This window comes from Aptenodytes patagonicus, chromosome 6 (assembly GCF_965638725.1).
Source record: "Aptenodytes patagonicus chromosome 6, bAptPat1.pri.cur, whole genome shotgun sequence".
Lineage (NCBI taxonomy): Eukaryota > Metazoa > Chordata > Aves > Sphenisciformes > Spheniscidae > Aptenodytes > Aptenodytes patagonicus.
The window spans coordinates 19,740,626-19,812,714 of record NC_134954.1 but is presented as its reverse complement, the minus strand read 5'-3'; the positions used below and the strand labels follow the sequence as shown (position 1 = coordinate 19,812,714).

General features: G+C 37.8%; 1 protein-coding gene across 4 annotated transcripts; it reads right to left on the bottom strand.

The window, feature by feature from the left end:
- Positions 1-41,318: 41,318 nt before the first annotated feature.
- On the bottom strand, positions 41,319-69,124 carry ZBBX (zinc finger B-box domain containing). 4 transcript variants are annotated; one of them, XM_076341410.1, is made up of 20 exons: positions 69,048-69,124; positions 65,903-65,972; positions 65,070-65,157; positions 64,357-64,470; positions 62,681-62,774; positions 60,210-60,258; positions 59,960-60,069; positions 53,740-53,907; positions 53,100-53,274; positions 52,096-52,216; positions 51,424-51,557; positions 51,091-51,194; positions 50,654-50,760; positions 49,665-49,696; positions 48,122-48,363; positions 47,119-47,278; positions 46,428-46,583; positions 45,223-45,459; positions 42,457-42,592; positions 41,319-41,536 (listed from the first exon to the last, which is right to left on the bottom strand). In XM_076341410.1, the coding sequence occupies exons 3-20, from the start codon at positions 65,135-65,137 to the stop codon at positions 41,461-41,463; spliced, it is 2,283 nt and encodes a 760-aa protein (XP_076197525.1). In that variant the 5' UTR covers positions 65,138-65,157; positions 65,903-65,972; positions 69,048-69,124; the 3' UTR covers positions 41,319-41,460. The 4 variants fall into 4 exon arrangements, with proteins under 4 accessions (XP_076197525.1, XP_076197528.1, XP_076197526.1 ...); XM_076341413.1 differs by having other exon boundaries at positions 48,143-48,363; XM_076341411.1 differs by lacking the exon at positions 65,903-65,972.
- Positions 69,125-72,089: the final 2,965 nt, after the last annotated feature.

Below are 72,089 nucleotides of genomic sequence, written 5' to 3'. Positions count from 1 at the left end.
CAGTCCATCCTACACATGATAAAATTAGCAATGGACATCGTTATGTGCATATTTAAAAGTTGCAGTTTTCAGCTCCTGTACAGAAAAAAGAAAAAATATGAAGAACTGTGGTTATTATTTAATTTCTTTTGACATTAATTCATTCCAGGTGATTAATTCTGTGTTTTTTCCACTACAATTATAAGCGTAGAAGAAGTCTAGAAAAACTTTTTGCTATGTAAAAAAAACCCTGTAGAGTGAGAAGAAATCCCATTCACAAGTGAAAATTATTGGTATTCAACTGCTGTAAAAAATAAAGTGAACATTTTACCAACTTTGTAGCATGGATTAATAGCGCATAACTGTGCACAAATTGTATGGGAAGGCTTTAGTCATTTCAAAATCCTTCTGATCAGTGAATGAACTGTAAAATGCTCCAAATACCATTGACAAAGAAGGAAGCTTTAGGTACTACAATGAACACTCAGTTACTGAACAATTGTTTATAATGACTCATATTTAACTGATAAATAATTATTCATATTGCAATTCCTCCTGGATGTGTCACACACACACACACAAAAAAAGTCCTGCAACCAAGGCCAGAAACTCTAAAAGATCATGAAAAAAAGAAGTGGAAGTCAAAAGCACAGAGAAGGAACTTAGCAAGAGATTTCACAAAACACACTATAACCAGCAGAACTGAGAAGAGCTAAGTCTTCAGACTGCCAGCTGCAAGTCCCATCAGAGAATTCTGCCTCCCAGCTGCTAACACAGGTACAAAACTAAAAAAGTGAGATACACTTGTCTTCCTTGCTTCTTAACAAAATTAATCCAAAATTAATGCGATGTACAAAACTTAAATACAAATTAAATCAAATCTTATCCTCATTTCCAACCTCACACTCTTCCAAAATAGTGGATAAGACCTTCTTTCCCTTTAAATGTATTCAAGTACATAATATCTTCAAAAGGATTTCATTTATCATGCTGAGATGAAAACAAATTTACTTAAATGATAGTCTTCGGTGGTTTTTCTATATAGTTGTCTGCACCAACTTGAGAACATAAACCAGCTAGAAAACAGCTCAGAGATACACAATCATCTTTAGGATTCATGCGGCGTAAGTGTTTTATTGATCCTCATGTTACGAGATACCATTTAAGACAGAAGTCATTCCATTTTCAAGTACATACTTTACTAGTTCAATAACTGTTTCTATACTTTCATGATCAGATTGCATACATTAAAGCAGTAGTTGCTTTTCCATATACCTTGGGGATTGAGATTCATAATCCATTGATTGAACTGCCTGTGTCATTGATTCAGCCACATTTTCTAATAAAAAACATGCCTATTGTCCTGATTGAACTGTGGAGTCTAATGATATAATTCACTTGGTTTGGTGTTATCTTATTGATGTCTCTCTATAGCTCAAACCATGATAATGGAGCGCCCAATTAGCATTTTCTAGTGCATGTTCAGCTGCTATTTTCTCACTAAGGAGAGGTTTAATGACATGCTCTAAGAGAGCCCAGGCAACTACTGGAGATTTTTCAGTTCAGCATAAGCAGCTTGGCACTAAATGCTTCCAGAGCATAGCTCTGGCAGCCAGTTCAGAGTTCGCATCTAGCGTGAGGTACTGGGCTTTTCTCTTCGTTACTGCTTGTAGGGCTCAGCAAAAACTGAATCCCTTGTTTCGACTAAGTTCCACTAAGTTTTTTTCATGTTATACCCACAATTGGGTACATCTGCTAGTACATCACACAGTTCTCTCTTTGATCAAATAACTCACAGTCCTGCCTTTATTTACTACCTGCCCAAACAGACTATATATATACACACATAGATACATACACACATACACCAGCACTGGCCTGAGATCTCTAAATTCTTAAAGCTCATCTGCATGATAGGATGACATTTTCATATTAAGGGACAAAAATTATCCTGTAAGTCACAATTCAGCTCTCCCCACTGTAGAAATTGACATGAATGGATGGAATCGCTTCCATTTTCCCACTTTCATCAACACTGTCAAATAAATTTAAGACATGACTAGTTAATAGAATAAGTAGTTGAGCTGACAGAACATCTAATAAATCAACCAGGTATCAGCTATTTTGCAAAAATAAACAGCTTGACCAGAATAGCAACAAAGACAAAACTTGACAAGTAGAAGTCTTAAAATGCATACCTGATTAAAAAGAAGAAAAAAATAATACACAGCAGGACAAGAAAGATCTTAACATAGCTGTTGAACTCTGCAAAGCAAACAACAAACTACCTTAGTTATGAATTATGTAATTAATCATGACCTTAAATGAAAAACAGCTTCAAAATAAGCTTAGTTATTTTATCCTGAGGCTTGCATGGTAAATGCGAAGTGTCTGGTTGACAATACCTTTAAATAACTATGATTTCTATTAAGCATTCATAATAACCACACAGGCATCATATTTTTAAGAAAAAGAAACTTCTAATTCAAAGTAATTCAGCTACAAAAATGAGAGGGGCTTACACTTACATCATGCAAAAGTTACTACGTGATGTGGTCACACACTCCATGCTTTGAACCAGAATGCACCTGCATTCATTCCTGATAAAGCACAGAAACAAAGCAATGGACTACATACATTCAAGAGAAGATATGGTTGATCACAATGGAGATGCAAGTCCATAATAATAATAATAATGGAATTCTAATTCTGAAGCTTTCCTTAAGCAGTTCCATTTTCTGGAGCGATGGAGGTGCTCAGTGAAAGATGAGATGATTGTAAAGTTGGCTTTCAGTCAGTCTCCAAATAGCTAGAATTTAAAACTGTGAGACCTATAGTAAAAGCCTACCATTTTCTGGCAATACCTTCAAATTACAGCAGAGCTGCTTCTCCACATTGTCTTGCAGTGCAAATGTAAAAATGAATTTGTACCAGAACATACTAATCAGAGATGAGAACAATAGTCCTTTACGAGTAAAGTCTCTAGAAATGGTGATACTAGGAATTCGGGTGGTTCTTCATTAAGGTCAAAAATGAATCATTTAGTGAAATTCATCCTCTAAGAAACCATGTAAAAGAAGAAAGAAAGAAAAAAAAGATAGATTACCTTTTGACTCATTTGAAACTCTTTCTATCTTACAACACTGGTGGTGTTTCCCAGCTGGTTATCCAGTGACACATCCAGACAGAGAGACACCATTCAAGTCTGGCAGAATCCATTTCTCCATCCAGCCTGCCGTGTCATTCAGAAGGGAAAGGGAATCTTTCTAGTTCCTGTGTTTGTGGAAACTGGAGTTTTTCTTTATTCAATGTCTGTCATGCACCAATAAAACCTTACCAAGCAGCACTATTGACTAACTGAAATATGAAAATATCCAAGACTAGCTTTTGACTAGACGAATTGGTTTAGAGCCAAGTCATAAACTCCAGGTGAGCAAGTAGCCCAAACCTCTGATATATTTGTCTGGCTTTAAACATTTATAAAATAAAACAGAAAAACCTTATGGCTTTGGGTCCATGACCCTTTCCAGTTTTTCTGAAAGTTCACTCCCTTCCGCAAGCTGTATTACCTCTCTGGGGCAACTTAGAATTAGCCACAGGTTCCTAATAGAATTAGATTGACTGAACCGAGATGGAAAACTGCAACATATTTCAATTCCATCCATGACATTCCCTTATTAACTTTACAAATGTGCAAAGATTTTTAGACAACAGAGCACTGAAAGCAAAAATTCATTAAAAAAGATCTTGGAGATGTTCTGGTCACTTAATCTCACTGAAGGGTCACGCTCACTCCCACGTTATTTTGACGTTACTTCCACAGAGGTCCAGGTAAGAAGAGATGACAGGACAGGAGAGGAATCCCACATGAAAATAAATTAATTTTCCTCATAAGTTTTTTTATCCATAGCTCTACAAAGTCTACCAGGTCTAAACAACTCTCACACAAGACAGAAAAAACAAAGACAAACAATGTTAATGAGAAAATGTAAAATATATATACAGAACACCATTATTAAAAAAAAATTACATAAGACTGTTGTAAAGTCAAGCACGAGTAAGTTACAGATACACGTGCTCTAGAATTAAATCAGCATTTAATCCTTTAGCAGCAAAACAGTGGTGAGCACATACTGTTGTTTTTAAAAAGAAATGGTTCTTTAAATTCAATGTCCCAAAAATCTAAATAAGATGAGGAAAAAATTCAGTACCAAGTCAAAACATTTCACTGGTACCAAGACCATCCTGTATTACTTGCTGCTGTAGCAAGTAATGTAGCCAAAGTCATGTAGCCAAGGAGTTTCTTGTGTCATGGTAGGGAGGGTGTTAAACTACCAGAAGTTAAAATGTGCCATGAAGCACATCTCATTTATGTGAGGATTTCAAGTTCAGGTCTCACTTGGTAATCCCTGAGAGAACCACAGTCTCCAGTTTCATTGGTTCCTCAGGACGTTAGTCTCATGGTCTTCTGTGTTCTGAGGCAGGAATGCTACTCTCTGATTTTTACAGCACATTGTAGAAAAATGAAATAAAGAAGTAGAAAGAACAAACTGTTCTGGATAATCTGTCCTGCCACATATTTCCCTATTGTCTTCAGCAGGGAGGAGGAAAAAAAAAAAACCAAACCAAAAAAACCCAACCACTTTCTTTTTTAATCTTTTGGAGTAGGAATCACAATCCTGGTTGCACTTGTTTGTGGTATTCCCAGGATTACATGATATAAAAAGCAGCAATCAGTCCACAGTGCTTGTAAATTTTGAGTTTGCCTTTCCTCTCTCAGAAACAAATGAATGTACATACAAAAGCACTAAGTGCATCACTTAAAGGCTCAAATAAGAGAGCATGGATTACAGTGCAAAGAGAGCCAATCTCGCTTTCACAGCATTCAGAAGCTTGCACTTCACTTTTTTTTTTTTAACACACAAATAGAAACCATGTTAACTGTGACTCACAGGTCATAATCAGATAGTGATCACAATACTGAACACAATATATGTTTTTCTTCTTGTATGGCTAGCGATCATCACACCAAAATATATGCATACATACAACCTACAGCAACTTCAAGTGCACTATCTAATCAAGTGAAATGTAAAAATCAAGAGCTCTCCATACCAAGTATATATACACGATTTTGTACTTTCTCTACCTTAAGACTTGTCCTTAGTAGCTTTTACACAAGGTAGTGCTTACTCACTCACAGACAAGCTATTGTTTTAAGACAACAGCCAGCTATGTTAAGAGAACACTTACAGGTTTTCAGAATCGGTGCCTACAAGGGAGAGCACACAAAGATACCACCTTTTCTGTCTATCAGCTTGAAACACATTGAAGGGGCCACAAAAAGAATAAATAAAAATTTAAAAGCTACACACAACTGATCAGTAAAAGACAATAAGGCCTCCTTAAAACAGTATAGGCACCTAAAGGTATGTAACACTGAAGTACATTCTCCTTGAGGAGCTGTAAAGATTTGAGAGCTATTTACATTTTAAAATTAAAAGCAAAAGAAGTCAATGAAACAGAATGCAGACAACCAATCTGGCCATAAAATTCCATTTCTTAAAAAGAAAAAAACAAAAAAGAAAAAAAAAAACCCACCACACAACTATTTGGATTTCCAGCTACAATATATTCAAAGTTCACAAAAGCTCCAAAAATCAACCTAACACCTCATTTTTGTTCAGGCAACTTAAGCACAAAAGCAACTTGACTTTCCTTTGTAATTAATGATTTAGGAATATTAAACCCACCGAACCATTCTTAGCAAACATTTTGCTCACAGTAAGGTGGTCAAACTGAGTCATTTGGGATCCCACCTTCATGATATTTGCTTTCTGATCAAGCCAGTGGATCCTTGCAGATTTACTCGCTTGCTCACAAAGTGCTTTAACTCACCTCGGACAAGCTCTGCATGAATTCAGAAACTGCTAGATTCAAGGGTTCCCTTTTCTAGAACCTGCCATTAACTATACAGGAAATGTTTTCACTCTTCTTTTTTTAATGCTTATTTTTCTAAGACAGCTGGGAGATATAAAATGTAGACGGAGCTTACATTCATGTATTCCCAAAGTTTGTGAGTTTGTGCATTGAGAACTTTGATTCAATTTCATCTTGAAATTGATGATGGCTTCTTTTTGTATTTAAAAGGAAAAAATCTCTTATTCCAATACTTTGGTGTTGCTGATGAACAAATAATACTTTATCAAGGTACAAATTTAATAAAGCCCTTCTTATATATGATAAAGATTGTGGAACCGACAAGGTGTATACTATATAATTAGCAAGCTGTACCTTCATATACTTGTTGCCTGAACAATAAAACAAAAACCTGAGGTACCTCTTCACATATCAGCAATCCTTTCACCAGCACAAGTCAGGCCCCACCTCGCATACTGATGAATATTATGTAAATGAATTTATAGATAAAAAGGAAAAATACCTATTCTGATGCAAATCACACTCAGCACATAAGCAGTGGGAGTGACTGAAGCCTAAATGCCTGTTCTGTTTCTTCACAGCACAAAAAAAAAAAATTAGGAAAAAGCTGTTCGGGTGTCCTCACTGATGTTGACATGGAACCATGAGAAATTTAAAATAAAAAACCTAAACCAAACCAAACAGAACATTTGGTATTTGCTTTAGTTTCTGCTTCTTTAATATCAATACGACACCAAGCAGCTGCCCCCATGATGATCGCTGAGGTTTGGTGCATAACGTGTGCTGTAGGCATAAGACAATAACAGCTACTTTGGTCGTCTTTATTACCGCTCTTAAGAGGACAGTGCTTCAGTGATGCCAACTCAGGATATGAATAGTTACCTTCCCCATCCCCCTCTAACTCTGCAATGAAAAGAATGAAGTTAAAATGGGCGAGGGCACTCCTGCTGGGGAGGGAATCGCTGCCACAGTGCTCCCAAAGCAATTCTTTACTGCCAGGCACTGTGTTGAGCTCCGTAAGTATCAAATCAGCTATTGGAACCTCAGTTATAGGCTAAAGACACTGCCCCTTCCTCTGCCCCTCTTTCTTAGTCTTTGCAGAAGTTCAGCTGAAGTAAAAGAATAATTTGAACATAAATTAGATGGAAGAAAAATACAGGCCCCAAAAATGCACCTTGCATACGTTCATTTCAAGTAACAAGAGAAAATTTTAGTAAATAGTTCAGTAAATATTACTGAACATCCAAATTATTTTTTTTAAAGTGGCAACTCAGTAAAAGAAATCACTAGTAGTAGGGAAGCAGCCCAGTATTTTTCTGCTGATGAGAGCTGTGCCAAAGCACAGATGGCATTATAAACTTTCCAGATATAGACCGTAGGTTATTTTTACCATTTTGCACCTGCATATTTCCCTCCTAAAAATCCTGCAGAAGAGCAACAAAACACAGCTCATTCCTCATGCAAAAACCCCACTCCTAGTATTACCCTCCCTCTCCATCCACTCTCCCCATTATATCTGCAAATAGAGATAGACTGAGCTATGAAAAAATCAAGCACGCAAAATCTACTAGCTGAACCACAACAGCAAATTATTCTTTCTTCCTGGCTCTAGGTCTCAAGCTAACGGCATGGGAACCCAGCAGACACACCGCTGCCCTTGCCTGGCAGACAGCTCAGGACGGGGTAGGCAGGACAGCAGCCTGGCTAAGTGTCAGGAGGAGAAATCCAGAGGAAACTTTTGGGAAGCTGGGAGCTGGAAACTTCTAGAGCATCTCTGGGTACGTTGACACCACCCAATGCAATGCCATGAAACGGTAACACAGTTTAAAGTCACAGCTGAAAGAACACATTCAGGTGCAGGAGGCAGTTTACCCAGAGGAGAGAAGCACTCTGCTACAGGTAATACACTACCCCGCTTTTCGCAGGACTAGTGCAATCCCAACCAGTGTTACAAGTCATTGCTGTTAAACCTACTCAGGCACATTTACTGAGTACACCAAGCCTAAAGCAGGGAGGAGAAAAACAGCCTACAAAGATTTAGTCCACATATACACCATGACCACTTGCATTGGCCAGGCAAAGTGAAAGGCTCTGTCTTCCTCACTCTCCGTTCCCTGCATGCTGGTTCTTCCGAAGATATTGACTGGTCCCAGGCGATGGAATTTATGACAGTAGGTGCTTGATTTCATTTCTAATTCCTTGCATACACATAAACTTGCTCTAGCTAATTTAAGTGAGTATATACTAGCGCAGACTCCTGTGAGGACATCTTCAATTTTAGTCTAATTTAATGGATTATTACATTTTAAGCTAACAATGTTCCTAGCTGATTTACACTAACCTGAAATAAACTTAGTTTATGCTGAAATAAGAGTGGCTGTGCAGCTTATTGGATGAGTTTAATGAAACTGATTTTAAGTTACATCTTAATTTAAGAGGTACAGTAATGCATATAAACAAGCCCTAAGTGATGCTTTGAATACAAAGAGAAAAAGAATGAACATAAAAAGCTACAGACTTTGCCAGATTGTACATCTCAGCTTCTCAAAGCCCAGCTCTGAAGAGCTCAACATAGAATCTGACCCGGTAGTTAGTCAAGAAGAATAAACGTAGCATAAGAAACAAAGTCATTAATCTTAATTTCTACGTGGACTGCCTTTAAATTATGCAAATTCAAAGACTCGGTATTTCTCCAAAACTCAGTAACAAAGGGGAAGGGCACATACATGAGACTACATATATTTGCTCCAGTATGATATGGGGGAAGTTGTCAAATTCATCACGGTGAGCTTGATTCTAATGCTCAAGAAGCTTAATCTGAGATACCATCAATTTTGTACTGGAAAGCAATCAAAGAATAGAAGCAAGAGAGACTGGGGTCATGCATTTACTCTGTAGTTAAAGTTATGAAATTCTGTGTTCTATTAATAGTTTGTTCTTTGGGCAAAAAAGAAAGTGCATAACTGTAAAAGTAGGGCTGATAGTTACACATATAAAGAAAACAAAATATCAACTACTTTGACTCAGTTTACTTAACTTGTGCTGTATTTCACACAAGAGAATTTGGTTACTAGCCATTTCTGGATTTTTTATGTCCCCCAAGATTTAGCTCATTATGCTGAAATAGAGTGCAGATAAAATATAACAAGGAGAAAATGATGGTATAAAACATTGTGCTGTACTGGGGAGAAGTAAGACTAGCCTTATCTTTCTCTGCAATGCATACTCCATTTTCTTTTTAGAATGGGTTCATATATAATTTTAAGAGTTTAGAAATAAAGCTTTCCGGTTTACTACCTGTTTAATGTCAGCTGCTCACTATTTCATGGTAGGCATTGTGACAGTCTAATACTGCAAGACAAGATACTCCTACTAACTTCCTAATTTAGTCAAAGGTGGTGATCACAGACCTTAAGATTGACTTCAAACTTTGAGAGCTAACTCTTTTCTTTCTTTATACCCTTTGACTCTAAATGAATACAACTTTTCAAAAAACAATCAAAAAAACTTTACTGCTCCTTTCCATGGATAGCAAATGCTCGTTCTTGTTCTCTCATCTCCTTCCTGTTTGGGCAAAAGTATGCAGATACAGAGTAAGGCATTTTCATCTTTCACAGCTAAGGGCAGGTCCTTTAAGACTACGAGCAATAACTAATTAAAACAGATGAAGACTTACCCCTAGATACAGTTCATGCCTCTTCAGAAAAAAAAAAAAAAAGGATCATAGTTTTATTATATTCGTGACTCCTGGGAGAACTGAACTGCATTAAATTATAATTTTATTAAGTTGGTCAATGAATATATGTTAGATATGAGTCTCAGAGAAGAACAAATATCACAGGAAACTACAGTCATCCTGTCGTACTGAAGTCTCCCACTACTCCACTGCACTAATCCAGGTTTATGGCTGCTTTGCATCACCGGAGCAGCACAAAGTAGCCAGAGCATATCAATGAATATGGCCTAATACATTTAGCAGAATGTTCTTGGGGTTTCTTAACCTGTTTTGGTGCCTGAAGAAGGGACTGTGGAACTCAGCGGTGTATTCACCAAACACACAACAATTTGGATTAAAACTAGGTAACACAGCAGGAAGAGCTTATTAACCTAAATTATTTAGCACTATCAACCCAGCTGTTATCACAGACAATTTTGTTCATTCTTTATCAGTTTTTTTTCTAATTCTCTAGTTCTAACTGGGCACATGATTACAAATAATAATTGCTGACTTCTAGCATCATAGGACACACTGATATCCAGGCCACCTGTATTACACATAATGTCCGACATCCTATACCTCAGATACCAAAAATAAATAGGACCGTTTGTTCTCCAAAGTAAGGATGGCCTTCAAGCAATAAAAACAACTGGCTCTTTTGGAATACAGTTCTCCATTAGCACCTATGTATAGGTTCTTCTACATGTTCAGAAGCCAAACGCCTAAGCACCTAGTTCCCACATAAACTCTGTCCCAGTTCAGAGAGATGAAACTCTGATTCTCTTGGAGAAGTCCCTGGAGGGAGTTGAAAGGCCAAGTTCAAAGAACACTTAACACACAGGTGTGTTATGCCCACAGTCACACCCACATTTAACTCATATGAACAGCACTGAGACCCTCACAGAGTAAAGCAGAAAGAGCCACTTACCTTTAAAAGAAAATGTGATAAATGGAACTCCACAGTTCTCTGAGTGTCCCTTTCAGATATCTATTTTTAAACCACTGCTTCATCTAAACTGGACCCTTAGAAGGTCTGACCTGTAAAACCTGTAACAACTTGGAAATGTAGTTAGTACGGCAAATCACTTTTGGAAAAAACATATTTTCACCCCACTCCAAACTTGTTAAGCCATATAAAAGGACTGTTATTATACAAATTTAGTCCAAGCCTCCCTTTGACCAAGGAGAGAGGCACAAGACCTGCAGATAGGCTTCCAAAAGAGCCTTTCGCAAACCATAGTTGAAGTAAAAAGTAGGAGATCTCTGTGTGTGGCCAATAAGGCAGCCATATTAACAAAGACATTCATTAATGAAGGCAGGCCCTCAAGGCTATGCTATCTGGGGAGCCTTTCCAGCCCTTATAAAAATCCACTGCAGGAACCAGCCTCCTCCTGAGGAGGGAGAAATGTCCACCCAGCACCCGCAGGAGGTGAGGTGTCCAGCCAGCACCCTCCACTCACGGGGCTGAGGCCAGGGAGTCCCCAGGCAGAGGACAAAAACTGAGTTAACTTCAGACCTCCTGTCTCAGCTTCGCATCCTTTCACAGGCTGTATCTCTAATAAGATAAAAGCATAGAATTTCATCCAGAAAATGCTGTGGACAGAGCGGTGGACAGAAGTCTACCTTTGTTTGCAAACTGGGCACAGCTCCACATTTACTATCTTCACATTTAAACCATTATTTGTATTTGCTAAATTGCTGAGGCCAATAAAGTTCAGTCTGAGACTATTTGTTTTGACTGTTCAGCTTCACCTATTTATATTTGGTGGCTGCTCATTTGTTATTTCTGCCATTGCTGAGATGACAAACATTTTGAGGAGGAAAATAATTAGGGCACAAGGTAAATCATCTTCCTAGCATGTTCTCCGAGTAAAACTTAAAGCCTATTCCTGTTGAAAAGCTGATATACTCTACAGTTTAATCTTGAAACAGATCCAGCAAGGTAAAACAGTGTCAGAAGTTCAAGGGCTTGAGCTGTAGCCAAGAAAAAGGAAAGTTAGCCAAGGTGCTATACAAGTACATACACAGGCTGTGAATAAAAGCAGTATCTGTCCTTTCATCTGAGGGGAGGTGAGGAGAAGCAGACAAAAAATCCCACAAGCTGTGTGACTTAGCCTAGGCATAGCAGAGCTTAAAACACCATGTGAAAAAAGTAATAAATTTCTGTCTTCCTGAAGAGGTCTGACTTGAGACGTGAACATTTTACATACATACATTATCCAATGCTCACACCAAAAACATAAAAATCAGAGCAGAAGCTAAAATAGCTAAGTGGTAAAACCAGCCACTATAAAACCAGTTTATAGAAATTGTTTACACTGGCGAATCAGCATAGGACCCCTAGGGAGGTCTGGGATATCTAGTTCTGAGTCTTCCCAAAACTCCAGCATCTGTCAAGATGTATTTATACGCAGTTCTCAATAGGATGATTTATGCCACGTTTATCAGAATATCATCAGGAATTGCAAAAGCTGAGTCAGTTCACAGCTGCAGACAGCAAGAGAGATTAATCTCTCTCTTGTTGCTACTGCTAGCAACAGAAGATGAAGGAAAGCCATGTAAAGTTGGAAATTACAAGTTTTGTTCTAGAGCTGTAAGACCATATTAGCAATGAAGTAACGAGAAAGTGGCAAGTGGTATCACTTTGGAGCCAAAGCATTGTTTAAGTCATAGACTGTAGCAGTACGAGACCACTCTACCAAACCACCCAAGTACATGGCCTCAGGAGATCCTTGGAAGGATGTGAATTACCACAAGTGCCTCTCTAAACTGGCTTCATTGCCTTCTTTGACAAGTTGTTCCACTTCTGTCAATGGAATTGACAGAAATTTTCAGTTCTGCACTATTTGCAACCCAGGATTTCTTCTGTGCCCTCCAGCAGTGAAATAGTGAAGGATACTACCATCTTTCTTGTAAGAAATGAACGTTGTCCGAACTCTCAATTTTTCCAACTAGGTGACTCCTCCCCTATTTCCATTTTGTTCAAGCAAATTTTTGCAGCATCATAGAGCCCTGCTGAAGCCAGTCAGGTTCTGGAGTGGGAACTCTGAATTTGATTTGAACATTGCTTTCTCGTGAACCTCTATATACTTGGTAACAACGATAGATATTTCCTTTGGTAGAAATAAAAAAAAAAATGAGGCTTAGAAAAACAACCAAAAGAAAATCTGGCTGACTATTCTTATAAAAAAGATCTATGAAAGTTTTAAAGAGCAACATGGAAGACTTAAAATTTCAAGTTCAAAAATGTGTAAATGCATATAAAAACATCACACATTGGTCAATCTGATGTCTAGGGCCTTTCATTCATCAGAGCAAGGTTGGAGTAAGCCTTAAAAATATTTCACAAACACATGTTTTGGAAATAAATTCCTCACACAATCACAAGAGATGATGGTGCATGGCACATTTAAAAATATAGCCCACCGTCTTCATTGAAAAAAAGAATCTCAGATGTTTGGCTGGATGTAAGGCATTATCCAAAAGACTTTCAATGGGGAAAAGATGAACATCAGCAACATTGTTAAAGATAAAAATAGACCGTGTTAATGGATAAACAAATAGAGTACCTTGGGGTTTTTTTTGTTGTTTCTTTGGTTTTAGCTTATTTGGAATAACTGTGGAGTTGGATTTAGGTTTCAATTAATTATCATCTGCTCATAAAGAAGCTAAAGAAATCTTTGATCTTAAAGGAGCCTTTCTATTCCAAGTTAAAGACAAGTATGATAAGAAAACAAAGTACATAAAATCATGTTGTATCTTGTTAGTAACGCATGAAAGGTGTGAAATCAACAAGCCACGGTTTCATTGTATGCCACAAGAGAGAGCCAAGATTAGACAGCTGGTTTGCCTAAGCATGCAGCTAAAATGAACCACGGTCACAATATTCACCAGAGACAGCCATAGTCCAGTTTTTGGACAACAGTTTTAATCTCCCCATCTCATGCAAAGCTGAGCTGACTGCCAGTCTCAAGGCTGGAACTTAGGGCCCTGGTAATGCATTATGCATTGTTACACATTAAACTTCTGTTGCTGTTTTATTTGTTTTGAAGGCACCATCTAAACAGCAAGTGTTAACGCACGTTCCTTTATCTTTGAAAATAAGAGGATCAAACTGGCCATGCACAGCTAAATGTGCAAAGAATAGTTCCAGGTCAATTGTGTGTGACCTGCTCCACTCTTAAACAGGATTTTTCCTATAATCTAAATCAACATAGCTGCAATTGTTCTTTTCATCGTCAGTATTCATCAGCTTTCTGGTCAGAAATTCAGAAGGCAAAAAACCTGTCTTCATTTCATATTACCATCCCTTCCTTGCATGTATTTTTTCTCTAAACTAGTAGAAAAAATGACTGCGTAGGGTTAAGAGATTACCTCTCCAAGCAGTTATACTTTAGTGAAAAACAAAGCCACAAAGCTAGAAAAATGTTATGTCAAAGGAGTATATTTAGTTAAGGCAATAGCGTATACACCATTTTATGTTTTAAAGTATTTTCTTTTGCTAAGAGACATTGCGTAAATGAAACAGCTTCAGTTCTAGGACTCGTTGTTATATTTCTGGTCTGAGATTTCCTGGGCACAAATATATGCAGAAAAGAGCACAGCTGCTCTGCACCGTGCAGTAAATCCAGCTCTTCTGAGATGCATTGGATTCGCTGTATATGCACAAATTAACTGACTCTCATGCTTTCTTGAACAGCCAGAACTGCTGTGGCTCTGAGAGACAGTCTGCATAAGCGTGGCAGACGCATCCAAGATTTCTAGAGCTGAACAGGTAACTTAACAGCTACTGCAGAGCAGTTATGAGAGATCAGATTGCTCTACATCCAACACCCAGATAAACACAGAGTATCCTCAGAGTATCCATCTGCACAACAAGAATGATTCCTCAGGGCACTTTTGAAAACATTCAGAAGAAAAGGATCAAAAAAAAAAAAATCAAAAAACCAAAAACAACTTTCTAGGGTAGAGCAAAACCAGGAACAGCAGTTACACAAATAATCCAGTTCAAGTGATGGATAGAAGCTGAATGCAAACCTAAACTACAATAGCAAAGATGGATCAAATAAGAGCTGGAAGATTTCTTTTCAAAACAGGAAGGGTCTTCTTTTGGTTTATTTCCCCCTGCACTTACTTGGATGGCAACAGAGACAGGAAAAGATACCCACACTATTTTTAAAATTAGAAATAACGGTCAAAAAAGCCAAAAGGATTAATAGTTTGACATTACTGCAGGATGGCAGCCCTTATTAATCTGTTTCATCACAGCATTTTATATTGCAAGTGGAAAAAAATGTGCTAAGGGGAAGTTAAAATCGACGGGTCATATCACCAAAAATGCATTCATGGAATATTTCAAGAAATAAATTTAAAAAAAATCTAAAATCTAAAATCTCTTAAGTAGAAATAAGAAAACTTTTGAATCAGAAAACTGTGAGATGCAATATGAAACACTGCTTTTAGCTGCCTTAACTGTGCTCCTTCAAGGTCTTCAGGCCTTGGTCCTTCATAGAACACATTACCTTGCTTCTTTGCTTGCAAAACCTAAGACAGTACACCAGATGATGTAGTCATTACTGTTCCTCACTACATCGTTCTTTGTTCTTTTTCTAGAATTTTCATAATCTGTACACGATAACTTGTCCACAGACTATCCAGGAGTTCACCCAGCTAACACTAGATGGTTGTGTGATGCACTGCATAGAATCGCCGCTGACATTTTCCAAAATTTGAAAGAAAAAACAAGTATGGCTAAAAAAGGTTTGTTTCAAGTCTTTATTTTTATGATGAAGACCTGAAAATTATTCAGAAAAAGAAACCCTTTCCATAAATAAAGAATGCCTCAAAAAAAACCCCAGTTTTTGTAAATTTAGATAGAAAACTTTGGGGGTGGGCTTTAAGTTCCAAGATTTGCAGTACTCTGAATCCTGGGGCTTTCTGAGATAAGAACCATCTGTGCAAAGCTGCCACATCTCCCCACCATTTCTTCCAGCTGTATGGCAACATGGGTCTTGCAAAAGATACACCTGGAGAAACTTACTGCTGCCATCAGAACTACGCTCTAGGGGACAAACAAACGAGTGCAAAGGCACAGAGCACCACTGCAATGGAAGGCCAATCTCTTGGCCTTGAAAGAAACTGCTATAGGGAACAACTACCCCAATACTCCCTCTTAGGTCTTCATACCACTTACAGAAAGATCTCCTAAAAAGGAGCAGCATATAGCAAAACCATGTTTCTTCCCCTACCCTTCCCAGATGATATATTCAAATCTGTTTGAAGTAGAAGAAAAAAAAAAAAATCTGTCATTACTTTGCGATCACTCATTCATCTGTCACTGGAAACTGAAGGAGTGAAGTCACTTTTTTAAAGGTCAGTTTTAGTTAGTCATAGTGATCTGTTCATGGAAATTTAAATATCATTGTAAATATCGTTGTAGTAAAAACTTCAATCTGAACTATCTTACTAACATTTTTCTCTTTCTAAAGACTTAAAGAGGGGAAAAAGTTTCATTTGATTAGTTTTTTAAAAGTTCATTTGCATGTGTTCTACTTTCTTCTTGAACAAGAAAAATCTTAAGTTTCCATGACTGTCAGGCCATCTTAATGAGTTGAAGAAAGTGTTTTCTTATAAATTATTCATCTCTTTCCTCTCCTATTTTTTAGTTTCTTCTCTTCTTGCTATATTATATTAATATTCTATATCCTCTATAACAAAATCCTTACTTCAATATTACCACATTTGACTTTTCCACCAAAAAAATATAATAAATCCTGCCTGCAATTTCAGTGCATTGTATACAATTTCATCCTTTTTCATCTGTCCTCCTTTTTAATTTCTTTCTTTTTATCTGGTGGGAGGATAGAGTAAAAAGAATGAGGGAAAGAGGAATGTGAGATTGATGAAGTAGCCCTGGGAGTGTGAAGGTTCAAGAAACGCCTAGTAGCTTTAACTTGTCTGCAGCACTGGCTAATATCACATGCTTCAAGTAAAATATCTAATATTGTCAAAAAACATAAAGGATCTGGCTAGTATAGGAAGAAAAATCACTGAACCTATCTAATGATCTATTTATACCCTGAAGCACGAGAACTAATAGTCTGGTAATTTTATCCCAGCTAGTGAAACAGCAGACTCTATTCTTATATTCATGATAAATGAATTTACCCCACCGGTGATTTAGAGTCTTATTGGGACAAACAGAGATGAAGTAGTCTTAGCCAACAATAAATGACTCCATTGCTTTTGGCTAAGTAGAACAGACTCTCAAAACATGTTTCATTCATATACTATTTATTATAAAGACAATATTTCCTAGAAAGGAAATTAACTCTATCCCTGCCGAAACCAGGACACAATCACAGATAGTAAAGCTTTAACACAAAATAAGCAGCTGAACAATTTTGGTAAATATTAATGCTACTTATTAGTCCTTCAAAACCATTCACATCTATCAAATACATATTGTAAAGGTTACACTTTACAGGAAAGTGATCACGCAACTCCCAGAAGAAGATGGTGAGCGGAATTACTCAGAAACTTATCTTGGTTCCTTGAAATTATCAGAAGGTGCCTAAAGCTAATAATTAGTACTTAGGCTTCAACATCTTCTCTTCTCTCCCACTGTGAAGATTATTGTGTCCTGTTCTTTCTGGGGATTTATACTCATTTATATTCTAGGCCCCGTCTCTTAAGAGAAACAACCCCAGCGTGAAGGAACAATGAGTAGAGACTACACTCTGAGAAGGGTCTTAGCATTTCACTAGTAAAGTACATGGCAACTAAGATCCACAAATGCCAAAAAGTTCAGATAGAAAAAAACAGGGAATAAATCTTGGACAGGTTGCAGAAGTGAGGAAAAGAGATAATCAATAAAAGTGTCAAGTCTTGTAAATCAACTTATTATGATAGTGCTTGAGGCTCAAGGATGGGGCATGGGAAGGAAACAAGCAGCTGAAGCTCCAAAGAGTGTACACACTATATATTAGACACATACAGGGCAATGGAGTGATAAAACTTGTACAAAGAGTGAAAAAAGACAAACAAAAAAAATCACCAGAACATAACGATAGCAAACTGCACATTAAACCAACATCCTGTGAGGAGTAGTTTCATTTAGTGTTAGGCTACCATAGATACAGCACTCCAGTATCTGGAGCGAGTCACCATGTAAGTTCCCTTAAAAAAAAAAGTTCAGATTTATCCCCGTATTGCTACCTGGAGCAGCATGAAGCAGTTAAAACGTATGTCATGCTCTCAGCTTACCACACAGGAACACATGAAACTGCAGAAAAGTTGTCCACAGTTTTATGAGCCTGCCTTTACCTGTGCATCTTAGCCAAATGATTATAGAAGTATTACTCTAATTCCATTTCCTTCAATAACAGTAGATCATTAAAGCTACGGAAAGGCTGGGAGACAGCTCCTCTGAAAGTAGATAGACTTCTCTTCCCAAGAGTGACTATGTCACATCATCTTCTGAAAATATTCCATTTCAAACTAATGTAAACCAATAGACTCCATGCCAATGCATTTAGAAGACTCTGCCCTGTGCAAATAAAAGCTCCACTTTTTGCCCAAACTGAGCTAGTAAATCTATTTCTATTAAACAGATTAAATTTCTTTTGATTGTTCACCAAACAGGTTTTTTTTTTCCTCTCCGTTCACCGAACACTTTTCTTTTTCTCCCCAGAAGTGGACAAAGATCTTTCCTTAGATTTTGCACAGTATATACAATCCCTGGTTCTTAACATGTAATTTCCCAGTTTGCTAATAAGTGCCCAAATGCCTCCTTGAGATGATCTCCTACAGTCAGACAATCAGAGCTGTTCTAGTTTCTTCTGAGCTTCACATAGCTTCTCTATTTAATTAACTTCAAGTGCTGTATTCTCCAAGGGAGCAGAGGGAGAGTTTATTAGGCAGTGTGGTATAAATTACATAGTAATCTGAATAGAGTGGAAATCCAAGACAGAGTGTGTGCAAGTAATCTTTCTTTAACATACCTACTGCTTGAGAGGCTAAAGGCCAGAACTTGGTTTCCAGCTCTTATTTAAGACCACATGGCAGTGTGATACCTCAGCATCTTTAGCAATTTGGTCCAATAGGTATGCACACAAAGGCAAGCTCCCAAAGGCTTTGCACAGATTTTTAGAACTTAAATCAAAACTACCATCCAAAAAACCACATTCTTGCTCGTTGCCTAGGTGAGAAACTCACAAAATCTCCCCTTTTGCCTGAAAGCTTTTAAAGTTGCATCTGAAGGATCCAACCCTTAGGAGCCAGATACATAAATCCAAAGTCTCTAATTAAGCAGAGGGCCTCTTAATACCTGTGAGACCCCAATCTATTAAGTATGTTCCAAGCACAGCTAATAGACAAGAGCAACTGTATTGGCTTTAAATGATTGCCAGAGTATCACTTCTACATTATTAGATCATAGCTTAATAATTAGAACAGCCCTCCAGGGAAGTGAAAAACAGGTTAATACAATCTTCCTCCAGAGAGGATTCAAGACCACATCGTTCACTGCTGATGACGATATCCAAGTGAGCATCCTGTAGAGTAGGCTACATAGAAGAATGAAGAGGAAGGCAAATCTTTCTGCAAAATCATGCCAAATTAACATGCCACAAGGGAAGAGTGTAAAATTTACAATGATGCTGCAAGCCTTGTGATTATGACACCCTACCAGAAGGTGGAACGGTGACCCTAGTCTGCTCTCATTACTGTTTTACACATTTTATGCTGCACAAGCATTGGGTTAAGGAGGAAATAACTCAAACGTAGAACTCCTTCTGAAAGCTAGGACTAAAACTACAGCTTCCAACACACTCTCCGCAGCTGTGCCTTTACCACCAGACGACCAACAATTCATTCCTTTGGAAATGTGAATTTGTACTTAGGCTGAAGTATGTATTACTCCTGGCTCCAAGAGGCATGTTCAAGGCACCTCCTTCAACCATACTTTAAAATAGCAAGCCTTATTCAACATTTCTTTAAGAAATTTTGTAAGTGCATACAATAAGCAGAGAGAGCAAGTAATACACATAAAGGGGAGCCAAGCAAAGTTTACATCTTGAATAGCTATGAAAAGCAACACCATCAAATCCATATATAGTAATAATTTATTCTTCTCTCAGCAATCAGCTAAGTAGAAATAAGAAAACTTTTGAATCATAAAATGGCTACATGTTGGTGCAAGTGGAAAATCTTCATGAATTCTATCAGCTTCGATTTTATTTACAAGATTCATTTTAACTCTCAGTATTAATATGATGACAAAATATAAATGATTTGGGAAGCCTTTCTTAATTGCCACATAATTATAAAGGGGAAAAAAATCTCTTGCATCAGGTTCATTATTAGAAAGGATAAGTAAATAAATCTATAAAATAATTTATTCTGTTAGTTGCTGGGAAACCTCATTGTTGATATGACAACCATGGCACAGTAAACCAGATTACAGCTTGCTTCTGATCTGTGTGTATTCTACATTTTCATTAAGGGAAGTGTTTTCTATCTGCTATGCTATAGTGACACCTACAGAAAAAAAATATTTAAAATGGGGGACCTGGGAAGGAATGGGACTAGAAATAATTTTTAAGTGCTGCATAACCACATTTGTGTATATATGCAATATGTATTGTTTAAAATCCAACAAGGAAGCTTTTGAATACCATATGCCATTCTCTCAGGACCCAATTTATAAATGTTTTCATGGTAGTCATGTCAGAAAATCATGCTAATAGCAAGTTTCCAAGCAAAGTTGGTTATTATAATTGCTGAATATATTTTGCTAACACTTCTTCAAAGGCAGTAATTTTTAGTTTTCAAAGGATCAGCACTTTTTTTCCCCTGTAGCACTGCTGAATTTACAAAAAGGAGCATCTTCAAAATCTCCTATTGATTTTGTATTGTTGCATTGATGCTGTACAATATGTTTTCTCTTGAAAATGTGCCCAAGACTTTACTTCTGCTTTTGCAGAAGGAAGATAGGCCTCCTTTCCTTTAATAACTCAAAATGAAATGCTCTAGGAAGTTATGCCATATCTTTTGAGGTTGATGTTGTCTTCAACATCTGAAGCCATTTTCAGTACTCCAATTCATTTAATATCACATTCTTCAACACACAAAGCCTGACACTTTAAAGACTATTTTCATTTTACTTTTCAACACAAATCTGGCAGTACAACCTCCTCTTCTTTCTGTTCTCTTCCCAGTAGGCCTTAACACTTTTAGGTATCAGAGTTAATGAAGAGTTAAATAGCAGCATGACATCAAAGGCTTCTATGGAGAGGCCTCTTTCTTTGAAGGATTTGATAGAAAATCTTGAATCAATTAAAAAAAGCCTTCATTACATTTCCCAATATAAAATTACAATTAGTATTTTTAAAAATTAGTATCATTTTCATGGAGAGGAAATTCAGTACTGAGGGTAGTACTAAGCTTTCTGTGATAAAAATGCAACATCCAGAATAATCCTGCTTTTTAAGAACTACAACACATACTTCCCTAAGCGGGAGAGATTATAATAGATACAATGTGTTAAACAATACCATTTTGGCATATCCATCAGACAAAAATTCTACTATGCAGAAACAGAAAAGGTGTTAGTGATAGCCAACCTCAGCATGACAGAAATCTTGCATGGGCTCAGAGATTCTCATGACAAGGGATTACAGTGAATGACCACACTCTGAAGGTATGACAGATCAAGGATTCTACTGTTTTATTGATTTTTCCAGCATCCTCAGTTAATACAGACATCCTGGGTGTAAGAAGGATACTTTGCTTTTTAGTCGATAACAGTTCCACAACCAGAGGGGAAAGACTGCCTAAGGTTTCTTCTCCCCCATGTTCAACATCTGGATATAATCAGAAGCAAAGACCTAAATACCTAAATATAACACAACAAATAGCTCTTGCAGTTGCCTTTATTCACCCCTATTCATTTAACCTATTCCTTTAGAACAAAATGGTTTTTTCTGAGTTTTCTCAATTAACTTGACCTCAAGTTGTGCCTGCCCTAGACATATGTATTTGCTAAATTGTACAGATGACATTTATTTGCACAGAGCAGCTCCTCTCATTAATCTGAGCAGACCATAAGGACTCCAAGCAGTGCTTGATACCGGTCTTAGGACTGTGATCATTCCAGGCTGGCAGCAGAAGGCCTCTGTAGAGTTCCTTGTGTGTCTCTGGATAAATATAAATAGTCACAAAACAGTCACCATCCATAAAACATAGTTTTATTACTCCCTGCACTTAAATGTTTATACAAACTCACAGATGGTTCTTTGTAAAGCAAATGATAAATGAAAAGAAACAAGAAGGAGGAAACGATATGGCTACCCCTATAAGAGATAAGGATTACTTCTGCCTCACTCCCTACCCAAACTGAAATGGAAAAGTTGGAATAAATCAGCAAGATGCACAGAGACATTTTTGACAGAGACAGACAGCGCCTGTGAAGGACAGGCAAGAATTTTTTGCTGTGTACAGCAAGAGTTAAAACCAACTCCATTATCTTCTTCCTTAGAAAGCTCCTCACATTCAACCTAGGTTAAATTGCTCCCTGACTTAAGTAATCATCTTTTTCAAGCCCTTAAGCAATAATAACTGACTGGAGCTAGGGTGAGTGAAAACCAAATAACATCAGTATCAGTGGAGGTAGCACAGCAGAAGCAGAAGTATTTCTGATATGAGCAAGTGTATAAAACATTTGCAGTTTAGAAAGGGAAGAGTCCTTTTACATATTACAGACACACTGCAGCTAAAATATTAAAAACCTGAGCGTTGCCCTAGGCATCCCAAAGTTTGTTGTATGATATAATTCATTTTAACAATTCTCTCAGACACAGAAAGCAAAAATAAAATAAATAAAAAAATAAGTCAGACAAACTTGTGTTTTTGTGGAATCCAAATCCACAGTTCACCCGAAGTGATAGTTCTCATCTAGACCCCTTGTTCTGATTATCTCTGCATTTCCTATGGCAGCAAAGGCAGCTTTTGGAGTCAGTGATGTGACATGGCAGGCATTTGCCCTAGCACAAGGAATGAAATGGCTCCTCCTTCTACAGCTATCTGCCAGTGCTGCCCATTATTTCGCCCATATTTGAAAGCCCTGTGTAATCCGTCTGGCCATATGTCTCAGTGCAGTTGTATCATGAAGAACTGTATCATCGCAGTTAATGCAGTCAAGTGTCCAAGTGGATGCTTGTATAAAGGCATGGGTGTGGATGTGTTCAAGATTTTAAAGCACTGATGGCACTAGGTGTCCATCATGGGTCAGACAGTATTGTCTCTGTCAGCGGATTTTTCATTTACTTCAGCATCTGAAGAGCTGTGACTGATTTTGGATCAAATAGCAGGGCTGCCTTGAGGCCCCTACTTCGTGGCTCAACTCTCATAGAAGTATTGCTGCTTTAGCTTCCATTATCTTTTCTGACTGCTTTAATTTTGTTTCATGCATCTCATGCTGGTGAAGAATCAGTTATTGGGTTTCCTCCTCCTCTCCTAATCCTTCTCTGCAGCCACGAGAAACAGCTTCTGTGATGGTGTAGTATTTTACAGCAGTATCCTGCAGCAATGATAAAATAAAAGGGGGAAAAGTCTGTTCCCAGATGTCTCACCTAGCTCTTCTGTAGCACCTTTTGAATTGATCACATGTGGGTCTGCTTATGGCAGTTTAGTGTGTTACGCAACAGGAAAGGAGAACTTACACAGCATTATTCTCAGGCCTGTGTCTTTGTTGTAAAATGAGGTTTACACTTATTTTGATTTGCTTCCTTTTGCTCTTCATTTTGTAGGCTTTGGACAGTGGATGCCTGGAGGGGGCTGATCACGCTTATGGCAACCAAAATATTGGCACCTCTGGACATCAGCATCATTTCATTTTCCCTCAAAGCAAATCAGCTTGGTGGATTTGTTCAGTAACAGGGCTTTCAGTTTCATTTTCTGGCTGTGGTGAATTTTTGCATCAGAGCAGCATTTCAGCCAGTTCCTATTCTTTTTATCATCCAAGATAAGAATGGGCTTCTTTAATTCAGCTCACGTTCCTTCCTTTACTTCATTTTCTTTTCACAAATCAGAGTCTCAAGTCCCATCTCAATATTCAAAATACACTATAAAAATATGCAGCACTGATCTAAAGAAAATGCACATACAAATCCTCCCTCTATATTTAACTAAGCACTCCTAAACAGTAATTTCATTCCAGAAAAGTCTGAGTGTAGCTTTTAACCTCTGCTTTATATGCTACCCATATATAAACACAACATCAACCACATCACAGACAGGACAACAGTGCATGGGGTAAGAGCGTAGAATTTAGATTTCTGCTGTAATAATACCTTCAAAGTTTAATTTTATCAACAGTTCTGTTTGCTCAGACACCTCACTATCACTTCAGCTACTGTATCTGAATATGTGGATTGAGACACTCTCAAGAAGTGTTAGACCACGAAAACTACCCTGAACGATATCTGTTTCAAACACTTCTGAAAATCTCACTCTAAATGCCCTCTGAAATCCACTTTTTATATTATACATGGAAGCAGGTACATAGTCACACAGTGAAAAGAGAATTTGTGATGTATGATCATGTTAGACACATAGAACATATCGCACAGAATTTAATAGTATGTATTGGACATAAATCTTCTCTACTTTTAGAAGACAAATGTCACACACATCATACACTTCAACAGGCCAAACTAGAAGCCTTAAAAGTCATCTACAGACAGATGTGTTTGGTCCTGAAAGGAGAAGTCCAAAAATGTACACACAAATGAAGAATATTTTTGGCCACCAGTGCAACAGGTAAGTTCAGAAGAGTTCTGAGTCCAGTAAGGACCTGATAAAGCAAGCTATTCAAATGAATAATAAGCCATCCTACCAAGAGAGGAAGGAGAAACGTCTGCAGTATCTCAGCTAACCTCCCTCTGTCCACTGCCATTACACAGTTTCAGCCAATCTTAGCCAAGCAAAAGTAGTTGAATAGTTTGAATCTGATGAAAAAGCCAGACAGAGCAGTGCATCACAAGCATATTGATTGCATTATTACTCCAGGGACTTGAATAGTCAGTGAACAAAGAAGAAAAAGAATGTAAATATTTGAGCTGAAGCTGAAGGACCTGTACGTACCACATTATAGGAAAGAACCCCTTGCCCCTCCTGACACCCCCCCCCCCCCCCCCCCCCAAAAAAAAAACAACCTGGAGCAGGTAAAAACACTTTGTCTAAATCATTAAATCAAGAAAACAGTATTAATACCGTTATCAAAAGCTAAGGACTGCTTCATTTTAGTGTCTAGAAGACTAGTCAGCCAGTTAGGTTACTTTACTTTTCATTTTGCATGTAATGGGACATAACTTCACAGGAGATCACTGTAGCAAACACCACAACATGAAGGGCAATTTTCCTTCTAAAACAGAGTGCAGTAGTCATTCTGCAAGCCTACTGAAATCCCTACCAAAAATCAAGATTCAGTAACTCCAAGTGTCTGAATTAAGCACCCAGCTGTTGTGGCAGGCCCAAGATCCTGAGCCAGTCCAAGAGATTATCCTTCACAGACAAATCAGTGCTCTCAAGATTAAAAAAAAAAATTGTCCACAGGTGGCCAGCAGTAAACTGGATATAAATCAGATTACAGAATTGTCAAATGCAACATTAACTGTTCTTTATTCAATGGGAGAAGAAGGTTCTCTCCATTGTTATGTTTGCTTAGGAAATTACAGAAATCACATCCCTGAAAAATACACAAATTCTTTATTATTTATTAAATAGCCTTAGATTTGCAACACAATACAGCCCTCAAAAAGCAATGCAAGTGAAACTACTCCTTTAGCTTGGACACAGAGTGTTTCCAGTTACTGAAATACTGGTAAAAGAAATTATTTATCCTTGCATAAAGTTGAACACTGGATAGTGAGAAAATTATTTAGCTTCCACTTAGCGACTCACAAACTTCTTTGTCACATGCTACAGAAGACCATTCTTCTGTAGCTAATTTTCTTAATTTTAGATACATTTGGGCTTTAGTGCCTGTCTTAAAACCCCACTATTTAAAGCATCTTATTTGAATGTTATATGTAAGCATCGAGCTTTATTGGAGGAATAGGAAACTAAGAAACTATACAGCAGATTTCCCCCAAAATTTACCAACTTCTGTTGATGAGAGCTTCATTCTTTCTCAAACTGTGTCATTATATATTCTTATCACTTACTTGATGCTTTGCAGTGTAATTTTCCATAAGCACCTTTGATCAAAAGCATCCAAATATTTTCTTCTAGCTCTGCCAAACGCCAGATTTCGCATCTATGCAACAAATAAGGAATTTTATGAGCATTATACAGTCAGTCTTCATGGAATCTCAAAATTCATTCGCTTCATCATGTGGATGGCTGCATTAAACCTCTTCTAGACCGTTTAACTACATTACTAAACAATGTATCTAGCTTACCTTTTATACTAAACATAGCTGTATTCATAAAAAGGTGAATTAGTCATATGCTATTATGAGGACCAAAGGGTCTTATGAAAGAGAGTGTGGTCTTTGATCACTTTAGCAAAGTACTGTCTTTTGGGTTTTAATTGCTGCCTCTCATTAGATACAATGAATTGAAACAAAAGCACTAATGGAGAGAGAAGATCCATTTAAACTAAAAATGCTATTTAAAAATAAACACATTTCTGATGGCCAAATAAATTAATAAATAAAATCAGAGTTCATCTGGAAGTGAGACGAAGGTTCCAACTTGACTCTTAGAGCAGCAAGGTTCTGGAAACACCTCCCAAACATGGTATCAACAGCAAAAAAAACCCCACAACCACACACACAAAAAAAAAATTATGTGCTGCCTGCAAAATAAGGATTAGACTTGCTGATACAGGACTGCTTCTTCTAGGGCCTCTAATGGAGAAATTTTTTCCTAGAGTAGGCAGGGAATTTGAATCCTCCTTCTAACATTACGTCAACAGTGCCACTATATACTGAACAATGTAGCATAACTAGCATCTACATAAAGAATTACATATGTGGCAGCTTGATTGCCATTCAGCTAACATTTTCAAGGAACTATAGACAATGATTATTTCCCAACTAGCAAATTTAAAACTCAACCATGACTTTGACTCAGGTTCCTTCCCACCCACAGACAGTAATTCATTTATCAATATTCAATTTCCTCTGTCATCCAACCATTTCTGTAAGCTTCCACAGTCAGTTTTAATCAGAATATTCTGAGTCATTTTGTACCAACAGCAAATTGTCACCTACTTACCTCCCTTTCCAGAACACATTTGTTACATAGTTCAGGCCTTGTAATTGTCCTCCACATGAAAACATACAATCTCGTCCTTCAGTTCCTCTTTTCTTTTAAATAAATTACAAATACATAAGAGACCTGCTCTTTAATCCAGTGCTTGTTCAACTTCCTAAAAGCTTTTTATAATTTTTAAGAGACTTTTTCGAAAAATCTACACACAATATGTAAATTATGTCATCCCCATCAACATACTTGTTAACTTCTCCAAGGAACTACGATCTTCCAGGTACTGTTTATCTTCATAAAAGTTACAGTGATAACTCTCCAACATACGTTTATCCATTCCTCTGACTACCTTACTTTTTTCTTATGCTGTACTAATAAGTCAGACTTACTTGTCTTTGAATTCAGATACACACTGAAGCACTAAAAAGGCTGGTGTAATAGTTACTCCCTGCTATTCCTCCTGCACTGAGGCAGATTTAAGTGGTATACCACAGCAGCAGTCTGGTAATTTCACATTTTAATTCCCTTAGAAGTATTGGGTGAAGACCATCTGGTCTTTGTGAAATGTTACTGCTCAATTTATTGATTTGTTTCAAAACCTGAGAATTGCTAAAGAGAATAAAGCTGTGTTACAAAGGTCAATTCAGTTCAACAAACCCTACAGAAAACTCACATTTTGCAATATCATTTACCTAGCAAAACTCAACTACAGATGCGGCGCCTGTTTTTCTACAAGACTGTCGTGGTTTAACCTCAGCCGGCAACTGAGCACCACGCAGCCGCTCGCTCACTCCCCCCACAGTGGGATGGGGGAGAGAATCGGAAGGGTAAAAGTGAGAAAACTCGTGGGTTGAGATAAAGACAGTTTAATAGGTAAAGCAAAAGCCGTGCACACAAGCAAAGCAAAACAAGGAATTCATCCACTACTTCCCATCGGCAGGCAGGTGTTCAGCCATCTCCAGGAAAGCAGGGCTCCATCACACCTAACGGTTACTTGGGAAGACCAACCCTGTCACTCCAAACATCCCCCCCTTCCTTCTTCCCCCAGCTTTATATGCTGAGCATGACATCATATGGTGTGGGATATCCCTGTGGTCAGTTGGGGTCAGCTGTCCCGGCTGTGCCCCCTCCCAGCGTCTTGTGCACCTCCAGCCTACTCGCTGGTGGGGTGAGAAGCAGAAAAGGCCTTGACTGTGTGTAAGCACTGCTCAGCAGTAACTAAAACATCCCTGTATTATCAACACTGTTTTCAGCAGAAATCCAAAACGTAGCCCCAAAATATAGCCCTGTACTAGCTACTATGAAGAAAATTAATTCTACCCCAGCCAAAACCAGCACAAAGACATAGTTTGTTTGCCATCTGTCCAGCTGGGTTAAGCGAGGCAGGTATCATAAGGGAATCTGACCAAAGTCATAATACTAAAGCTGCTATATATTCCACAATCTTGCTACAAATCACTTGCCTTTATTAGGCCATTTACACCGCTTTTATACACACACACTCTGAAAATATATGAACATAAGGTTAAGCATCTATACATATTGCAAGAGCAGCAATATATTTAATCTTTCCATTTTAAATCTAGTTCCCCTATGACGAAATATGAAACAATTCCTCAGTTTCATAGTCATATACACATACTGTCTGCATCCATACAATTAAACCTACTGTCTTTCTCTCTACCGTTCCTTTCCCTGCTCCCCTCATCTTCTGAAAAATAACCTGGAATCCAAGCTGATTTTAATAGGGTTTTGTCTACTGGATGCTTCATTTCTAATAAACCAATATGAGTAAATCATTCTCATTTGATGGAAATGTACACATCTTCCAAAGTTAGAATTGGTACAGAAGAATCGTGTTGTGTGCATCTTGTGGGAGCTTTTAGTTCTTGACTATCACACACACAAAAGAATAGCAATCGATTGTTTTTAGTTTCCTGACTTGAGATCTATACAAAGTGTTTAGAAGGTACTAGCAACATCCCTGCTGAGGGCTGCCTACCAAAGAGGAACGCTGATGAACAAAACAAAGGCTGGAGCCAGACAGCCTGCTGAGGAACAGAGGTCAAGGCACTGCCTAACAGTAGGGAACCAAGAGAAAAGCAGGAGAACCTTCCCTTGACTGCATCAAAGGTTGGGATGGAGGGGGTGGTCGGGTGGGGGAAGAGGCCTGGAGACCAGACATTTCTGTAGCAAGTGCCCCAAATGGAAAACTCACCATTAAAGACCAACTCTGCTGTGCAATCAGCCACATCTTTTTCTTGTCTCTTCTCTCCCCTCCATTTGTTCATTACCAGCTACAATGGGAAGGAAAAGAAGAGATTAAGGACAAGAAGCAAAGTTTGAGGAACAAGCAGTAGATGCCTCCTATAACAGGAGAAAAAGGAGAAGGAATTGTGAATGTTTACACAAGAACGGTTTATTTGCTTCACCTTGCAACATACTGCGTCTTGATTAGCACTACTGGAATAAAAGGGGGCAAGGGCGGTTGGAGAACATGGAGAAAGCACAGAAAAATGTGGGAGGAAACTGGGCTAGATCTCTAATGGTGGTCAACACCCACAATACTTTGCATAGAAGATTTTGGAAACAGGCAGTTTATTCAGAAACCTAGGTAAAAGTTTGGCTGCTTACTGTCATAGAGGATTACTGAAAAAGTAATTTCTAATTAAAAAAATACTTTCACTAAACAAAACAAATAAAAACAGCTACAACATTCCTCAGTTATCTTTTATATAACATGAACCTAAGAATGGAACAGCTGCCATATTTGGCTGACAATTTGGTTGACATTTTGACACATCATTCAAATTCAGAGCATTTTTCTTTTCTCTGAAGCAAACAGATTTTGCTTTAAATAGTCCATTTCATGCAGTGATACTTGCAGCACAAATCCTTGGTTGTCATTCATGAAAAAATGTTTAACTGATTTGTAAATTATGAGTGACTTTCAAAAGCAGAGAGATTTTCACATTATAAGACAACAGAATTTGAATCAAAATGAAGAGTCAAATATAGACTAGATACCGCCAAAAGGAGGAGACGTTATGCTGTTCGGAACTTTTTTTTTTTAATTAAGAAGAAATAGCCATAGCACACATGAGGATATTTAGCACTTTTCAGCATGCTTTTCTTCAAGCACCTGTTAAATTCCTGGACGCAGTCACTGACATGTAGCACTCCACGCGTGAAGTGGGCACCAACCACACAACTCGTAGTGCTCTGCAACATGAGCTACAATGCTGTAGTGAGAGCCTGCAGAAAACTTGAAAACATGAAAGCTCTGCCAGTAGAGGATTCACTTGTGCAATTTAGCCCCACCATACAGAAAACAAATGCTGCCAGTAACATGCATACTGCTCTGTTATGCTATTTCTTTCAGAAAATTTTCTAAAAGTGTTTCAGTTCATTCCATTTGATTTCTTCAGTTTGTGCCTATATTTGTATTTAACTTTTCATTTTGACTCAAATCCTGTTGTCCAATAATGTGAAAATCTTACTGTGCTTTTGAAAGTTACTCAAAATTGACAAATTAAACATTTTCACATGAAACAAAGCTCATGCCTAGCCTCACAAGGCTTAGCTCCTTTCTTTTTCTTATTTACATTCATACAGAAACATTTTAAGAGATTATAAAACATTTTTTAAAAAGCATTGTTAATTTAAGGCCTGTTAACCTTTGTGGAAACTGAGAGACTTTCAGGACACAGTCCCGCATCAAACTAGCACGGGCAATGATGGTGGTAATAGAACTGGGGGTTCCCAAGAGAAACGCAACAAAACTGCTTGTCTCTTCTGGCTTTTCAAAGATCATTAAGATGTATCTTTTGGAGAAAGAATGCAAAAGAGTTGCCATTAGGGCTTCAGAGATTTTCCAGTGGAGCTCTTCCTCGTCCCAGTAGATTTTTCCTGGACAGGACATCTGGCCTTATTCATCTTCCTTCACTAGATGAACTGTTATTAAACATTACTGCACACACTTAGTTGTTTTCTTGCTTTCCAGAATGCACAGCAGAAAGCAGTTAACAGAGTCTTGACACCAAGCAGGAAAAATACTGCATTACTCCGACAGTGATTTTCCTATGCCTTGGCAGGCTACTTAACATTGTTAATAACTTGGAGTGGCCCATAACTTTTGCTATGTGTTTTAAATTGATTTGCTTCCTAGGCTGCTTTGGCTTTTGAGACAAGTTTTATTTTGACAACATGCTGAGAGTACAGCTGTCTGGGCAAGTTATCTGCAACTAATAAAACTCTACAGTTATTTCTTTTTCTGATATTTGACTAAATGAAAAAAGCTTTTGTTGAGCAGTAAGCATTCTATTTTGTTTAAAACATTGTCAGGAAAGAAACCTCATTATTCTTCAGCTACCTTGTTAAATGTAGATGCCATACAAAGTAGTAATGATAAACACCCTGCAGACAGATCGAAGTCCTGTAAGTGAAAAACAAACCCTACTGTTGTGAAATAGTTTATGTAGTGTGATTTTCCAAGCATACACGATACTCCCTACACACTATACCATAAGCCATGGTCCTAGTACTGCTACACAATCCTCATTTCTGCAGCTTTATGTTGTAGAAATAATGTAAATACAAGAGACACTAATGCAGAAGTCGAACATCCCAACTTTTAAAGTTTCAGTACAAAATGCTGCAGGGAAATGGAAGGAAAATGGTTTACTTCAAGATTATTGGTATATTCGAGTGTAATACACCTAAGTTATGTAAGCAAACTCATAAACTTTCCCGGAATTACATTGCCAAATATATTCAGGTAGAAAAATTAACATGCGAAATATTCCTTAGAAGGCTATTTTGACTTTCAGAACAGAGTAATCTCATGCAGCATAAGAAATGTTACTTGGTGATGCTTATCTAAGACAGTTAAGCAAGTTTTAATTTGTACTGCAGAATGGAATTGCATATAACTATAAAACACTGTCTTTTGAAGTGTTGTAAGTTATAAATGTCTGTTAAATTATGAAAAGATACTTCATGTTCCCAGTGCAATATAGAAAAAAAGTAAAGGGTAATCATGACATTTCTGTATTGGATTTTGATGAAGTGAACAGCATTTTAAACTGTAAACTCCTCAGAACAGTAATCTCCTTACTCTTTTAAGCGGTTTGTAAAATACCAGGACGATTTCCAGTACCCTTTAAATACAAATTATATTGTTAATTTCAAAAATTTTCCAAGAAAATAGGTTCTTGCCAACAAGGCCTAAAAAGTTCCTAGTAAATTAAAGCTGATTCAGCAACAATAGCATTCATAACTATGAATGTTATTTACCGTTACTGCTAGTTACTCTATCTTAACTTTGGCCTGGCTAATGACGTCATGGTCGAACCAGTTGTTAAATCTTCAGCCTATTTAAGAATTTCATGATCTAACTAGTTCTTAAACAGACAGCAGAAGACGCCTGCAGTTGCTTCAATACCTCTGTTAAAAACGTAAACCAGCAAAAATATTCCATACAAAGCAGGTTACTGTCTCTAGCCATACTGCATTTCCTACAAACAGAGCAATTCTAATCTATTTAATTTAGCAATGTCTTTCCATATCGGCTATGAAGCTTTCCAGCTTGAAAACTGAAAAATCTAATTAGCTTGCTTAATATCTACATTGAAATTGAAATTTAGTGCTGTAGTCCATCAAAATGGAAATGTGTTTGTTCCCCATTCCCACCTCAAACCCATACAAGGCATGAAATTTCAAAGCATCCAAGCTCTTATTAAATACTACAGCTTCCTGCATGGGAAATACTAGTCTACCTACAACCAAGCTGAAGATTTTATTTCATTCCATATTAATCTTGCAAGCACTGCAAATAAGCACATGAAATTTAGACAGTAGAACGTGAGAACTTTTTGACTGTCGCTCTTAGCACCTATGTCAGTACCTGCTAGTGATGAAATTTTGCATGTCTGGGGAATTATTTTAGAAGTCATATCATAGCTTTAAATTAAAAAGATGGACAGGGGTTTGTAAAAATTGGGTAATCTAAAAAGATTTTAAAGTTTAGCTTACAGCAGAAGTCAAGCCAGTCACCAGATCACACTGGGCACAGAATGTGTTCTCTGTACTAGAACATTTTTTTGGAAAATTATATTAGCTCTGTATTTCTCAGGCAGTTTATTAGCCTGAACGCTGTCTCCTACACTTGAGAAAGTTCATATCAGTTGAAAGACTTTGGAAATTATTTCCAGGAGCTCTTCTCTGAACAAACAGTACACAGGGGTACTGCTCTTGACGCTCCAAGCCCCTCTTTCCAAGCAATCATGTACGTTAGGTTGACTGACTAGGGTGAAAGTAGATGAAGTCCAGTATGCAGTCCAGCTAATGCAGGCAGCGGAGTCCATTACAGTGATGGAGAAAGATACTGCATTATGTAGTATGTTTTATAATATGGATTCCAAAGTCATTTAAACAGTGAAAGGAGAAATGTGACTAGGAACGTTATGTGCTTTTTCACTGGCAAGGCTCCCACAGACTTTATTAAGAACAGATAGGCTGTCCCTGGATGTTCTTAAGATTTCATCATTCAAAATTAAGCCGTTTGCATAATCTGTGCTGAAAGAGAGGCCAGGATATTCTCTTCTTTTTACCAATGGTAGTAAAAAGTAATCAGAGTCCTTATTGCTGCTCCTGTTTTGACCTTCTCCAAAAAAAATACACAACAAAACCAACTTGTCATCTTTTAAATGGACACAAGCTCTCAAAGTCACCTTTAAAAATGCAAAAATTAGAAGGTAAGAAAAAATGGGGGGGTGGGCAGGAGCAGAAAGGTTGTATCTATAACTGTTGTCATAATTGTCATAATTCTGTTTCCTCACTCCTTTGTGGCCTGTTTCCAAGGTCCAACTTTTCTGAAGCACCAGCCATCTCACCTACAAAGAATGTTGTGTAGCAGAATGAGGCTTTAACCTTGATTAGCATATTTTAGTACTGTTCTCACAGATGTACTAACAATCAGGGGGGAAGAACAAAACAAAAACAAAAAACAGTGTAAGAACAGCTTAGCCAAGAGAGAAATAATCTGTGAAAGCTTAATGATTTGAATTAAAGAGGACAGATGATATGGTACCTCTTTGCCTCAAAAGTTTCTGGGATTTTTAAAAAAGCTCTTTGTTCTTTCTGTTACGAAGCTGGTGTTCTAATTGGGATTATAAAAGCTATTTTTACAGCACTTTAACAGCTAAATGCAAATAATGCCAAGAACAGTAGCTGTGTTTTAAGCAACACATGATGGCTTTAATTGATAATTTAATAGTCATTCTAATGTAATATAGTAAATAGGAAAATGAAATATAGTAGAGGAGAAAGTATATATGTATTTGGCAAGCTACAGTAGCCAGACGGAAATGATGCAACTGAGCATTACTTTTTCAGGACTATATATTCATAGTACGTTAAGAAAAGTGTTCACATTTTTCAAACAGAGCCACACTCAATTAACTTTTTTTCAGGTTTCCCTGTAGAAATGATTCAAACTTACAATAAAAAAATAAAATGCTTTGTCAGGGCTCTGGTGCAGAAACAGCATTGGTAGAAATAGTTTGTGCGCACCACATCACGGGCCACTGTATTTGTAAAAAGATTAGAGACTATCTCAGATGAGCCCTCTGAGCCTGAACAGTGAATCTGCACCATCTCCAGGTCACAGTGACACAGGCAAACACAGGCTCAGGGACTATTTCCTTCCAGGCCCTGTGATCTTGGCCTCCTTTACAATGGAAGGAGTCTCTCATGCTTCTGAGAGACATCTGCTCAGGCAAGCTCCCTTACAATTTCACCTTGCTGTGGGAAGTGTGAGCACAGAGCTACAGGGAGCACAGACACAAAGCAAGGAAATACAGTTCCTGCAGAGAAATCCATCAGTATACAGAACAAAGAGGTTTAGACGCAAGGAACCATTTAAGGACTACAAATACCTCTCCCTCAACAGATACTTGGACTGATTTTGTTCAACTCCTTTAGCAAAGGTTGTTCTACACTTTTTCCAGCTCCTACTTTTCATTCCTATGAGTTTCCAAACTAGACAGGCACCCTCCTTTAAAATATTGTTATAGTTAGTCTTCTAGTCAGTTGAGAAACTGAAGCTGTCCCAGCAACAAAACTGGAGAAATGCTTTGCCCTCTTCTGTCTCCCCTCAAAATAGTTTTCTAGGAAGAAAATCTGTGCAAAGTGGAAAGCCATGCTGGCATGTATTCCATGGTTCAGTGGAGGAATATAGATAGTTTTTCATACCTCTGTCTCAGTCATTTCTTTATCACATCAAGTTCCTCCTACAGAATGGATTGCCCATTTTACAGACATTTATGGTTATAAACAGAATCTTAAGTAGATCCAAGCGTAATTCCCAATTCACAAAGATCGCCTCTACGTCTTTATGCAACTGCTTATTTAAAAGTTCCTGCATCCACTGCCATTGTTTTATGGTACAGAAAAACTTACTACAGCGGAAAATCACAGGAGGTCTCTCTCTCCCAAGGGAGTAAGGAGTTCCTTTAGCCAGGAATTTTCAACCTTGTGTAGAGAAATCTGTAGTAAATGCAACATATGGAAGACTCGCACCAGACAAAGGAAAATAAAAGAAATGTACAGAGTTTTATTATTTCTTCTTCCAAAATATTTTTTTAAATGCCAGACATACCATAACTGAAACAACGTCAAAAAAAAAGTTTGTATTGTTCAATATATTAATAGTAGATAATTTCTGTTGTATTAGGTTCAGAGAAATGTTTTATGTACACATTGGGCCAAATCCTGAAGTACTACTTGGTGTGGATATTCATGAAGGATTTGCTGAGGGGTTTGGTTTTTTTCAGAATTTTTAGTTGAACTCGTATACAGAATCTAATTCTAACCTACCAAGGTTTCGCACTTGCCACCCTGCAAACTTTGCCTTGCTTATTAGCTACTACTCAGAAGTGAACCTGAAATGACCTGTTGATACAGACTCCAAAAACTGACCTCTGCTTCTCAAAAAGCCTGTGCAAGTGCCATTTTTGAGTGAAGTAAAACAAAACCACTGGAACAGATATTCTGCTGAATATTTGTTCCTTAACATCTTTGTTCTACTTCCTTTGGAAATCAGCATTTGAAATCCCTCTGTTTTACTGAAATCAAAAGATAGCTTTTTTTTTTGAGGGTCTTTACATCGCTCAATATATGGAAAATTAGCGGCGTTTTTTTTGAGGCTTCCATTTCTTGTGCTTGTTAACTGATCTGTCATATTAATATAAAGTAGATTATCATGTTTCCCTCCTTTACAAAAAGCATAAGCATATTCAACAACCTAATTAATCCTAATTAAATAGAAAGTCACGGAACACTTCTCTCAACCAAAATAATTTAGAAATGCCCTTGTGTTGATGGCTTGCAATTTGCAAAATCCATTTTTCAAATGAAAAAGACAGATTTATTTTTCCCTGATCTAAAGGGCCTGGATAAATTAAAACTAATAGGTTTTATGTGTTTCTGATAATTGAATGAGATGTATGTAAGCCATATTATGATGGAGAAAAAAACAACCCTTAATTTTTATAAATGAGATGCAGCAAATAACAGCATCTTAAAGTCTATTAAAGGTTAGAGTCAAACAGTAAAACAGAGCTCTGCTCTGTTAGAGTCCTAGAGTATGTACCAGAGACCTTTACAGTACCAGCACAAGCAGAGTCACGAACAGTGTTTTCAATATAATTCATTCATTGCCAGAACTGGTTGAAACAAAACATGAACAGGAAAATCTCAATTCTCACTTTTCAATCTTAACATATTCTTGTGTGTACAGCCAACTACATCAGAAGTAGTAGATAACACTTCACATGGCTTCTATAACTTAACTACTTGGATGAGTGCCCCTTCCATATAAAAAAAAAAAAAACAACCCCAAAGTCAGATATTATCAGGCAGGCAGCCAAATGGCAGCCAATTAAAATATTTCAGGGACTCCCAGGTAAGTGCTTTAGAAAGAAGCATTCAACTGAGGTTAACAGCTGTTAGGTTTGTCTGTATTTTGAGAACAAGAAACATTCATTTTACACTGTAAATTTGCTCATTAATGGTCATGGAAACATGACTGTTTCGTACTAAGCAATTACATATACACACGTCAGAATCTGGCATAACAGCACAGCACCCTGGCTGTATAGTGCCGGTCTGATGATACTTCACCAGCGATTCTGTGACCTTCCCTGAAATGCACTAAGATACCTAGTGGAAGACAAGGAGAGTAGAAGTCTTGGAATTATAGCACTTGGGAATGACAGAAATTTCACGATTCCTTTATCACTATGCCAGATATTTCTCTTCTGGCAAGCTGGAGGAAGAACTGATATTTTAAACACCAAGACACAGAAACTGACTGAAAAATATTTGGCAGCTTGCTTCCAGCTACATTTGCCTGTAGAAGTCATCCACTGGTGCCAGGCAATCTCGTAGGTCCACTGGGAAAGGTAATTTCAAGAGAACTGTATGAGACAGGAGTCTTGATGGACTCTTTTCTGATAGTAGCTCCACTTGATGCACTATTAGTTTGGCGTATAAGACAAAAGAAATACTGGCTGGTAGGAAATAATTCTGTAATGACCTGGGGCTAGTAAAGTTCAAAACGTTAATACATGGGTAGAGTTTCCCCACCAGAGATGGGCAGATGATCTCTGTGAAGCACAAGAGTTCCTCTGAGCATCTATAAACATCTGATTATTGCCATATGTTAATCCTGCCTAAATCAGCAAGCACTCTGATATGGAAACTGCACAAGTATATTGCTCTTGGTACTGAAACCAGGACAAGGTCATAAAGCTTGACAATGGACAGAAGACGCTTACTAGGTTTTCACCCTTCCCAAATTATTCCATTCTCTGGCACTAAGTATGTTTGTAACAAGTCTCTAAGCAGAAGAGTGATGGAGTCAATTTTTTCCTGGGTCTTACACCAAGCTCTTAACAAAAAAAATCATGGGGAAAAAAGCTGAGAGTGTTGGAATACTAATATTTAAACATCACACACAAAAGTCATGCCTCATGTATTTTCTTTAGTTGAAAGGGCAGAAAGGAAACATTTGCTTGCAAGATAACAAAGGACCCCTCAAAACCTCTCCAGTAATCCAATTCAATCCTTGCCAGGTTCACCCATTCTTGTACTGTATAACCACCAAAAATAGTAAGCCCACCTGCCCACCAAGCAGTCTTTTACACTGATGTATGTTATACTGAGAGTTGCTGGAAAGCAGAAAATGGCCACAATCAAAAAGGCTAAAGAAAGAGAGACCAACCTGCAGAGTCTGCCAGACTACTGAAAAGTAGGTGTGTCCACATGAATCCTAGAATACTTTAATATATTAATGAATGTGATATCCTCTTTCAAAATCCAAATTGATTGCCAAATTAATTCATAGGACTTATGTTTTGTAAAATCAGCTTACGAAAAGTTAATGTACACAAAAAGACATGTAGACTCCCCCTAGAAGCTCAAAAAACTAAACTGGTCTTTCACTTTTTCCCCCTCCTTTTCTCTTTCTCTAACTGGACATAAAAGATCATTTTTCTGTGTAAATCCCTTGACACAGGTTTAGCTCTAGCCATCCCTACAACGGGCACAGGACAAAAAAAAAAAGGGGGAAAAAACCCCAAACCAAAACGTAACCATTTGCATATTGTATTTGTACCAAGGCAGAAATGCAGGGAAGTACATTAAACCACATCCATAATCATAAACAGCAAGCTTTCAACACTAGATTTGTTCTATTTGCAACAGAAAAACAAGCAATAAATGTCATGGAACTGCATCAGTTCAGATGCTCTTTTTGGTCTTCAGTTCGGATATCAGTTCCACCACTACGACTTGAAGAGAGGAAAAAAAAATTCCACGCAAGACATCAAGTGTGTTAAACCTAGGAATACAAAACTGAGATGCATTTAAATCATCACTGACTAACCAAAGAGATTACTAATACATTGAAGTAAGCTTATTTTTAGTCCAAAGTTTGTTAGAGGTATTCTCAGAAGCAATTTTTTCTTTCAAGAAAAAGGGATGGGAAGGGAAAACTGTTAAAATCAGATGTTGAAAACAGTCAGTGACTTTCTAGTTATCTCCAACAAGCACAAACACAAAGGATTAACCTGGCTGTTGAGGGCTCTAGGCACACACTACAGCAGCACCTGCTTCATCGGTTTTCTAGTTAAAAAGGGCTGGGAACAGCATGGAAGCAGTCAGCCTATCTGTGCAAGGGAAATGAGTGTAACAGGAATATTTGGAAAAGTAACTCAAAAAGAAAGAAAAGGTTACATTCATGAGAGAAAAGCACTGGTCTTAATCTACAAAGTAGAATACCTGCTTTCTGATTTCATTCTTAGAATTTCTGGCAAAGAACTACTGTAATAAAACATCAATATATGGTAAAGTCTATAAAGAAAACTGAAGTGGAAAATATGCCCTCACCTTAAAGACAAGAAATGAGGCAGGAAATCAAATCAATGGTCTGTTCAGCCCGACAGCTCTAGTTTTTATGAATTAGGGTTACTGAAGTATTTTTTCCTGTAAAAGAAATGGTTGAAAAGATTACTGTCTATGTTGTCTAATATTAGTGAATAACTGATGGGGGGGGTCAGACAACAAATGCATACTACATTAGAGTTCTATGGCATGAGGAGAATACAAACAAGTATGTGTTTAACTGTCAGAACCTAAATAATATATTGGAACATGTCCACTGATATAAAGGTCACTTGCCACCTCTGAACACAGAATCCCAAGGTTTTCAAGATGAGCACTCAAAGATGTCTTTACACATTTCAGGCTATAAACAAAATCAATTTCTTAAAATCATCTGCATTTCCTAATTAATCAGTTTAGTGATGGAAATCATGACCTTTAATAAAAGGCATCTGACATGAAGTTTCGTAACTTACTGATCACTGTTGCTGAGGTGAAAAACGACTGAAGTAGACACATAATCCTTTCATTAAATATAAAATGTATAACATGGTCAAAAGTACGTACAGTGTTGCTCTCTGAATTTCATCTTCTATAAACTCATGTAAAGCAGTTATGAGAGAACTGTGGAACATAGATGGAAGATGTAAAGCAGGATATAAAGCTTCTCTTTCTATCTGTGAACAACAATTACCATTAGAGTCCTGTCAGCTGATTTACCTGTAAATGGATAAGAATAATTGTCAGACAAAAGCTTTTAATTAATCCCACTTTCAAAATTTCCCAACACAATGAGACAGAAATCTTTGTGACTGCAATTTGATAGACTCTTTTTGATCAAAACTCGGGCGGGGGGAGCTTTTAAGATGGTTTGAAAAGCATCTTAAAAACCACAGTGGAGGAAACTAATAAAAGAAGGAAAAAAGTGTCCACCACATTCAAATAGAACACGATGAAGGAAAAAAAACTTTAAAAGAAAGCTGAAGCATGCTGCTGTGTCTGAGAAACCTAAAGATGTTACCAAAAGACACCAGTCAGATCATTTCAAAACCTTAACTTCCTGCCACCTCCACAGAAAACTACTCAACTACTGGGTACAATTAAGCACCTCCTCAAAAAGAGAGCAGGAAGCCACCAAACTCTCTTTACATTAAAGTACCATGTCAGCATGTAATAGCCAAGTGACCTTTTACTGAAGTTATATTAATTGCATTTAACCTTACATTAACTGGGAAGGGGAGAAGAGGAGGAAGAAGAAACCTTTTTATACAACACAGATGCAGCAAGTTCAAAAGTACAGTTGAGGCCTTGTCATCATCAGATAGAGAAATTAAAATGGTTTGGTGAAATCAAAACCACCCAAGATAATCTTTTAACTGTATTTCCTCTTTGTTCTCTTAATCTCAAAAGGCCTGTAAGATAGCAACCTACAGTACAGCTGAATTTGGTATGCTGAACACAGATCACTCCGAACTGGCATACTGGAACAGTGAAAGTAGTACAGTGCAGAAAAAGAACTGACTTCCTCGATGCGAGCAGAGGGAGCCAAGTTTACTTCTAGTATACGCTACCTGCTGAAATTAAGAAGAAAGGAGTATAGCAGGAGAAGTAAAATATACTACGTAAAACTGTTAATTTCTATACTGCAAGGCGAAAGTCCCTTAGTGGTAAAATATATGATAAGAAGTACACTAGACCTATTACACTTTCTACTATGCATCTCACCATATAAGCTTGGCGATATTGACCCCCAATTTAAGAACGCTCCATTAATACCCTCTTGCACATTACCTCTCAGCTTGGCAATGTAAAACTGCATTTGGAGACATAAAATTCAATCTGCAGGCAAGGAACCTTATATTGAATAAAAATTACAGAATAAAAAATCCTAAAAAATAATAGCACAAGACCAGTTTTCTTTTATTGTTACTTCTTCATACTAATAAAAAAGCCAAAACCAAGGGATTTTTAAGAATTTTATTGACAGTTTTACAAAACAATCCTTAATAAAGAATATCTTGAGCAGTACTTAAGACACCTCGTCATCTGCTTCTTGGTTTTGTACGATACACAAAGATAGAAATTGCATGAAGTTCTTTGCGTGTTCACTGTAATGCAAGAACCTGTTGCTTATCCTCCAGAATTTCTTCCTCATCATCCATTTGGCTTTCATCCCAGCCCCTTAAAAGAAACGTACCAAGTGATTTTCAGCAGCTCAAATTCCTCAAGCTACTCTGCTTTAAGCCTTAGTGACATATGTTCACATACGTAGAGCTAAAAGGCATGAAAATAGCTTTTGCTGTATATTTTGCAAGTGTACATACATTACAAGCTACTATATTCATTTTTCCTCCTCAGTTTTTGTCACATACATTTTCACCTCTTAAACAAGTAGGAGGTAAACAACATTGTCACTACTGTGCCTTAATAGAGAAATCCCACATCCTAGAACATGTAAGCTAGGAAAGCGGGTCTCATTTATACTATCTGCACTATTTGCAAATATTGTTTAGTTTTTTACTGACCTGCAACCAACCAACCACAAAACTCTGTATTCAAATAGCATGCAGTTAACCTTACAGTGTCTGTCTCACCCTTACTAGTTATGTGATCATAACAAGAAACCAATGACAGACAGAAATTTGGGGAACTTCCTTGTTTCTAGTCATCTCCTTAGTCTCCAACCAATATAACAGATATATCATAGACTATGGTGAGTTAAACGTTATCGGCTCACCTGCTCACAACTGCTCTTTTTAAAGGTACCTTTCAATCAAAGAACCTATATGATTTGTAATAGACATACTTTATAAATCTCAGTGCTGTATATTAACAAAAGCTAATACATTTTAAAAAAATCATAATCCCAAAATTTGTAAATTGGAATCTCAACAACAAAATATATCACTTAATTCTCAATCTGAGCTGCCTGAGATTACTGGTTTAGAACACCAAGATACAAAATAGGTCATGCTGACATTTGTAATCAGCATGTAAAGTACAATCAGAAAGTCAAGATTCTTATTTCAGTTTTGGCAAGATGTTTGGTATATTGAGCATTTTACAATATCGTAAAAACATACTCAGTAAGTTTAACTTACCTGAGACTATCAACTTTGCTGTGGTCTTTTAGCTCTAGGTTTTTATGGAAATCTGTAGTATTTCCACATATATTCTCTGAGTGTCTGCTGGAGGAGGTTACATCTTCAGAAGTTAAGCTGTAACATTTTTCAGGACCTGAAATATTTTAGGTCATTTCAAGAACAAATATAAACAAAAAAATGCCGTATCTACATTATAAATTTTAAAGAATTTCACAGTATCAACAAAAACTTGCCATTAAAATCTCAAAACAACTCTAGTTGATAAAGGATGACACTACAAGCCCTCAAATAAATTATGACTTTTTATTATATGGTTCCTGTATCATTAGAAGTAATGGAGAGGGTTCGCTTCTAAGATGTTTATGCCAGTGCAATAGGAAACTTTATATATAGAGCCCACTAATACCTATGCGACCTCAAAATACAGTAGCAAATGTAGAACTTGGGTAGCTGACTAACGGTAGTACATATTTAAAACAGGGTAACAGGACATATCCCGCATCCACCAATACAAAAAAATGATCAACTGGGGTCACAGTCTATGCTTCTTATACAACACACACGCAAGTATGTTACTATTTTCCCAGCTAGCCCTAAGTCTCTGCTATGAACTTCTAAATAAATGAAAAGTATTCCAAGAAAGCGGAACAAAGAGGGAGAGAAGGAATGGGACAGTTTAGCAGTAACTTCCCTCCCTATTCTCCTCTGAGCATATTCAGCATGGATCTTCATTCTTCAAGCATTAACAAGAGCAACTCTTCCAAACACATGGGTTCTGATGAGTATGTATCAAAAACGCGAGGACAGCTGTCCTGAAATGTGATATTTGGAAGCCTCAGAGAAAAGCTGTGTGAAAAAATACAGCATAACCTAAAGTAAAAACATTCTAAAAGATAGAACACTCTGGAATCCAGACTACTTTTGTTTACTGAAGATGCATCATATCCAGGACCTGCCAATATAAAAGCACCATAGCAACTCAGAAGGAAGGGACCAGCCTAAGAGATGCAGTCCATCAAGGCTGTTTATGGCACAAAGTGCCTTAGCACTTGGCCTATCTCCTCACTGAGATGGAACAGAAGCATCCCAATAATTTTTTTCCCCTGTATTCAACAAAGAACAAAACCAGAACTCACTCATTCTGTTCAACCATAACCAACTGACCTTGCCCCCCTGCCACCTCCCCCACCCTGGAAAAACAAGGACATGGGTTTAAAAAGACAGAGGAAAGGGGGTTGAGTCAAACCCAAAATGAGAGGTAATACCCTGTCTATTGTGCCTTATTACTGGCAGTTCTTGTCAGGATAGATTTATAAAATTTCCTGTCCGTCTCTTCCCCTTCTTGCTATCCTTGCATTAAATCACATCTAGCTTCTAACAACACCTGAGGTGTTCATTATCAAATATCCAAGGAAAGAATCATAGAATCATAGAATCATTGAGGTTGGAAAAGACCTCTAAGATCATCGAGTCCAACCGTCGACCCAACACCACCATGCCCACTAAACCATGTCCCTAAGCGCCTCATCTACTCATCTTTTAAATACCTCCAGGGATGGGGACTCCACCACTTCCCTGGGCAGCCTGTTCCAACGTTTAACCACTCTTTCAGTAAAGACATTTTTCCTCACATCCAATCTAAACCTCCCCTGGCGCAACTTGAGGCCATTTCCTCTCGTCCTATTGCTAGTTACTTGGGAGAAGAGACCGACACCCACCTCGCTACAACCTCCTTTCAGGTAGTTGTAGAGAGCGATGAGGTCTCCCCTCAGCCTCCTTTTCTGCAGGCTAAACAACCCCAGTTCCCTCAGCCGCTCCTCAGAAGACTTGTGCTCCAGACCCCTCACCAGCCTCGTTGCCCTCCTCTGGACACGCTCCAGCACCTCAACGTCCTTCTTGTAGTGAGGGGCCCAAAACTGAACACAGTATTCGAGGTGCGGCCTCACCAGGGCCGAGTACAGGGGCACGATCACTTCCCTCCTCCTGCTGGCCACACTATTTCTGATACAGGCCAGGATGCCATTGGCCTTCTTGGCCGCCTGGGCACACTGCCGGCTCATGTTCAGCCGGCTGTCGACCAACACCCCCAGGTCCTTTTCCGACAGGCAGCTTTCCAGCCACTCTTCCCCAAGCCTGTAGCGCTGCATGGGGTTGTTGTGGCCGAAGTGCAGGACCCGGCACTTGGCCTTGTTGAACCTCATACAATTGGTCTGGGCCCATCGACCCAGCCTGTCCAGGTCCCTCTGCAGAGCCTTCCTACCCTCGAGCAGATCAACACTCCCGCCCAACTTGGTGTCGTCTGCAAACTTACTGAGGGTGCACTCGATCCCCTCATCCAGATCATCAATAAAGATATTGAACAAGACCGGCCCCAGTACTGAGCCCTGGGGAACACCGCTCATGACCAGCCGCCAACTGGATGTAACTCCATTCACCACAAAATATATATTCCTATTTAAAAGGAATTTATGATCTGAAATAATATGTAGCACATTCTGCAGATTTTTGCAACAAATGCAAGGGATAAAAAACTTAAAGCTGCGTTAAAAAGTTTGCTTCTACTAAATTAAGGGTAGGTTGAAGTGTGATCAAATGGAAATAAATCACTGTTCAACCACAAGAGTCTTGCATCATCAAATGGTTTAGTACATTTTTGCATCAAAATCAGTTAGATCTGAGAAGGCAAATGAAATAGCTACTTGTTTTCATTATGTTACTTGTAAGCATGAGGGAAAAAAAAAAAAAAGCAGTATTGCCACTTACCTGTATAACTTTGTAATTCCTTTTCCAGAGTAAGTAGGGCTTCTTGGTCAGCAATATATTCCCAAATATAGTCATCTTGTTTAGTTACATCAAGGGACTTGTGTTTTGATATCTCAGTATCAACTCTAAACATATGCATAGGTGAACTCTTTGGTCTTGGCTGTGTGTTTGCTGGACAATTTCCAGTCAGCTTACAGTGTAGTGTATTTGTTGACCAAGGTCTTCTAGAATCATTCCCTGAATAACAGAAAAGGTCACAACTTCTAATAATTCAAGATTTCACACATAAAGAGAATTTTATCTCAGTTCATTAATGACATTAATTGCAGTTAAAATTATGAATTGATCGAAGAGATTATTAATTTTGCCTAAGATTGTGAATTAATAAATGTTAATAAAGAGTTTACAATTACATTGGGAAGTAGCACCTCATACTTCAGGGGTATCTTTCAGAAAAACAATATTTGATTTAAACATTATGTACAATGGCACAAATTTTGGAGGGATGGGAAAGACTGAAAATGTGTGTAGAAAGCTTAAAACTTTGGTTCTGTCTTTTTTTAATTTAAGGCAACATGAATAAAATATAGACACTTTCAAATATTTTTCTGGGATTCAAAATTGACAGTTTCAATTTCCGCACATAGTGATTTTAAAATTAAAATGCCAAACTGGTTGCTTAAGATGAGAGAAATAATGTAAGCTACATTCCCTGAGACGGAGACAGTTGAAATTGAGAAAAGTAACTAAAAAGTGCAGATGCAGTTATGTGTTACTTATTTCCTTGTTTCTTATAGTTCATGTAATAAGTCTTATTTGAGTAGCATGAAGAAATCTTTTATTAGATCAAAACCGTATTGTACTAGATGCTGCAAAACACACAGTAATACATAATCTTGTTCTAGACTGTATTAAATAAATATTCAAGCTAAGAGGGGAGTAATGGGGTAAAGGCAGGAGTAGAAACTAAGCATAATAAAAAGAACTATTAGTGACAGCTGGAAAGAGATAATTTTTAACTCAAAAGCCCATTCTTATGAAAACAATGCCATGTATATAAGTCATTATACCCAAAATACAAATGCATAAATGAAGATATAAAAGTGACCTAAATTCAACAGAATCATCACAGACAGCACTTCTACTTTTTACATAAGAAAAATTAACCTGTTAAAGTAGGACCTCAAAGCTGTTGCTATCCTTACCTGGGTATGACCTCCATGCTACCATCAGGGGAGAAATTCTATTTTGAGTTTCCAAACCACTTGAAGGTCTACTCAACTGACTTTCTAAGACACCTTGAACTACAGAGTCATCAGCGTATTCACTTAAGCTCCTTTCAGTAACCCACTTTCCATCTCCTGAAATTAAAAAGTATTAGAGGAAATTATTTGCAGGTTTTGTGATAATATGCATTTACTGCTACTATATTTGCTGCATTTAATGTGTGTGATTTAAAGAAGTCACGCAACAAGTTTTCTACACATAATGTAAAAAAAAAAAAGTCATATATAACACTAATAAGCTTAAATTCAATTTATACACTTGATGGAATTAATATTCATGTTCATCAATCATTTCACATGTTGTTTCATATACACCATTAAAAGTATTTTTTTTGTGATGTATATTATGCACAAAGAAAAGCAGAAATTCCTACTGGAACCAAATTCTCAGGGGATATAAAGAAGCATATAAATCTATGCCACTATATTGATGTAATTTACCTCAAGGTAGTAAGTTTATTTTATCCTTCCACAGCACCAGTTATGTGTGTTGGCATGACTGTTACCCCGAAGTGACTTCTAAAAGTAAGCTAGATTCAAGAGAAAGATGTCTTACAGCAACAGTGATAAATATGTATATTGTTTGAGAATTTTATTCATACGCCATTACCTGGAAATGGGATACTACTGTCCATAGGGCTAGAGTCAGCACACAGTGAAGAACGTGCTTCAAGCATTACTTGTTTAGGGTTTGCACCTATAACAAAGAAACCTTCAAGTCCCCAATACCGTGTAGAAACAGATTTCTGTCTTTTGGCTACATCCTGTAACTTCAATAAAAACACAAAGATATTAGAAACAGGAAAAGAAACAGGAAACTTCATAAGTTGCCCTTGCAAGTTTATATTAATAAAATGCTTGTTTCATAAAACTTGGAATGATTCTGATAGCCTGGTGTAATAGATATTCATAAGGATGATGGTTTTGCATGATATATGCTTTAAAATCCTATAAACTTCCATTGCTAATGTTGTGAGAGTTTGAGTCTATTCTTCCACTGATTGAACGTGGACATGAAAAGCAGTTTTTCTTTGTTTTCACTTATCTTTGTGTACATCAACTACACTAATACTGTTTAACAATTACTCCAAATCTAATGTCCCAACCTCCTCCATGATTTTTTGCTTTCAATTTGATATTCAGCAAAAGAACATTTGAATAATTGAGGTTAGATAAGAGTATCTACAATCTTTGGCATTCAACCGAGAGGTGAAATGACCTTGATACTAACATAGGAAGAGCTGCCTTCTCCCCCAGCACACCTTTTTTTTTTTTTTTGTCAGAGACTAGTCTGTTCTTTCTTTCGCTTTTTTTGAACATCAAGAGAAGACTGGCAATACAATTTGGAAAGTACAGAGGCCTTCATCCCCTACAGATGAAATATGGTAGGCAGTGACAATCCTCTGATTAAAACTATACTCTTGATTGCTTTGTCGGGGGGAGGGGGTCTGGAGGAGAATGGGAAAAAGTGGTAGAATATTTCATGGTAACCATACAACTATCACTATCTCTCAACTGATTAAGCAACATGGTATGTTGCCTCATGCTAAACTGCAAAAGTAGATTAAGCAACATAGTTTATCCATTTAGCAATCAAAGATAAAATATTTTACCACTGAAGACTTTGTAATTACAGGCAAAACCAAACTCTGGCTGTTGCAGACACTGTCCAGTTCTTGTGAATCTTTATTGGTTTTCTGCAGTTGTGTGTCAAGGAGATATTTGTTGCTCATTAGTTCAGCAGGGTTAGAAACCTCAGGTAGCTTACAGGAGCTAAGTGATCTTCTCATAGTCTTTAGTTTAATACTCTCCTTTTGCACTGCATTTCTTTCAAGACTGCAGACAACGATTTTTTCTACAACAGTACAAAAAATCATGAAAATAGGAATTTTTTTTTCTGTATGGAAATGAATATGAATTATAACCTGCAAGTCTACTATATTTTCTTCATTAACTTCAATGGAGGTTTCATATTTTAAGTTATTCCTAAGCCATAAAATTACAAATAAGAACAGTTAACTTTCATCAGCTTCCTGATATCCAGAGATGCCAACATACACAGACTAGACTTACCATGTAGTAGTACCAGTTCCCATATCTAATGCATATGTTCCTGTACATCACTGTCTATGAAAACATTAGATCTTGACAATAATCTCAACACAGTTCCAATTACTTCTTCATGCTAGTGGAATTTTTTACATTTAGAATGCTATAATCTAACTAGTGCCAGCCTAAGAACTGCAACAGTAGCAATTTCATAAATTTCCTTAAAAGTAGTACAATGGTTTGAAATACATACTATCAGACTGTGAATGATTCTGCAAGCTGTTGTTCTTTGTTTATACAAGACATAGCCATTTTTTTTTTATCCTGTGCCCAAAGAAGCATATAAATCACATCTCATTGGTCAGCTTGTTTGCTTTTTCACATTTGAAGACTTAAATAAGCAGTTTCTTGAACTAAGCACAAAGGGAACAAATGCTAGGTTCTGAAGTGCTGGAGCAATTGTTTGGTACTTGCAAGAATAAGAAATTAAATACCCTTACATTCCAACTTACTTCTTAATATTAAAAAGGTGACAATATATTTTACATAGTTTTAGGACACAGAGTAAGATCTTTGGAATCCCTTAAGAGTGCCACAAAATAAAGCTGCCAAACTTTCACGGTGATTTCACTGACATGCAACAGGCACTGGAATACTTATACACAAATGATGATCTTTCATGCAGAACAGGTAATCATTTATACAGTTTCTCAACCTATCTATATAAAAGCATTTTTCTATATAAAAAGGACACGTGCCATACATTAAATCTAATACAGTACAGATAAACTGAGAGATTTGTAAGATCACTTCATCTGCTTATAATGGGTTTGTTTCCAGTATACAACTCATATTGGGGCAGTCCCTCAAATATGAGCTCACAGCTGTGAGATTACTGTCACAGCAGATGCCTATCATTTCAAAATAGCTTGCACAGCCCATCAAATTGTGATCAAGGGACCTGCATAGCTCAGGGAACGGTACATAATTTAACACTCTCTAATTATTTTTTTCGGACAACCATCGTAGTTGACTACCACATCCTATATGAGGATGATAAAACTGTATACACTTATGTATATTGTACAAATAACTTTCAAAATTTACCTTGAGAAGTTTCTTTAGAAGAAACAGGATTTCTGTCAAGAGGAAAAGGTAAAATATATTAAGTGTCAGCTGTGGAAGTTAAATGACAGGATGACTTTCTCATTATGCCTACAGTTTCTCTTGGCAAAGGTCTGGTACTGTGTCACTCTGATCTGCAACTGCTGAACCGCTTTGAAACAGAGGAAGGAGGAAAGACCAGAATAATACAATATAACAAAAACAGATCACATCTCATCATAAATAAATTTTGGGAGATCAGAAGAATTGCACATGTATCATTAATTATTAGAAGACTTAGTTTTGCCTGGAATTACAAGATTAGTCAAGTGAGAGTATCTTAATAGTACACAACACTGACCAATTACAGACTTGTCTGTATTCTAGTCCCTGCTCCTACTGAGATAAGAGCATACAAAAGAGAAATTCTACCTGTAATTCAGGATATATACATATAAAGAAATACATCTTACATGGTTTAACACTGGAGTGATCAAGCAAATAAAATAAAGAAATTTCAAAGTGATGTCTCCCTAGATACAGGCAATTAATATACCTTGGTGGCTCACTGACAAAATCGAAGACACAAACTTACTATTCACTAACTTTAATGGTAAATGTGTCGTATGTCTTTTAACTGCCAAACTGTTCTTAGACTGTCTTACAAACTAGTCATCAAATCATTAGGTCACTCAAATGAAAACTTTCAAGGACAAAAACTAGCAATCACAGACAGGATCTTGGAAGAAATGGAAAGGAAGGGAAAGCAGTAACTAAGTGTCATGATACTGGCACAGTCTATGTCTTGTGCCAAGGATGAGAAGACATGTATCTTAACCATACCTTAAAACAATTTACAATCAAAGATTCTCCTCTTTCATATGAAGTACGACTGTCTACAAATAAAAGCGCCTGTTTCTTAGGAATGTAACTAAATCAGAAGATAGGATTATTCCTTTTTGTCTTCCAAATAATCTCTGCATTTCTGATACCTTCCACACTGCTTGAGTGGTTCAGTTTTTCCTTGCTTATTCATTCCCATAGCCCCAGCTTCCATCACCAAAAAGTTAGATGATTCTTCCAAGTCCTTGCCATAAGACTAATTAAAAAACAAAACAAAAAAAAACCCATATTCAGCAATAGATTAAAATTCAAAAAAACATTAATTCAAGTGATTAAAAGCTGCAGATTTTATTTTTGTATAATTCCTATATAGTAAGGGTCCCTGGACACAATAGGAAAAAATTACAGGGAACCTTTGGAAAGATAAATTTTCCACATTTGTTTGCAAATGATAAACAATGTGCCAATATTTTTTTTCATTAGAAATTATTTAACTGTTGCTACTTAAATATTTAACAAAACAACATTTAAACAAATCACTTCAGATCACTGTGAAGATTCATGAAGTCCTTTATTACATACTTACGTCATCAAGGAACTCAATTTTCAAAGAGGACTCTGCACTTTCAGAAATAGTGTTGAGTACTTCCTCTCTAAAAACAGATGTCCAATATCTCTTCACCTCTTCAACTATGAAATATAATTAATTTGATGCATGTCATTTTTTCCTGTTCAAGATACACTTACAAAAATGCAAACTTTTTATTTATTATGAAGTACCATAAATTTCTTTCATTATTTTTACTTTCTTTAAGCAGAAACTGCTTAAGTATGTAACTGTTCAGCAATCATAGCAAAAAAAAAAATCCCAAGAAAAAGTATTTAATAGTTAGATTCAATAAACAGAAATCTATTACACCTGTTAAGTCATCAACATCATCGTCATCTTCGTCTCTTTCTCCCCCTCCTCCAGTCACAGCCTGATGTACACTCAGTGTTTGCACAGGCCTTAAATCTTTAGTGCAACTACCAGAAATTTGATCAACAGGAGTTCTGAAAAAGAAAAAGAAATCAATCTTAAAAAGTCATCATTTTTTTTTTATAGATAATGTCACAATCATTAAAAAAAAAAAAAAACCCACACCACACTACTTACTGCAGAAGTATTAACTGCTGCTGAAAAGCAGCAACTCTTCCTAATTTCATTGAGATGACCTCGCACCTCAGGGACTAACAAAACAACTCTATAATGTTTATAAAAGTACCCTGAATATCGTACTTCCTCTTCTCTATAAAACTCCTGTAGCAAGTGCCCCAAAATCAAGCAACCAAGTATCATTACCAGTCTTCAAATTCTACAATAAACTGATAGCAAAGAGAATCCCTCCAAATACTACCTCTGCAGTAATTCTGAAATATTAAGTCATCAAGTCTGGTTATAATGGTTATTTTATTAAAATAAAGCACCCTGTATACAGTCACCTTAACTCTTTATAATATACCTAATATTTAAAAAGTTTCAATGGAATTTTTGTTAATGCTATTAAGTATTTCTGACTTCTTTCTTTAGTACCAGCAACTCAAACAATACCTTCTGTATTTCTTAAGCAAGAGTTTCTCCACGTAGCTCAGGCCATCCTTCTTGAATTCAATTTGGATAGGTTTCTTCGTAAGAGTAAGGTTGGTCTGTACCTCACAAATTCCCACAGACTCTATTAGAATTATTAAAAAAAAAAAAATGTATACAGCTATTCAGATTTATAAACTTGCTATTTAACTACATTATTTTTGAATGAATGTCACATTAGTAGTCTATGCCTAGCTAAGTCTTTGCATAATTCCAAAATGGCCAGCAGTATTATATTTACACACCACAGTCAGCAGTGGGGGTAGCCAGTAAAAACTCATTTATTACAGCTTCTCACATAAAGGAAGATTACCATGCTGGGGGGTGGGGGGGAATCCATGACTCCACAGATAAAAAACCCACCATATCACAGGAAAGAAGAAAAAAAAGAAAAAGGAAATCAGTATAATATTTTTTGTACAAGAACACACAAAGAATGAACATCATCCATGGACTAGAGGAAAGAGAGTAGCTTGCACAAATCCAATCAGACAAGAGGGTTTTTTCATGTTTTTCCATGCATTCTTCAACTGATTGCATCTTTTCACTGGGACAAAGAAATATTAAGAGCCTGTGGAAGGCAAGCAGAAAATGTACTTTGATGCAACATACGAAATCCTGAGCCATGCACATTCCTGCTCTCAGTTAAAAGCTGTGACTTTATGCTTGAGCATTACAGTTGATATTAAAGTCTCATGTGAGAAACAATGCCATAGAAAAGTACAGGGACACAAGCTAAACAATCTGGCTGACGCCACAGCTCATTACAAGAATTGGGGTAAACACTAATCTGCACGTTACTAAAAAAAAAACTTCAGAGGTTGTTAATTTATAAAGGAACACAGAGAGAAAACTTAAGAAGAAACATTTACTATTCTAACAAAACCTTCACTAATCAAAAATCTGCTAACTCACCAAAATGGCTCGTAATGTTTTTTAAATGCAATTAAAACAGAAAAAAACCATACCTGATAGGACTGCACTGGCACGCAGTTGTTCTCTGTGATCACGATTACCTTTTCTCCATTGAAGCACAGCTTCCTGAAAAGACTTTGCAGATTCCTCCTCATTAAACATACCATTTAGTAATAATCCTTTGTCCTGATTTTCAAGGCCTGTACAGGTTGATCCTGAGCACAGTTCCTAAATCGGTGCCGCAACATAATTAACACAGCACTTCTGATGATAATCCTCTCCTCAGTTACATACAATAGCAACATTTTTAGTACCAGCTATGGAAACGCAGCACCCTGTTTTCTGCGCTTAGTCTAGCTACCCTGATAAGATCACTCAATTTTTATGTGGTCTTGCTCACAACTAAATTGCAATGTTCTATCAAGAGCAAAATAAAAAAAAAACAAAAAAGTTTGTATAAGCACACAAAAACATTTAACTTAAATGCTTTTAGTAGGCAGAAAGCAGTAGGCATGGATAGCCCACATCCTATGTATAGGATGGATGTTATATTGACAGACATGAGCAGGGGTCAACAGGCTGTGCAAGTCTGATAGCCTGATCCCTCACTTAGCACACTGCGGAAAAACCTAAGGCCACTCTACCTAAGGTATCCTAAACAAAAAGAATTTCTTTTCCCGAACTGTACACTACCTCAGCACTGCCTACGGACGCTAGGAGAGATGAAAACTTGTCTGATGCGACCTGATGCTTGCTCTTTACTTTCTTCTGCTCATGATTAATTTTCATTTCATTCAGATTTACTTCCTTGATGAAGTGATCAACGACTTCAAATTTTCCAACATGCATATCAGCTTCTGTCTGTTAATGAAACATTATGAAACCATTAATTTATTATAGACATACTCAAACATTCCACCAAACAGCGTATTAAAAGCAGGTAGGTAACCACATATTGAAGAGTGACGGTGACATAAGCACATAATAATTTCAATAATCAATAGTGTGCAAATGTGTGAGCAAAAATTCAATAATCTGAATATTCCATTAGGTACTACACAGGACAGACTGAGGCATTTTATGCAGCACATATTTAAACAAATTTATGAGCTATGTACTTTATTAATGAAGTTCTGCTTACTGAAGCTTTTCAGTAGACAGAAGCACATCTGTAGAAGTCAACAAGAGGAAAATGTTCATTTAAGGAACTAACTGGAATACCCGTTCACACACAAAAAGTAGTCCAGGGAAGTCCAAACTATAAAGAACTAGGTGAGTTTGACTGAAAATAGCTACAGAAGAAGAGTAACAGTTTTACTCACACTGGGACTTTACTGATTTGCAACCTGCATTAGAACAAAGAAAATCACTGCAGAAATATAACATGAAGGTTTTGATTGTCAACTCTTGAATGATTATCAAGCAAAAACAAAAAATATTTTATATTCATCCTTTCCCTATGTCCCCTCCCTACGCACAGAGACCAGAAGGAAAGATCCTTTGTCTGTAAAATCCTCAAGTAAGGAACACATTCTTACCACGAAAACACAAGAGCAGTAAAGGTACAGGCAGCAAGTGTAATCAGAAAGAGTCAAATATGTCAAGCAGCCATTGCAAAACTAGGATGTACTCACATCTTGTCCTTTCCACCTACTCTACACTATAATCGACCCAGCGACTTTGCAGTTGCTGGTTGCACACTAAATGGTACTTATGACATGCCAGTGAGTATGCATGGAGACTAACCACTTCAAACAGGCGTTACTTTTTTCCTTTTGCAGTCTCCCTCTGATTCTTATACTGCAATGCAGGATGAATAAGGTTCAGAGTCTACTGTATGAACATGCATGTTTCGTCTTTTTCCTCAAACCTAACAGTCCATAATCATCCATAATTGATAGCAATTCTTTCTTCCCCAACATCACCAACACGTTGCTAACAGACATGGAGATCACAAAAGCATATACTTAAAGAGGGAAATTTCTCTATGTAATTGCCCTTCTCCTTGGCTCATTCTGTTTCCTATGGCACATGCATTCAAAGTACATAGCTAAAGATTGTGTTGATTTCTTTTTCACCACATGAACAACATAATCTTAACATTACAGTAGAATTCACTAGAAGTCACATTCCTTTGAAGGAGATAATTTTAGTGATGTAACTTCATACATCTGCTCTCTTTGAGCAAGCATAGTTGCATTACGTATGGTTCCTTCTGGTACTCTGGCACACAGTATGTAATAGCAGATCAATACTTGAAAGGCTCACCCTGCTGTGTTATTTGGATAAACAACATCAACATCTTCATTGAGATGTCGCTCAATTGCTTCAAAATACTTAAGCAAGAATTGCAAAACTGGTTTTAGAGAATACTTGCAAAGCTTATTTGTTTTGGCCTCACGTTAAACTTCCCAGCAGCTGAACTCAGATGCTAATTTTCTCCTACTTCGATGCCTAACCAACATAGGCATCTCTCTCTTGCACCCTTTTGTTAGGTACCTTTATTAATAGAGGAAGTTTCTAATTTGTTTCAGAGTAGGACTAGAGAGAATAAGGAAGACGACAAGTAAAAGGGGAGGGGTTGAGAATCAAGACAACTTGAGGTGGAATTCTCCTGATGCAAATAGAGCGATCACAGCACTCCATGATTCTCAGTTTAAATCCTTGTATTCTTCCAGTGAACTGCTGTATGGCCTTTAATCCCCACAATAAATTCCAACATCTCAATCCAGTTTGTTTACCACCAAAAATGAGATAAATGGCTTATCCCTTTTTAAAAAAAAATAAAAAAAAGTATCTAAAAGAGAATGCATTACAAATGTCAAGATTTATCAGTTATCTTACTGTCGTTACCACCCGGTTTTCAGTTCTAGGTTTAAAAGATCTGTTACAATCTATTAAGAAAAAAAAGTTCCTAAACAGTCTGCATTTAGATGTGTGTGGTGAAATATTTTTATATTCATGCAAAACAGCTCATGGAAAAACTTTTATATCGACTGCATAACTCAGGATAACACATCATCCCAAAAAGATGATTTATTGCTGGCTTTTCGTTACTCACAGGATGGTGTATCCTTCTGTAACTGCCTTAAATTCTCACCTGAAGTTTCTCCATCAAATGATGTAGTCTTTCTACTAACATACTATAAGCAAGGATCATTTCGACAAAGATTTATTTATCAGACCAATAGCTTTGACAATTTACTGCAGTACTAAAAGGATTATATTTCCGGGAAGAAAGAATGAGATAATCAAATAAATTTTAGCGGGATAACAGAATGACATACCCAGTGACATCATCGAAAAGTAAAATTCACCTTCAGGAAAACCTCATATGGTAGAACTGAAATAGTTAAATCAACTTACACTTAATCAAGACCCTATCTTCATTTTCTATATTTATGTTAGCTTGCAGTTTCACGATAAAGTAACTTTGATTCTTTGTAATTATAACAATGACATATGAATCCAAACATTTTTTTCATAAAAAGTTCCTGACATGGCTTCTCTCTGATTCATTAAGTTCAGCTATAAAACAGCTATCATTAACGTAGAAATGAAAGAAAATGAAAACAAGCATAATAATATGTATTTGAAAAGGTATTAAAAAAAAAGCAACTCATGGCATTTATCAAAATCAAATTTGGAATAACCTTGGGAGAACAAAAACAGTGGTTTTGTCCAAAAGATAAAATCCGAAATGCGTGTACAATTTGGTCCAAAAAAAGAGTTGTTACAACCCATTTATGAAATGCAATCAAATAGAACGCATGAGAAACTTCAGTTTGTTACAATTAAGTGTTATACAATAATTCTAGGAGGAATCTTTATTACCCTAATTATAAAATTAGAAAATTTTTATTGTTTCATAACAGATATGCGACATAAAGTTACATGTCAGAAACTGAGTATTACTGAGCTGAATAATAAAACTACACACAACCTAAGTCTCCACTGTACTGTATAACATTTCACTTTCATCACAGTTTATTCCTTTGCGAACAGAATCCAAGTATGAAAGAATCAGGAATGCTGAAAGTGGCATCTGACAGAACAGACATAATCATAAGTAGGAATTCAGAGTTCCAAGCTTACTTGTAACTATATTTAAATTACAAGTAACATAGACTGTTAATATACTCATAAGGGTATATAATTGTCTTTGATGAATGAACAAACACCTTTGGCCATTTTTAGTACTTACAATTTTTTTTTCCTAAAATGCCTGACATCCAACAATTTAGAAAAGTCTCAAACAATATACCAATAACAATATTTCAAAGAGCCTGCATAAAAATCTCCTGACCCAGCACTTTGTTACATATTTCCAAACATGTAACACTGCCATTGGTTCAATTTAACTCAGTTTTCCATGAGGCAGACATAACTATAAAATCCATCAAGGCACAAGAAAAGACAGCATGATTTTTTTTGTCAATATGTATTGCAATAAAACAGCTATGCTATTTGCTTCTAGGAAAACTTTTTTTCAACTGAAAAACTTTCTACCGAATAAGAAAGTCACACGCAATGCAAGTAATCCCTTTGTAACCTAAGCGGCGTTAACACAATGCCTCGTTATCCACCGGCGTCGTCCTAACCTGACAAGCACTGTTCATGACCTACGAGACTCTCTGGGATCAGGAATTAAGTGCTCCGAAGCATGGCTCCACCTACATTGAAGGGGGCGGAGGTTAAGAAAGAAGCAAATAGTAGGTCGATTCATCACACAAGTAACGGTTTCTAGCCCACCCGTTACTTCAAACGTTTGAGCAGAACATTTAAGAGGTGAAAGGGCAGCTGTGTCGACAGAAACACACGGAGAAGCAGCAGCCGCCGGCGAGCGCGGCAGGGGCAGGGGCAGGGGCAGGGGCAGGGGCAGGGGCAGGGGCAGGGGCAGGGGCAGGGGCAGGGGCAGGGGGGCCGTGGCGGGGCCGGCGCCTCACCTGCGCCGAGAGCGTCCCGTGGGGGCGCGGCGCCGCCTGGCGGTGCGCCCCGGCCAAGCAGCAGCAGCCGGCGCAGCAGCGCTCCCCGCAGGCCTGGCACACCGGCGGAGAGGCGGGGCGGCTCAGGCCGCGCCGCGGGGCTCCGGCCGGGGAACGCCCGCCCGCCACCTCCTGCACACGCACCCCGAGGAGAGACGGCGAACGCTGCCGGAGCTGTTCTCCCACGCGAGCCACGACGCAGAGCTCTTAACGCCTTCGTTACAGCAGCCTCGGCAAAACTAGGTACTGGCTCGGATAAAAATACGCGTTTCCAGCGCAGATGGGATTGCACATTAAAAGCTCGCAGGAAACACGCACCCTTTGCGCTGTTGGGGATGTTTGGCTTTACTACGCAGACAGGGTATTAATTCTTAGGTGAGCACTAATGAAATGAAGGGGAAAATAAAATTTAAAAAAACCAAAAAATGGAAGGAAGCAAAATCCTGGTGGCCTTGATGCCAGGTAATCTTAACAGAAATTTAAAATCCACAGGTATTTTTTTCTAAGGAAAACCATTAAAAAGACACACACAAATGAAATACCTGTTCCTTTTGAGTGTTAGCAGCTCCAACTGCTTTAATTTGCCATAGAAGCAATACAAATACATCATGGCATATATTGGGGGGGGGGGGGGGGGGGGAATCTTTCAAAGAGAGGTGCTACTTTTTTAGAATTAAAATGTTAGTTTCTTATTCAACAACAGAACTACTCTATTTGCACAAGTTACTTCAAAAATTGCATAGTATGGGGCTACATCGCATTTTGGAGGCTAGGTTTCCTATTTATACTTGCTAAAAGGCAAAATCTCTTTATTAAATATAAATCACCTCATACTTGATAATACTAATTTCCACTCTAACATAGCTAGCGAGTACCAGCTCAGAAAGCAGTCAGAATTAAGAACGTGCCCTGGTGCTTATCAAAGTATTTAAAATTACAAAATATTCACAGAGCACTCAGTTTTGCCCTATTTGCCTAAAACCATACATCTTATTTTCACCATATGGCAGTGGTCTATAGTTAACAGATCAGGCTTCTTCAGTCACATTCACATGCTGGGCAAATTAATAAAAATACAGCTTAAAGAAACTCCCTGTTAAAGAACGGGTAACAGTTCTGATAACAGAATAATTTAATGTGTTTCCTTGCCATTCAGGGAGATCAGCATATAAAACCTCCCTTTACCTTAAGCACACTAAGTAGCTATCACAGCAAGAAATCCTATAATTAAGTGGATATCACCAATATATTTTGGGAAATAGGTGAAAAAAACCCTATTACTTTAATTTCGATTCCAGCAAGATAAGATATTTAAATAATGTAGGATCAAATTAATCTCAAATATGTAAGTAATTTTTTTCCTGTTTTTAAGTTGCTGCACATCTAATAGTCAATATGGCACCTCAAGCTGACCATCTCAGAGAAGTCTTATTTTTCCCAGCAGAACAAACTGCAAAAATAAGGTATTAAAAATCTTCAATTCACCAGAAAAACTAAGGCTAAAAGTTCAAATGAGCTCCTTGACTTTCTCATTTCAAAGTAGCAATACTGCCATCAGAATGATTCCTTTTTACGGAAGGAGCGGAGGCAGCTAGTGTGACAACGTCGTCCATAGACTACCATAATACATTGTACAGAAAAGCTTACATACAGAAAGCTAACATTAGATTTATTTAGACCTGCACCTGTGTTTTAGGCATGCACATATGTATTTCCACACATAGGTCTCTTCATGAAGGAGCCTGGAAGTGAATTCCAGGTCAGACAGCTTGCCTGTGCAAACCACACACAGCTTACAGCCTGGACAAACCCAAGGTAATGCATTTTACAACATATTATACCATATATGTCTAGATACTGCCACAAAGCCACTATATATCCACATTATATTCTGTTGCTATAGAGTAATTGTTAAACCATTTACGTACCAGCAGCGCACTCTTAATTTCACATCGTCCACATGCTATCCCCTCCACTTCAGATTTTTCAAGAGCTACAGCATTTGCCATTTCATGCTTAAATGGTTCTTTCACTGGCTCTGGGAAAAAAAAACAAACAAACCCAAATCCAGTACTCCAGTCTCTGATTTCTTTATTGCTTAATTGCAGCAACCTCCAATAACCAGATACTCTACCAGAAGTTTGTGAGTTTTTATTTAGTTAACAAAGATGTCTTTACCTTGAATCTGTTCTTTGAGTATTTGCAACTTCACTTTTCCTGAAGAAACCTATATAAAAGAATATTTACATATATATATATATATAAACACTAAGGTACTGGAGTATGAATATTAAAAAGACACCTAAGGTGCTAATGAAAATTAATAAAAGCATAACTTTTATAGAATTAAAATGTTACTGTTACTAGGAAAATAGCTAAACATGTATTTAAAGAGAAAACTCCATGTATTGTTCATGACAGCCATTAAGTCTGTGACCAATTTCCCTCCCCATTCATGAAATGGCATTGTCCTTGTTTGCTTAGCCAGGTCCGTAGCAAGTGTCTTCCACAAGCATAGACCTGCAGAACTTTCATAACCATAGTGACTTAAGCTCAAACGTCAACCAGTGAAGTCTGCTGCACATATAGTCTGCACATACATCTACCTATAGTTTGTTGCTGGGAGCGGGGGGGGGCAGGTGTTTGTTTTCCTGCTTCTCCTTATTACCCTTCCATGATCTAGCACCTCAGTAACTGATCATTTTCAATGTTTCTGCTCCTCAGTTTTTCCCTACAAACAGTCCACACTGCACTCTCACTTCCCCCCCCCCCCCTTACGCATCTGCAGGCATTTTAATTTTGCCCTTTTGAAAATTCTGCCCCATGCATCTTCTCCTTAGCCATAAGAGCTGAAATCTGAAGTCTTTGAAGTAGTAATACCTCTGAGTTACTTGTCTCACAGAAGGCGAAAGAGAAAGAGGTGGGTTAAAGAAAACCTTTTCATTCTGATCCTTTCTTCTACTCACGGGCAAGTAGGCAATTTTATTGAAATTGAGTGTGTTGGCTGAGATGACCTTCACACCAAACTGCCGCTGCTTCAAAAGACTTCAAATAGCAACTGCGACGGCTTAGTCTGAAGTTGTCATTGTCTGTTTTTCTCTTCAGACTTATATAAGCTTTATTTCAGCCAGTTTCAAATGGTCTCTCTTAATTAACAGCTCTCATTTCAACATAGCATATGTAGCATGGCTTCCAGAAAAAAAAATCATAAGAGAAAACTCTCCTTTTATGTCCCACTCAGTCCAATTTGCATGCCTCTCCAGACACATCAGTGTCTGCTAAAGGGAAGAGGAAGTATCTCTAAGTTGAGTTAGTTTGGATTTGGGGATCCCCTACAGATTTTTCATACTAATTCATGGAACAAGTAAAGAACATAAGCTTTGTTACCACAATTGGTATTTTAACTGCACTCATGAACATTATTTGATGATGGATATACCTAATGCCGGCTTCTGTGACATATAAAGCCTCAAGGACAAGAGCCTAAGCTATTAAAATGATGAATTTATTTCACCAGAGAATGAAATATTAAGACTAGGTTATTAAAGTTGGAAGTGGTAACATTCCCTACAAGGTCCAGTCTTCAGCTACTTACAAATTTGACCAGCTTTTACCATTCCCATACGTCTGCCTTATCTTTAATATTTTTTGAGAGTTGGAGCAAAATTGCCCCAGTCATTTCCAAAAGGAAATAAAGGGAAAATATCCCATTGTGTATATATTAAAAAGAAAACAAATTTTTCAATGACTTAGCAGGAAAGTTCTACCTCCCTCCTTTTAGGTCTGAGCAAGGACATCATAGAATAAGAGTCAATTGATAAACCTAATCCACATTTTAAAACACTCAGAAGCATTCAGTCTCAGTCCAAGAAAATGGACTGAGTCCAGTCCTTGTCCAAGAGAATGCTTCGAAGATCTGTTTAACCCACACTTGACCAACTAGCATCAGTTCTCAGAGGATGAACGTAGGACTTTTCTAGCTACTGTGGACTAAGCGGCAAGTTGGGTTCTCAGTCTCCTACTGTACTTACTGAAAGAAATCCAGAAGCATCATAAGAAAGATTATAGGACATGCAGAAGTCGGGGGGGGGGGGGGGGGGGGGGGGGGGGGAGAGAATGAACCACAGAGTCATATGGGAGTTCTACTGTGAATGCAAATGCCATTACACGGTGACCGAGTTAAAGAAAAAACTTTTAACTGTAGTGTTTTTTTAATGTAGTGTGCCTTTTTCATAGCTTTTGTCTATGAAGATAGAGAATTTGTACTCAAAACTTCACGTGAAGCCTCGTATTTCAGATTCAGGAAGGACGTTAGGCAAGGTCTAATTAATTTGAAAGACAGGCTCCCAATGACTTCCATCACTACCAAATTAGACTCTTACAATATTAAATCTGTAGAAGCAATGATATTTTACTATTTATTGCAATTAAAAAAACCAACAGATCACCAAACAGAACTTGATGTTCCTCCAGCTCAAAGGGAAACATAAGCTTGGCGTGGAAAAATAAACAATCAGAAATTTTACTCAGAAGGTGCTTAACCTTTTATTTTTACAGTATTTAAAATTCCCATGTTGTGTAGCGTAAATGTTCTAAATCTTGTTTTGTTTTAAATAGCTTTACCTGCAAATATACTGATAGCTTACTACCTTATTATTGTTTTCTTTGCTTTGTGACAAAACTCGGGCTTGGATGGTCATTGGTCCTGCCTGTCCAGATTTCCAGTGATAAGCACTTGATTTCCTATGAACCAAGAGCAAGAAAGAACTTAGAAATTATGTCTTCTGTAAGCAAAAGAAGCATAAAGGTTTTCCTTCAGGTTTTTAAATAAGAACAGAGCATCACAAAAAAATAAAGTACTTGTCTACAGGATCATCAATTCCCCAAAACACAAACACCTCCCTTCCATTGAAACCTGCTTCACATCTATTTTAATAGTAGTAAAAACATCAAAAGTATAAGAAAGTACTTATTTTTAGACCACCAAATTAGTCTAAGTTTGTAAACGTAAGAAAATCCCATCAATTCTCTAAGGTTGGTTTTAGAAGAATAAAAATGTAACAGAAGTACACTTAGATAAGTCTTCATTGTTCCAATTTACTCGAGGGCATTCATCCAGCACAGCTAAAATGTAGCATCTTTTAATAAGCCAGGAACAGATACCTACAATTAAGACTTCAGTGAGTATCAGTTTAAATATTGACTACTATGACAAACGTGGTAGATAGTGGGGAAGAATTTAAGACTAAGAGAGATTAAACAGTGGTTTTCGTCTTTAGCACACTGCATAATACACTATTGCATAGTGTTTAGCAAGTATTCACGACTGATCTACTTTGTTTTACAGAAAACCAAACATAGTGCAAAACAAACTAAAGCATAGAAAACAAGGGGTAAGGAAAACGTGTAGGAGGGAAGAGGGATGATCTTCCCACCAGTAGTGCAAATGCCAATGATTCCCGTCATTTGAACTCACCATAACAACACTATCAGGGTTTGCAGGTACACGGCCATGAGAACAATACAAGAACAACTGCATGAGCACAATAGGGGGAAAAAAGTGCCATGCACTATCTGGAAAACACTGCCTCAACAGCTCAACCAAAAGCTTACAGAGCTGCAAACAGCAGGCCCTTAGCATTACCAAGACTTAAAGCACTACGGTATCCAAGGCACTTGTATCTCCAGTGACAAAATATGTTCAGGCAGAAGTACAAAGAAATGGAAGCAGATGTTACAAAGATTGGCTAACATTCAGAGTGAGCCAGTAACAGAGATGAGATTTAAACTTCCACCCTAGCACTTGCTTCATTACATCATGCTTACTTTCCAAGCCATGCTTCCATCACACAGAAAGTGTCTTTCTGAGAAGCTACATAGATGCATGCAGAACAGGATCAAAGCAATATTAAGAACAGCATCCTCTTCAGAAACATCAGAAATAAGACTGAAATAGTGCAAGAGAAACTACTTTCTGTTTCCTGCTTTAAAACAAAGGTGACAAATCTAATTGGACAGGGGAAAAAGGCAGAAGAAGGAATAAATGCGCAAAAGGGATCTCTGCTTCTGAAGGAATATCCCTGCCAGAAAGGATTTGTTTGTTTACCTCTTAAAAAAAAAAAAAAATAATCAAAATTTCACATGGGAGTATAAAATAAGAAAGTCATAGGGTAGCAAGTTTATCATTGGGAAGAAAGACTGGGGAGAGGAGACTGAACACTATTGTGAATTCCAAACTTTGCAAGAGATCCCATCTGGGGCGGGAGGAAGGTGTGGAAGGAGCATCTCATTGGATTCCTTTTTCTGAAACAGAAATTTAACCTACTTTCTCTCTTCTTTTTCTCTGCTCATGTTTGACTGTAGTTGCCGTAATTTCTTCTCCATCTCTTTGTTTTCGGTTTCTAACTGCATTTTCTCCAACTGCAATTCTCTGACAGTTCTGGAGAAGTTAAAGTAGTAAAATATTCATTAGAAATTACATGAAAGACAGCAAAGTACCTGAAAAAGTTTAAAGCAGCAAGAAAAAAAAGTTGAAAAATTTGTCATTAAAGGCATGTCACCCTTCTATCTCCCAGCAAGACTGAAAACAGTTCTGGAAAATTTAGGGCAGGTCAGGTGCAAACTCCTTGGACCCAAGAATATCGCATTACAGAGGAGTATGCTGACAGTGATATGGCTACTCCAATATAAGCTGTAGAGTAGCCAACATAAAACTGATACAATTGTGTCTGTATTTGGAAAAGTTTGTTGCTTAATTATATTAAAATAAACTATCCCAGTGAATCCTTTAGTATTGTTTGTTTACAAAGTATGTATGTTAGATATACAGTTGTAAGACCTGGACCTTACTCAGAAAATAGGTTAAAGCCTAAGAAAAGAAAGGCTTAAGGATAAAAGTGTAGGGAAAACACTAGAAAAGAAACACATCGTGATTCTTCTTGCTCTTACACAAATAAGCTCTTCTACTTAGTGTTGCATTAAAACTTATTAAAAATGATGAAAAAACTTCTCTATCACAATCAGATAAAATGCACTTACTTTGCTTTTAATCTCACTGAGGTTCCAGTTTTTGAGCCTGGGAGTATTACAAAACCATTGACGTTCATGATTCCCAGTATAATCTCTTCTAAAAAGAGAATTTCAATGATCTACAGTTAGCAACCTGTTGAAATGGGAATTTAATTGAAATTAAAACAGTAAAATCTTGCTACAAATCCAAAAATATTACTGTATAGAAGGAGAGAAATGGAGCACAGAACTTGTTTATGTGAAGTGCCAATAAAATCCTAGAGCAACTCTAAATTAAATTTAACTGAAAGAAAAACTTTTTATTACATTTATGATACCAGGGAAAAGATTTACTTGTCTGTTTCATTTGGGCAATTCCCTAAAGTTCAATGGAAGCAGTTTAATATTAAATAAAACACAGCTTTCTTGAACCAGACCAAAAGAAAGCACAGAGAAGGAGAAAATTGTATCAATGGCTATGAAGTCAAACCATCTCAACTGATTTGGAAAGACAAATGTCTTCTGTCCTATACAAATTGATACAAAAGAATGCAGTAACTCGCAGTTATTCCCTACTCTCAACACTTCAAGACAGTGGTATTTTAAAGGCAATTTTTTTTCCCCAGATTGTAAAATACTCTTCCAACAAGCAAGTTCATACAGCACTGAGGCCAAACTGAAGCTTAACATCCATAGCCTCCCTGTGCAAGAATGTTTGCAGTATAACTAGTACAGACTAAGCAGGCTGCTGGAAGAGACATGCCAACACTTGATTTCAAGCACAGTGCCAAATCTGAACATTAACTTGTGCTGCTGGGATGCATATGGAAAAGGAAAAAAAACTTGATAGTCCAGAGACTTACAGCTGACAGGACGTTTGGAAACTGTTCTTCAACTGTTGGCTATCAGATTCCAGCTGAAAGCAGGACCTAACTGAAATGATGTGGAGAAGCTTAGTATTTGAAATACATCAATTGTATAACTGAGCTCAAGAGCAAAAGCTCAGCTGCCTGTTCGCACATAAACCTGAAAATGACCATTAATACAGTTAAAACGTGTCCAAATAATGTCTCTGTCCATGAGGAAAAAAGTGTGTCAATGGCACGTTAAAAACAGTTAAAATATCTGGTGCCACAGAACCTAAAAGCAATGACATTTTAGTGCTGACAGAAATGTCAGATGTGCGCACAAAACATATTTCTTAGTGTGCCGGAAAAAACAAGCACTCCGTTCCTTCTCATCATTTCAAAACAATTATTCTTTTACTACATTCTAAGATAAAACAAGATTCTATTAACTTTGAATAGAAGAAGGTTCTTCTATTGGCAAATGTGTGCTAGCACTACGAGTGCATCTAGACAGGCAGGGATAACACGCTGGTTTTGATGTAGCCCAAAGACTACCTAACGGTAAAAATGAAGGTAAATGACTGAAGCCAGCTTACCAATCTCAAGGAGGGAAAGTAGTTAACTCATATAAATGATTTTTTTTCTTCTTTTTTAAATGAACTTTAACATATTCCACTGGAAGCAAAGATTTAAAGAGGTAACTTAAAAGTTGCGATAGTATCACAGATAAAACCATCTACAAAGTTTCGGGAATACAGTAATACTGGGTGGAAAAGAAAAAGCATCATGTTATAGATAACAGGGGATATAGATAGACAGATGGTGATCAAAAACCTGAATTGTTCTGAGAAAATACATGAATTCATTTAATAGCTATTAGAGCATAATTCTGTTTTTTATAAGAACAGCTGTTAAACGCTGAGATGGTAGCATTCAAAGTTAAATATACACCATTTGGGAAAATATGCACCCTTAGCTTGTAAGACATCTTTAAGTACCCATGAGATGCACTTTCAGGACTGCCAGGGAAGTCCACCAAAGGCAAGTATTAATCTGGGAAACCCAAACTCCTCAAAAACAAACTCTGTACTTGGAAACAGACTAGTAATTTAAATGCAGACTAGAGCTCCCTTTTTCTCTGTGCTTTTTCTTTACCTGTGCATCCTTTTCTCTTTCTAATATGTAAGACATTTCCAGTGAGGCAGAGAGTAAAGCAACTCATCAACATAAATAAATCAAGCATTAAATACCCACATCCTTTCTGCCTGCTCTTGTACACACACTAGTACTCAAATGTCATCATTCTAGCAGATTCCTCTCTGCTGCTATTGGATATACAGTGCAACTGAACAAAACAAAAAATGGTGTTTCTGCTAAATGAAATTTAAGTCAATTTGATTTTTAAGTCTGCGTAGCTAAATGAACAGAAATTCCATATATATCCTATATCTCAGCTTAGCTCAAATTTCTTCCTAATCAATTTAAAAATAGCTTTATAACTTAAAGACAGCTGAAGATAGGTGCAGTTTATTTCAAACTACAAGAGTTTAACTAGAGGAGACTAAATTCCAGCAGCTTTCTCACATCAACAAACCCATAAAATCCAAAAGGATACTACCGTATATGTAATAGCTCACATCCAATTATCATAACCACGAACACGGATTTCATGCTAGACTGAGTCCTATCCACTTACCAATAATTCAAACCAAACTATTTCCTTTGAAGAAGAATTTTTAGTGTAACAAAGAATTTGTCTAGCATTGCTTTCCACCCGTTTGCTGTTAACTATACCAACTGAGACTTCTGGTCCTTCCAAACAATGTCCTTTAACATTTCACTAATTGGTTAAAAAAAAAAAAAAGGGAAAAAAAGTAACATAAAAAAAAACCCACACAAACTTTGATTGCCTTGTAAATCTGTTCCTAACAGCTAGTCTAAATCCAGCAGTCAGGTATGCTAATGTAATCTCAGTCTCTCGGGATAAACTCATATTCTCCATGCCCCAATAGCTGTGATATCAACCATTTCAAACTTCACTTTCTATTTTTAAACAAATTATCCATTTCTATGTTTAATGTCACACAACACACATAAAGTAAGATCATGAAAACTAGATTTAAACAGCTAAATGATACTTTCCCCAAATTATTTTCCCATACTTAGCAATTTTGTCACATTGGAAAGATGTATTGTCTCAATGACTGACAAGTCAACACCTATTTCTACCAGTTGTGCATCTTCACTGTTTAACCAAAAACTATGATTTCAACTATATTTTAAGTAACTTCAAACACGAAAGACACTAGCAGAATGGTCTGTCTCTCCCTGCAGACTACTCAAAAAAAAAAAAAAAATCACATTACCAAGTATGTTTCATGAGATAAATGCCTTATCATCCACATTATATAGCTACAGCAATTGCCCCGTGAACTCGGGCAGGAGCATTGCCCAGAAATAAGCAGAGCAAATGTAGAAGCAGGTGGGTCCAAGAACAGGTGAATAAATGGAGCCAAGTCAGTACTTGCCCTTAATACTTCTATCAAACTCTAGTCTCTGCTAAGCAAGGCTTACAGATTTCAATCAGTCCAGACGACAGCTCTAGGAAAACACAGAATGCACAAGGGCAGGCAAAAAAAGGTATAAAAAAACCCTGCTGTCAAAGCAGTGGGCTTTTTTTTTGTTTTGTTACTGATGGCTCTGTTTTTCAAGAGGACTGATGAACGGTAGGAAGGACAGGGAAGAAGGAAACCGCCTAGAACTGTAACCTAAAACCAGAAAGCCGTAAGGGGGGTAGTGGAGGGGGAATAAAGAGCAAAGTGTAGAGGACAAATACAAATTCAAACTGTAAGGGTACGTAGGGAGGACATTCCCAGGCAGAATTTGGGGGCGCTTGCACCTGTCCCCAAATACTCTCTCAGCCCTTTGACAGCGGCCTCGTGGCGGGCGGCAACTCCCGCGGAGGGACGCGCTTGCTCGGGCGGGAGCCTTCGCCCCTGAGGGGAACCCCCCACGGCGGGGCCGCCCCTCGGGCGCCGAGGGGCTCGCCGAGCCGCGGCCGCGCCACCCCCGCCCCGACACAGGCTTGGGCCTCCACCCCCGGCTCCCGCTGGACCCAACGTCCCCCCGGCCACGGCCGCGGGCTCGGTCTCCGGCTCACCCCCGCGGGGGATCGGTCCCGTGCGGTCCCGGTCCCGCTTCCCCTCAGCGCTGCCGCCGCTATCCGCCCCGCGCGCATCGCCACCGCCGCGCGCCGTTCCCATGGCAGCGGCGGCGCGCTGCGTCACCGGCAGGCGGCCGGGCCAGCCGCACGAGCCGCGTGGGGAGAAGGAGAGTCCATTTGACGCCGTGGGGGTGGGATGTGGGGAGAGACTACTCCGTGCGGCGGGGGGGGCGTGCGGGGCCGGGATGCGGAGGGAGGCCTCCGCCCACCGCCGGGGGCTGGGGCCTGCGGCCCCGTTGCGCTCATCAGGCCTGGGCGGTCTGTTGGAGCCCGGCTCTTCTGCAAATGTCTGTGAGGCCATGTCCGCATTTAGCTAAATTCAAACCCCAGGCCAGCAGCGCCTCCTGTGAGCTGTGTCACTCAGTTGTCCAAGGGCTGCCCTGCAGGCTCCAGCCCAGCAGACGTTTCCGTGGGTGGCCCAAGAGCTCCACACTCCAGCCATCGCTGAAGAGGAGCAAAGCCAGGCCCTTGTCGCTCCTGGCTCCCTCCGGCTGGCCGAGCCTCTCAGCGTCTCACTCACTGGCTTTAAAGCTGACCCTCAAAGCCCCTTTGCATTAAGTAGACCCAGTGCTGCTCCTACCACATGCACCATCAACAGCCATCGGGCCCACAAGGGAAGAGCGAGGCCCTCCAAAAATCCTGAGATACAATAACACATTTACAGCACTTCTATCCCCTGACTTTTAAGACTTCAGCATGTACTTTCTTCACAGTTTTTTTCCCCACAGTAAGTGCAAAGGCTTTTCTACAGTGAAAACAAAAATACGTGGCTGGTGTTTTCATGCTACTGCATGGGATAATGCTTGTATGAACTGCACTCCTCCTAGCAGAAGTGGTAGGGGATGCCCTGAAAAGCATGGCAATGGGGGAATTCCCTCAAATTGTATTGACTGTCCTCCCATACCAGCTGAGTTAGAGCTGGCTTGGATCTGCCTTTCAGTAGATAAACCCAATTGGTATATGGCTGTGCTGGAAAAGGAAGCCATGTCCTTTCCCCAGCACCCATACTGCTTCTGCTGAAATGAGATGGGAAGACTTGCAACCTTTATTCCCAAAGCCACTGCAAAACATGCCTCTGTTTATCTTTGTGTCTGGGCTCTTCTATGTTTTCATTCTAACTTATTATTTATTCAGAACTTTGTCTCTGGAGGAACCAATATACTCTTCCTGCTGATTTAGTGCCATACTTTAAGCAGATAAATCTAAATCAACCTAGCTGAGTGCAAGGAGGCTTCAAATAGCTTTTCATTCAAGTTATCCCATTCTCCACTGCTAACATTAACCTTCAGTTAGTGCTCAGGACTGGGAGAGCTATATGGCTTCCTTGTGACATTTAATTTTTCAGAAAAGCTCTATCTATGCCCACCCTGTAGATAGGTGCAGTTGTAGATCTGTGCATCACGTCTTGGCTATTCCAGACCAGGTATTTATGTATCTGCCAATAAGCAATAACTCCCATACCATTCCCTCAAAGGATACCTAGAGTGCATGGCAAGATAATAATTTTTTAATCAATCATATTTCTTCAGTTTACTTACTTTGAGTCTAGCCCTTCCAATTTTGGTGACTAGACCATTATTTATAATTGATGCTTCTTTAGGGGAAAAAAGTCTTTACAGAAAGGCTGGCATTTCAGGAAAAAGCACTCTGTTTATGATCCAAGCCAAGCTTTAATAAGTGCAAACTATTATCTGTTTGAAATTTATACGCTCTAAGCTGTATTTCATTTGGAAAATTTGCATTTGTCCCATATGTATTCAAGCTAGGAGGCACAAAATAACTTACACAGTTTTTCTTGACTATATAATCTGCCTGGCAGTAATTTTCCTTCATCATCCTGGTTACAGTACAGTTTTCAAGATTTTACCCTGACAGGCAATTTGAGTTGAGAGCCTGTGGAAACACATATGGATTTTTTTGACCTTGAGAAGGAACTACAGTTTGCATAATGTGTATCAATCTAAAAATATGTCCTAATGTTCTCTTCTTTGAAACAAATTTGGAGTTGTTTTCTGTTTGACCAAAAATGTTTTGGTGAAAAAGTAGAAATCAATTATTACCTGTTTTAACAAAAGAATTCCAAAGACCATGCAAACTGGACCCAGCTTAGGCTCTCTTGCCTGGCAGTAAAAGAGTACTTCAGAATAAAAAGTGACATCGGCATCAGGAAAAAATAGTATTTTGAGAAGATGTTTACACAAACCTCACCTTTAAAAACAACCAGTGGCTGAATACAGAGGAGGCTCTATCATCCTAAACCCCAGTGTCTGCATCCTTCTGTCCTGTCTTTGTTGTGGCAGAGCAGAGCAGTGTCCACAGTGTAACTGTGCCATTAGCAATAGCCGATGTGTATTCTGGACCTTATTTGGAGCATTGTTTTGTAGCATTTAAACATGTTCTTTCCTGTAGGAAAACCATGTTGTTAGTAGCCACGTAAATACAGTTCTTCGTATCACATATTCTATAATACTGCCTTACTGAAAGGCATTGTACGTGGGATACTTACCCGTTATCTTTAAAGAATGTAAAAGTAATACGTTACTCTAGATAAATTATGTCCCAATCATTGTTACAATACTCAAGACTACTTTTAATTACAAAGTTTCCGGTAGGAAAAATGCAAGACTTTCCTTTTAGTTTATATGTAAGATAGTTTTCTGCAGAAAAATTTGCATTCAACTTCCAAAGCTTAAATGATTCATACTGACTTTGTGAGCTTTGGGTCAAGTACTTTAGCTGGAAGAGTATCAAAAGCCTGTTTTGTATGAGGTTTGGACCATTAGATTTACATACATGGGAGATGAAGTAATGCAGAATTTGATGCTGGCATTCTATACATCACCATACTTAGATTATTTAAGTTTCAGCCATTTTATGTGTCTTCTCTGGTGTTCAGTTCTATTTTTTGTTTCATTTACTTAGATCTGATTTTCATAATCAAACATAAGTTCATATTTTTGCAATCAACTTTCACAGATG

Coding starts and splice junctions, on each gene's coding strand:
- ZBBX (XM_076341410.1), bottom strand. CDS start 65,137: ATGAACGTCAATGGTTTTGTAATACTCCCAGGCTCAAAAACTGGAACC. Junction 50,761..51,090: donor AAATTGAGTTCCTTGATGAC/GTAAGTATGTAA, acceptor TTTTTTAATTAG/TCTTATGGCAAGGACTTGGA. Junction 41,537..42,456: donor AGCAAAGTTGATAGTCTCAG/GTAAGTTAAACT, acceptor GTTTCTTTTAAG/GGGCTGGGATGAAAGCCAAA.